Genomic DNA, 69,652 nt, shown 5'->3' on the forward strand with positions numbered 1-69,652 from the left:
CTTTTATTCTATGCTTGGTATAAAGAATGCCAAAACAACTGACTTCAGATTATTACCATTTATTTAAGTATAGCCAAATGTAATGTTCAGCGCTGGACCTTACAGGGAAAGATACAAAGTATTTCGCCCCGAAAGGATCCTGATTGTTGATGAATCAGAGTTTTTATTCCATGTTCTTCTGGGCTGGGCCTGCCCCGACAGATAGGCTGGACTTTGTTCGCAATTGGACAATTTGGTATTGATGTCAGCTGCCAACCAAGAGCTGACATCCTTATCCGGTATGTTTTGGAACACTAGTGAGTGTGTGTTGGTTTCTCCGGAACGTGTGGGTATGTTTACACCTTAGCAGAGCATCTTATAACCTTGGTGTACTTCTCTCAGGAAAGGCCTAATATACAGTTCATACAATTATTCCATAGTAGTAGTGCCAATTAAAGTATATCCCTAACAATTGAAAATGTAGATTTATTTATTTGTATAGTCTTCACATTACCAACAGTACGTGGTGAGAAAGTTTCTAGATGTGGTAATCTGTACAGTAGACCCCATCAGAGTGGGTCAGTTTAGAGGCTCTAATGTAGAGATTATTAGACTTTACTACATATAGACTAAAGCGTTCAACACCATTCCAGGAATAAACATTATAAAACACAAGGTTCAGGAGATAAAGGCTCATGACTTCTGCACTAGGTGGTCCAGAAAGTCATTTTTTACATTTTAAATCTGTGATAAATCATTAAAAATCCTGCTTCCTCAACTGCTCTGCTCCTCTGATTCCAAAATCCATCTTTTGTCTGAAGTCTTCAAAGGTAAAGATTAAAGACATTGAAGCTTCTCCTGATCATTAATGGGGAAAAATATCATGTTCTATTTTTGAAATATGTATACTGAGTAAAAATATAAAATCAAATCCTGAAGACTCTTGAATGGAGCTGCCGCTCAAGTTCAGATGTGATGGACTGTTATCTGAACGGTAATCAATGATGAAATGAATTTTGGTTGATTTCATGTCCCGATTAACTGTAACGGTAATAAAAGCTCAAAAGAATGACATGTGGCTGGGACGATTAGTCGATTATGAAAATCAGTCGACAACTATTTTCCTTCGTTGATTAATGGTCACAGTGTATTTTTCAGACATGGCCTGACATCAGGTCGTGGTTTTGTGTTGGTTTTGTGCTTTCTTGCATCAGAGAGAGCAATAGGAGATGCAAGAGTTTATTATGCCATATGTTCACTGACTGAAGTCAGAACAGGGCTTATACAGGACACGACCACAGACATGTCGATCCAGAACATCCCAAAGATGCTCTACGGGTGACGAGTACCACACAGTATTGACACTCAACTCCATTCATGTGACTCCAGATTTTTACATGGGGCTTTATGTTTCTGTTCAGTATACATATCTCAGAAATGGAACATGATATTTTTCCCCATGAATGATCAGGAGAAGCTTCAATATCTTTAATCTTTACCTTCGAGGACTTCAGAGAAAAGAAGACTTTTTGGAATCAGAGGAGCAGAGCAGTTGAGGAGGTGTGATTTTTAATGATTTATCACAGATTTAAAATGCAAAAAATGATTTTCTGGACCAACGAACGCAGAACTCATGACCCTGTATCTCCTGAATCTCGTGTTTTTATAATGTTTCTTCCTGGAACGGTGTTGAACCCTTTAGTTTATATGTAGTAAAGTCTAATAATCTCTACATTAGAGCCTCTGAACTGACCAGTTTTGATGGGGTCTGCTGTAGAGATGATCACATCTAGAAACTTCTACTTGCCACGTACTGTTTGTAATGTGAAGACAACTTACAGCAGTTCAATCTATTTTGGAAATAAAACTAGATTTTCAATAATAAAATGCGTTCTTGAATCTGATTTTCCATTTGCACTGTTTTTTTTTTAAATTGTAAATTTCAGCTTGTGAGATGAGTTCTTCATTTAATCATCAAACACTTGTTACATTTACATGAGCAGCAGAAATCTGACCTTTCTGATGGTTGAAGTTGTAGTTCTTTACAGAAAAGGCATAAAAGCCAAAATCTAGATCAGCTTAAAGCTCGTGTCCGGAGTTTCCATTCGTTTCCAACGTATGTATCATTTTTCAACAGAGCTTAAATGTGTCAGTCTGGTTCGATACTACAATATAATCAGGGTTGGGAGGGTTACTTTTAAATTGTAATCCGGTACAATTACAAGTTACTTGTCAAAAAATGTAATCAGTAACTTACTCTAATTACTTCAATTAAAAAGTAACATACCAGATTACTTTTAGTTACTTTTAGATTACTTCACCAGCAAACATAAAAGATAAAGACAAATACAATGTGTCGTCCTCACAGTGTATTGACAACAACTCTACACAGAAAACACTAAATGCTCTGAGTGTTCTGAACTCTGCTGAACTCTGTGTTCAGCCCCAATTAATACCAACAACATGACATCCTCTAAACCAGGGGTTTCCAAAGTGCGAAATAGCAAGCCTCCCCAAATAGAAGTCAAAAGGATGGTGGCCCCCCTTTACCCACTTACTCAAATCGTCTGAGTGGGGGGTCCTTATCAATACTGCTTATCAGTACAATTCCTTATCAATTCTCTCAGCGATTCTCATTGAGTGAGATATGAAACAATACAAATGGGGTGTTTGCATTAACTCTTCAATATCTTCATCCTGAACAGAAGAAAAAATATCCATGTCATGAAAACTTTGCAAGGTGCAGTCGCCCCGGTTTCATCTTTTGGTGTGAAACGCAGACAAACTCTGGAGCTTCTTCCTGACACCAGGCTGGAAAGCTCAAAACAAACTCCATGCCTGTGCCTGTCTGGTCCAGCTCTGCAGCTCTGCCACTCACACAGTCTCAGCGTGTCTACTGTCAGCTGATGGAGGTTGCCAGATCTGCCCCAAATATAATGTTAACTCCATCCAGCAATAGAAAGCATTCCAAACCTTAATCTCTGTAGAAAATGCATGTTAAAACCGTAAAAACCGGATTTGCATTTAAAAACAACACACATCACAAACATATAGCATTCCATCAACCCACCTCGGGTTCAAGAGAAGCTTGATTGTGCAGAAACCCGCCCAATCTGGCAACACAGTCGCTCCAGTCATGGAGCTTTGATTTGTGCAATTTCTTGTCGTTTGAATTTCCTACAATGAGTAAACCTGTACCTGTAAGAGTAAGTAACCCCTGTTCTAATGCATATAATGATTAGATCGCGTTGTTTGTCTTATATTCTGCCAGAAGAATTACATAAAACAATGTGAAGGCAAAAACACGACACAGATTTTATTTTGAAATCACTGATTTAGGAACACGTGTCTACTTTCCATCTGGCACCGACTTGTTTCTGTTCAGACTGAAGCAGCAGGGCTCCGGAGTGAGGAAATACAGGGTCCTTGCTGAGAGTTTCCGGTCCGCGGCTCTGTGGCCGTGCCCGAGCGGACCGCGGCCGCACTGTGACCATGCGCGGAGCGCACGGTGCGGCGTCTCGCACACAGCGGAACCGATAAGCAGAGTCGTTAAGGAGACAGAGAAATAACTCCTTGGAATCGAGACATGAGGAACCGGTTCTCGAAAGAACCGGTTCTCGAATCCCATCCCAAGCGGGGGGTGGGGGTGAAGAATCTCACAGGACACACTGCGCGCCAATGACGTATAGAATTACTGGACCGCTCGCTGCTCGGCGGACAGCAGCGGCGCCATGGCAAACCGGCGCTGACTTCCGGTAGTGGCAAGAAGCTGTGGGGCGCTGTGGAATCCTGGGTAAATACACTGACTTCAAGGCTTGCTGGTCATCACTGATGGGACAATATGTGTTATGTTATGGCTTTTACTGTTAGCAGACAGTAAAATCTCTGTCCTGGGCATGCTGTCATGGCATGTCATGGTTGTTTAGGTCTCTCAGACAAGAAAAAACAAAGCATGTTTTTAGTTGACAGATGCTGAGTTTCAGTCTCAATAACTCTTAAACAAAACGTCAGTAACTTACAAAGTGCGCCTGCATCCCATCGTTGTGAGGTGGACTACATGCTACAAGCTCATTTTTATTAAAATAATCTGTCTAACAAGCATCAGAAACAATATCAATTTCTACAAGCAGCCGGTCCTGCTGTGGGGTTAAGGGACCGTCTACAGTTTACAAGACGCTGCAACAGTGAAGACTAACACCAAAAAAAAAAAAAAAAAAAAAAAAAACTAACACAAAAAAAAAGAAAACGTAATACCACCAGTGGGATTCACTGCAGTGTCACTATAATCACCACAACCTTCATTTGTCTCCTATCAAATTTATTGGATATGGCGTTTGTCTTCACTGCTGCAGCGTCTTGTAAATTGTAGACGGTCCCTTAACTGCTGATTGAAATCAATGTTTCTGCCAAAACAGAAATAATGCCAAATAAGAAAGTGTTTTAAACAATTTTTCTCCAATTCAAATGATTCAGTTGGACTTTCACAGCTGCTCAGACCCACAGACCTTGGAATGGTTGCTTTTTTCCTCCCACAAAAATGGTGATAAAAAGTTTCTGGAGGAGCAATTGTTGCAGTCAGAACATGCACAGTGTTTATGTAATATATTTATGTAATAATGCTTTAATGCTCAATAAAGAACTGAACTGAACTGAATACCTTAACATACACAGAGGTTTTTCAGAGTAAAATGTCAGAGATAAAGTAGTGTAATAAAAAATGAAGTCAATTTAAGCAGTGGGGTCCACTGAATACAACGGACACTCATTTCTAGAATAATTACAACAGACTGAGTGAAACAGCCAAAGGAAGACAAGAAATGGAAAAAATGAAAGCATGAAACACAGTAATTGCAATAAAAATTAAAAGTTTATTCGCAGTAAATGAAAAAGTGCACACAATGACATATTAATTGCACATTCCGTAGTCGCAGGATACACTTGTCTTTGTGACTTCTGTTTCAGAGGAGATAAATTAAAAAAAAAAAAAAAAACTCCTGGGTCTCCTGGCTTGGTCTTCACAATGTATCTCAAGCGTTGTGACTTGATTCCAACACAGAAGTTTACTGTACCTTGGTAAATCACGAAACACAAAGTCACACACCGTGCTGGATCCCACTCTGAATCCGCTTCTTGCCCCTACCGGAAGTCAGCTGCGATTTGCCGTCTCTCGGGGGGCAGCGAGCGTCTAGTCATTCTATACGTCATTGCTGCGCGCAGTGCGCGGCTGCTGCGGAAGCCCACACCGTTTGTTTGTTTTTTTTCTTCTTCTCTGTCGCTCCGCGCCTCCCCTGAAACCCTCTGGCGCCCCCCAGGGGAGGCGCGCCTCACACTTTGAAAACCGCTGCTCTAAACCTACTGAGAATCTGACTTTCTTTCTTTCTGACTCAGGATCAGAACCATCAGTCCAGACTGTATTCCTCTAGTAGTTCTTCAGAACAGCAGCAGCAGCAGGAGCCACACTGACCGTGTTAACACACATTTATATTCTATCCTCAGTCTGCTGTGTAGCTGTACTGCTGCAGTGAGGAGCAGGGTTTTGTGTTCAGGTCGGCCAAGCTCAGTATTTTTTTCAAGAGTTCAGAGTTGATTCATTCCTCAGTGACAGAAGGAAACATGCAGTCTCCAGTAAATCCTCCATCCAGGCTGAAGATATTATTGCCTCCATTAGACTCTTCTGAGTTCAGCCTGGTGAGGCTGAGGTTCTCAGCAGCAGGTTACTGACAGGTTAGCAGGTTACTGAGAGGTTAGCAGGTTACTGACAGGTTAGCAGGTTACTGACAGGTTAGAAGGTTACTGACAGGTTAGCAGGTTACTGACAGGTTAGCAGGTTACTGACAGGTCAGCAGGTTACTGACAGGTTAGCAGGCTAACAACACTTTAGCTTCACTGTGAGTTCAGGTGTGTTTCATACCTGTAGATGTGTCTTCAGGTTTGATGAGTTCCTGGATGTTGAGAGCATTTTCACAGCTGGAGGCAAAATTTACTCTCTACAGAGAAGCTCTGGGCCTCTTCTGACTTAAACACAAAATGTCTACGTTTCCAGTCAAAGAATGAGTTTCTCTCCCTGGAGCAGCCATGACTCCAGCAGCAGGTGGTAAAGACCATGGCAACGCAGGTTGTTTCATTCACGGTTAAACATATCAGCAGAGAAGGAGGCTGCTCCAAGACAGCGGTGGATGCGGCGTCTATCATTTATATATCTACGGTAGGCCTGGGCGATTATATGATCGTGATCGATGATCACGATTAATTTCCAGTCGTCACGGTGATCAGCTGTGAGCACATTTACTCAATGAGACATGGCAGAAATGTGCGTGACCACAGCCAATCACAGTCAACTTTGTCCTGCTCAACTTCCGCCTGTAAGTTGTCTGAGAAGTAAACAGAGATGGAGCTGAACGTGGAGCAGAGGGCAGTGAAGCAGATGAGGCTGCTGTTGACAGGAAAGGTTGCTCCACACCGCACCGCTGCTAGCACACCGCTGCTAGCACACCGGTCCACAAGGAATCTGGTCTTTTGAGTCCAGGAACTACTTGTGATACAATTTAACTAACGATGGTTCAGTTCTTCTCTTTTACTGAAAATGACGGTGCATCGCATCATTGAACATATCACCACTTCTTGCCGCTAACGCTCTGTTTCTAACAACATGCAGAGAGAGCCTGCAGCGGCTGCGGCGCCGGTCTTCTTCTGTGGTGTCTGTGTAAAATAAGGTTGAACATGCAAACAGCACACCTAGTGGCATGAAGTGCAAATGCAGTCATGGCATCACCTGTGGCTGTGGTCTGAATGAGGATCTCCCTGGGGTTATTATGTTTCAGAAACCAGAATATTTATCTTAACACGAATATTGACTGCACATAAACATAGCCAGTGTCGTCTTTTCAGGCCACTGCACCATACGAGCAACATTCTGAGAAGACAAAAAAGATTACTTTTGTCTATTTTTTTTTGTATTATTGTAGTTTTGTATGTTACATTTTAAGTCTAATCTGTCCAATCTAGATTATTTAAATTTTGTACATTTGATGCAAGCATTAATGATGGCAGCAGCATATTTAGCATCATAACTTGAAAATAATGTTTACATTCTAAAGCACCTTCACTGTCCCCAGTATTTTTTTTAAGTTTTTTAATCTTTTATAGCAACAAAAATCCTCAGGGCTGTAAACTGTCACACTTTAACTAACGATCGTTCAGTTCTTCTCTTTTACTGAAAATAAATGGTGCATCGCAAGATTGTATTATCTTGGTGCTAGATTTTCCATTTACTGCACTGTTAAGTGAGATTGTTCTTATACTTTTCTATGTTTATATTATTTAATTTGCATTGCTGTTTACTTGGTTTGTTAATAAAATGCTAAACTATTCTATAGTTCTAGTTTTCAGTGCAGATGCTTTAAAACTGATTTAAAAACAACATAACATATCGTGATTATAATCGAGATTGAATGATATGAAAAAACAAATCGTGATCACTTTTTTTGCCATATTGCCCAGGCCTAATCTACGGTGTCTATTGTTTATAGATCTACGACGTGGCGGTTTGTGCCGTAAAATGCTGTAAAGTGTCACAATGTCTGTATAAGGCGCGGATGTCTGTTGTTGCAGCTATATTCAGTCTGATTTTCAAAAGTAATCCCGCTCAGTAATCCGTGTTTTTATCAGAAGTACCTGTAACGAGATTACATATTTTTGCGTGTGCTGTAACGGATTACAGTTACAATTTTTTTTGTATCCTGATTACGTAATGCCGTTACATGTAATCCGTTCCTCCCCAACCCTGAATATAATATTAGCATAAAGCAATATAAAATTTTATTTATGAGCCTCGCCTTCGTCTCATAGACCCCCATGTTACCCGAAAAAGCGCCGGTCAGCGTCAGCCAATAGATTTCGAGTTTCCGCATTCTCCTGTTGTCAATCAAAGTGTGGAGCAGCCAGACAGCACGGCCGATCGCCCAGCAGAGGAGAGTTAGCTACGCAGCAGCCGCCCCGCTTACCTCAGATATATCCACTGTCTGCTGAACATCCACCGTAAACAGCTCAACATGGAGGATGCTGTAGGACTCGGAGGCTCTCATTTTCACCCGACAGATAATAGCGTGCACAATTAAAGGGGCGTGGCTTGGTCACACATGAAAGCAGAGGGAGGGCGGAACCTCGGGATGCTGGATTAAAAAAAAAACCTCTCTCTTTCAAAACTCCGGACACGAGCTTTAACCAAGAAAACACAGTAAGAGAGAGACGGAGAGAGAAGCAGGTGGTTTATTCATAGAGCACAGCTCATACGTAAGGTAATCCAAAGTACTTCACAATGACATCAAATCCCAAGAAATGAACAGGATCAATCAATGAAACATTGAACCACAGTGATGAGGCAGACATCTCTGTGGTTAGATGGTTTTCACTGCCATCTCGTGTGCATCAACATGTGAGTGGGACTGGAAGATCACCTTTGTAATCTTAATGATTACATTTAGAAAAGTAACGGAGCACTTAAAGTATAGCACTTAAAGAAGCACACATTATATTAGGGATGTGCGATACCACTTTTTTTCAGACCAATACCAAGTATGAGTACTTCATCTTCAGTACTCACCGATACCGATACTTGCATACCGATACTTTATACACATAAAATGTAAAATAATGCAGTGAGATTATTTTTGAAAATGAATTTTATTTCCAATAAAAAGGCAGCCCAGCCACTATGTTTAAGTCCAAAATAATAGTCTGAAAAATAAAACAAGCAACTGAGTTTGCACTTATTTAAATGAAATTAAGTGCAAGATAAAACAATTTCTCTGAGTTTTACACTTTACATAAACTAAGGTTTTTAAATGTACTAATTTGAATGATTTTTTTATGAACTAAAGTCAAAGATAGAAAAACCCCTGAGTTTAAAGAGTTGCTCGTGTTATTTGTGCTGCTCTCGGATCTCTGCTCTTCAGTTTCTCGGTCTTCTGCAGAGTTTGCCGTCGAGTTGCTGCCGGAGTTTTCTTTTTTTCCAGCACAACAGCGTCAGACTCTCGTCCACAAGCTTCGCCCTGAGGTGTTTAAATAAATTACTAGTGGTAAATGAACAACATCGCGCACCTCCTTTAGCAATTTTAGCATTGCAGAGTTTGCATTCTGCAAAGCTCGGCTCGTTTTCACTTATATAAAAGAATTTCCACACCGGCGGAGTTCTGGTGAGACGAGCAGCCGTTCTGGATTCATCCTGTTGTCTCTGCTCTGGATGAGACTCATGGAGAATCAACCCGCTGCAGTGTAGCCCTGCGCCTGTCAGCTCCAGAGAGGAGCTTCTTCCTCCTTCATGTTTGTTGGCAGCTTGCATCCCATTTGGTTGCACTACCGCCACCTGCTGGTGAGGAGGGCTTACTACGCGTGGGGTTTTCTTGCCGTGAGTATCGGCGGCTGGCATCGGTAGCCTTCACGAGTACCCGATACCTTGAAATAAGGCCAGTATCGGCCCGATACCGATACCTGGTATCGGTACTCGCACATCCCTACATTATATAATTGTACATCCAAAATGTAGTGAGATAGACAAAATTAAGATGATTGTTTAAGAATAATGATGATAAATGACCAATGTTAATCAGAAATGAATAAAGCAGCAGAAGCATGATGCAACACCAGCGTTATGTTGTCATTGTGATGTCCAGATTCATTCATTCATTAGAGGTAGTGATGTGCAGACGAAGCTTCATGAACCACTGTCTTTATTTTCTGAAGCCACTAGATGGTGCTATCTGTTCAAGAAATATTTCAGAGCTCACTTTGATGTCAGTCTTTCAGCCTCTATCCTAGAACCAAGAGTGCCACCTAGTGGCTTCAGAAAATAAAGACAGTGGTTCATGAAGCTTCATCTGCACATCACGAATTAGAGCCACAGCCAGTGATGGAGCTCATCCTGCAGCTTCTTCAGTCCTGATTCATTTTACTGGCTGACCAAGCTTCAGGGGTGGAGAACATTAGAATGACATCATAATATAAAACGCTGTGTTTCCACCAGAAGTGATGAACGAGGAGCTGCCGCAACCCGAAAGTGAAGCGAGAGAAAAGGATTCTGGGAAATGGAGTTATAGCTTATAGACACCTCTGGTAACATCTTAAAACTTGACTTTTAACACAAAATACCAGGGATGAGCGAGTACACGAATATCTGTATCTGTATCTCTTTACCCATCCAATTCATCTGTATCCGTATTTGTACTCGGAGGGGCGTGGCCTAAACAGGAAGTGGGCATGGCTTAATCGGAAATGGGGTGGGGCAGAAATTGGTGCATTATTTTAAGTGCGAAATTGATATGGATTACTCAGAAGTTGCTATATTTATTGTTTATTTGAAAACTATTTACAGAACATTCTCAATGAAACAATGTACAAGTTTTTTTTTATTTTAGTCAGAACATGAACATTTTTAAAGTTATATAAATGATTATTTATTCACACAACAACCTCAGATTTGAATATTTTTGGTCACATTAGTAAAGGAACTATTTACAGAACAAGTATTTTTTATTGAGTCAGAACATGAATATTGTTAAGAGTATGAATTAATTTATATAACAGCTTCTCAAATTACACTTATTGTTTTTGATCACAATTGTAAAGGAACTATATACAGAACAATTTTTTAAATCACATCTGAAGATTAATATTTTAATTATATATATATATATATATGTATATATATATATATATATATATATATATATATATATATATATATATATATAGTGTTGCCCTGAAGGCAGTTGTTTTCTATAATAAGTTCATTTGATTAAAAAATGGTTAAATGTTTAAAAATGTTTCAAAAATTGAGAGAGAGCTGAGAGAGCTGAGCAACATGTCTGATGATCTGATGCCATCCACTTTGAATCTTGAACAAGGCAATGCCGTAAGTGTGTGAATTTATTGTCATATGGCTTCACTATTATATTTTTGTGTCATTTCATGATGATGAGAAGATTTGTGCAGAGCTGATGCTCTTTGTTTTGTGATGCATTTGTTGAAGGAAATGTTCTTGTATTTTTTAGTTTTCACCGACTGGAGAGAAAATTAAAGCAACAAAACGTCCCCTGTGGTCCTGGTACTTCTCTGGTGGTTTAACTCGGTGTCATATCGATGATGCTACATATATATTTGATATATATACAGTATATGTATATTTCTTTTTTTTTTTTTTTTTTTTTTGCATCTTTTTCCCAACATAAAATTAAACAATGTTGATTAAGGTGTGTGTGCATGTGTGTATGACTGAGTCACAATAGAGTTGTTGTTCGCACTCCGGCATGGCCTTCCTAGGTTGAAACTGTCTCCCCCAAAGATCCCCCCAAAAACAAACGAAACTTAAAAACCCGAGAAAAAAATCCCTGAGGATGCACAGTCGTGCAATGTTTCGACTTTTATCAGTCTTCCTCAGGCACAATGCATGCCAAAATGAAATAAAATGCTACATTTTCAATTTACCAGCACCGATTGGCTTCTCTCACCAATATCCTGTTTTCTCTGTCAAGCACGAAGCAGAATAAATACACCGGGCACTTCCGCGATCGCAGATTTCCCACGTTTTTGATGAGGATGATGACTTTGATGAGGATTTCCCATCAGAACGAGTGCGAATAATGATGGACAGTGCTCGGGCTGTACTCGAATTCGGCAAAAATGCAGTATCTGTAATGAGTACTCGTTTAAAATGAGTATTCGGCTCACCCTACAAAATACACATTTATTGATTAATTTAACTCTACTGGTCAAAAACGAATCATATTTCGTATCGGATTCATTTAAGTATATATCACAAAATCTCATATTAATTTGCATTTTAAGCCAATTAGCATAAAGTCAGTTTAGTCACATAACTTTTATTTGCAGATTAATTCCTTTGTTTTACAGCACTAAAGTTACTTCTTGGGGCGACAGTAGCTCAGTTGGTAGAGCAGGTCGTCTTATAACCGGAAGGTTGGCGGTTCGATCCCCGCTCCCGCAGGCGTAAAACTGTCGTTGCGTCCTTGGGCGAGACACTTCACCCACCTTGCCTAGTATGAAAGTTGTGAGAGTGAATGGTTGGTGGTGGTCGGAGGGGCCGATGGTGCAGATTGGCAGTCTTGCTTCCGTCAGCCTGCCCCAGGGCAGCTGTGGCTACAGCAGTAGCTTACCACCACCCAGTATGGAGAGAATGAATAATGCAATGTGAAGCATCTTTGAGTGTCCTGAAAAGCGCTATATAAAACCAATGCATTATTATTACTTCTACATTCTTTTTTTTAAAATATATATCAAAATAATTAATAAATTGCATATCAATAAGCGCTAAAATGCAACATTGGTTGGTTAACTAGTTAACTTAGTGAAGTTAATAATGTGTCATTTCAGAAAAAAGCTAATATTAGAAATCTTTATTTGTAAAATATCGCATTGATTATATTTAATTTATTCTTTGAGTTTGTTTTGACATTAATAAACGTTATTTTTCAGTTTTTTTACGAGTGATAACAGTGATTTAATACAGTGGTCAAATTAATGGTTAAAATATTAATAATATATAAAAAATTGTTCAATAGGCCTGTATTGGCTCTATTTGGTCATTTTTATATGCAATTTTCATTTATTTGCTCTAATTTTATTTGATTAATGTTAACCTTAAATTCAATAAACATATTTAGAAAGAGTCAAAATATTATTTTGAAGTCATGTGATGTCCCCAGTCTCTGCCATTTTAAATTGTTTTCAAGAACGAAGATATTTTATTATTACTATTTTTCTCTCCTGCTCAGGTTTGGAGGAAGATCCTGAACTTTCAGTCCAGATTGAAAGTCTGCTGAACGACGATCAGGTTGATTCTGGATCAAAGGCTGCGACCGATACTGATACCGGTACCGATACTGATACCGATACCAAACAACTTTCTGAGATGGTTTAGTTTAGTAAAAACATAAAAAAGTCCTTCATTCCTTTATTTCCCTAAATCTGAGAACCATGACTGACCTAGAACCAGTTTTAGAACTTTTAACAACTCAAAGCAACAAGAACCAACAGACATCAACGGAACTAGATGGATAAATATCGGCTGCTGGTATCAGGCCAGTTTGACTGAGCAGATTGTTACTGATGTTGGACCAATACTGATGTTCGTTTATAATTGAATGATCAATGTGACTCCAAGATGACATCACAGGCACGGCTTCTTTCAAACGGGCGCTTTATTGTGGCTTAACAACGCCGTGAAAACCACAAAGCATAAAAACAGTAGTTTCAGGCACCTTAAACAATCACCATTGATTTACAAATGTTGAAAAGAATGCTACCTCGTGGCCGCCTGCCATCTTGGAGGTCTCAAACGGTTAAATCTGCGGCTTTGTGCAGTCTAAACAATCATAATATCACATCAGAACAACATATTTGTTGAGTGACTTGAGTTTTGCCTGAATGACTTGGCTGCGTGCGTGTTTGGGTTTACTTGCTTCCAAACCATTGAGTGCATGCACTGATGCCATAGGATCGCAAGCTAAATCAGCTTCAGTGGACACAAATTCCACGAATGTGTGAAATGATGGATACTCTCCATTATTTGTTTGTCGAATCTTCATAGCAGTGCAGTTCCATCTCGTGGTTAATCAATCTGGAAGTTTCAACGAAAGTTTCTGAATTTCCATACAGTCATTAAGAACTTCTAAGGATCTTATGTGTGGTATTGCAGCGTCCCAATTCCCAAGGAAGTCAGCGAATTCTCTCAACTCATTTCCATCTTTAGAGCTTATTTTAGGTCAACTGTGAAGCTTGTCTCTGAAGCATTTTCCTATTGTGAATAGATCTCCAAACCGCTTCTCCAATAATTTCCAAGCTGAATCATATGCTTCATCTGTGCTAATGAGGAGAAATCCTTCAACTGCTCTTTTTGCAGATCCTCCGAGGTACTTCCTGAGATAATAAAGTCTTTCATTTTTGGGAATGTTTTTTTCTTTCAATCAAGGTTTCAAAGGATAACTGCCAGTCTTTGAACTTTAAAGGATCTCCAATGAACACTGCAGGTTCTGGAGTAGGAAGACGATTAGCACTGATTGCTTCTGCCAGAAAACCAACAAGATCAGAATTTGGCTGTGGATGAGCCACGGGAACTTGTACAGCTTGTGGAACGAATGGTGGACTTGAAGCTTTGAGCGTTTGGTTTATGGTGGTCTTCGATTGTATGCCAGGATTTTGAGCTTGGTGCGTGGATGCAGGAGTTTGTGAAACGAATGCTGGACTTGTAGCATTAAGGACTTCAGTTGAATTTGGAATTTGAAAGGTAGTAAGTGGTGTGATTGGGATTGTTTGGAAGTCACTCGCTGGTTTAATGCTGTGCAATTAACTTTGTCTTTCAGAAATATTTTCAGCCTCATCATAAACCTTAACTCGAGCTTTGGCAGCATTCAACTTTTTGACTTCCTCCAAGCGTTCAATTTTCCTGCGCTGCTCTTCTATTGCTTGCTGCCTTGTTAAGTTCTCTACCTGTAGTTTTTGTAGTTCAACTGTTTCTTTTTCTTGCTCCTCCATTACTGTGAGAATTTCTTGAGATGCAGCTGCTTCAGCTTCTGCTTCCACTCTTTTGATTGTTTGCAAGCATGACTGGTGTGAACTACTGCTACCAGACCTACGTGATTTAGACCTTGACTTGGAGCCTTCAGATCCTAAACATGACCCAACATCTGGCCATGGTTCTTCATAAACTTTGTCGCCCTTCAGCTATTTTGCAGCTCTTTTGACAATAAATGCAGATAATGATGCACACGCGTCTGCTTTGCGCCTTATGTCTGCTTCAGGACTTTGTATTTGACGAATCTGATCATAAACTGTTTGCACATCATTGCAGGTGTCATTTACATTGTTGATCAGTTCGTTTAGTTCACTTTCTGAAGCTTCTTGTCTTAACATTACTTTGCTCAATCTTGCTTCATATCTCCATTTTTCAAAAACGACAGCGTATCTGTGCTGGAGTCCTTTGAGTTTCTCTTCTTGAAGTTTTTACCCTTTTCAGTCAACGTTCTTACTCTTTCACTTTTACGGACAGTTTGTGCTTCTACAGCTTGCTCAGGACCAACTTCTTCAACTTCAGTAAATGGCTCAACATAGAGCTTTTCATTGTCTTTGTCAGTCATCTTATGAGTTTAGATCAGGGGTCGGCAACCTTTTTGTCATGGAGTGCCAGTTTAAAAATTTCTCATCAGTGTGTGTGCCATTATCAAATAAAACGCAAGTTAACACAAAATACAAAAAGATTTGCAACATACCTGGAAATTTATTCAATTCAAACACATGCAATAAAGATATTTTTTCTGTTAATAACTCCAAAAAGTGCTTTCATAAACTTTGTGCAATAAGAGGAGACCGAACTGAGACCAGAGTAGTAGGCCTGCTATAATAGTGCATATCATAACAAAGCAGGCATAACAGTACTAAAATATATATCTGTGCTGTGTCAAAACAACAAGAACTTCTGCATCTGTTCTAAAGGAAAAAGAATCAGCAATAAGAGCACTATATCGGTTATTAAAACAATAACAGTACTTTTATAACAGATAAAACAGCAGTAACATCACAAAATAGCTGCAGCAACATTTTAAAGACATCGACAGACAGTAGCATATTTGAACTAAGGGTTGGCATCCTTAAATCATCATCATCATCATCATCATCATCATCATCATCATCATCAGATGCCTAGTGTGATCCCTGGCTCTGTTTTGTTTGACTGAGCTCTGTGATCTGGGGCTCATAGTTAGTTACTTTGAGTAACAAACACGCCTCAGAGTGCGCCGTTGTTAACCGACTGCGGGTGGGGCTGAGCACATGTTTCATGTGTGAAAATACCTGCTCACAGAGATATGTTGACCCAAAAACTGACAGCAGTGCCAGGGCAATGTCCCGGAGACAGCTGAATTTCTCAGGAACAGATGTCCAGCAGGCGAGGATGTGGGTCCCATGATCTTGCACTGGTGTGGCTTCCAGCTGTTTTCTGAGCTCTGCAAACTTCGTCACCCACAATGTTGAGCTCTTCAGCTCGATCAGCTGCATGTTCATGTCTTCTGTATCCATCCAGTCAATCAGAGCAGCATCCAAGTCGTGTCCATCAAAGCTGTCGGGTTTGATCAGGAATGAAAACATTGGTCCGTACCTTCTGAAATCCACAAATCGCGTTGCAAACTCAGCCTCCAGCTCACGCATGTACGTGGTTATTTCAGTGGTGCTGATGTTGCGGTGGGAGGATAACTCTCTGAGATGTCGGAAGTAGCGGTAAGTGGAGGAGGAAATATCCTCTGAGAATACTGCCAGCTTACCCACAAAAGCTGCCCATGTCTCAAACATGTCCAAAACGGTTTGTCCTGCACCTTGCAGCCTGACATTCAGCTCGTTCAAGTGTCCCGTCATGTCCGCGAGAAACCTGAGTTTCACAATCCACTTCTCGTCCTCCAGTTCTGGATACGTCTGGCCCTTTTCGGTCACAAAGGCCTTGATGGCGTCAAAGCAGCTGACAAACCGATCCAGGACTTTCCCGCAACTCAACCATCTTACTGCTGTGTGGAGAGGGAGATCTGCGTAGTCACTGTTCAGCTCCTCCAGCAGGGACTGAAACTGCCGGTGCGTCAGTGCGGATCGCTTCACTATGAAGTTAATAATCTTTGCCACTGTGGCCATAACTTCACTGAAATCCGAATTTGCTATTTTAGCACACAGATTTTCTTGATGTATTATGGAGTGGAGTTTCATAATGGGGTGGCCGACTTTTTCTTCAATCAGTTTGACAGCTCCCTTTTGTCTCCCGACCATGGCGGGAGCGCCGTCTGTGGTCACTGCAAACACTTTACTGATGTTAATCCCTCGTCCTCAAAATGTTCAATTAAGGCTGCAGCGATGTCTTCCCCTTTTGTTGTGCCAGGCATTGGTTTCAAACAGCAAAGTTCTTCTCTGATAGTTGAATCACAGTACCTTGCCATAACTGCCAAACGCGGGATGTCCTTCAGGTCCACGCTTTCATCAAGTGCGATGCTAAATACTGCAGCCTCTTTTAGTCCAGCTGTTTGCTGAACTCTTACATTATCAGCCATGTCATCGATACGTCTCTGAACACTTCTAGCCGACGTAGGAATGTCCTTTATTCGTGACTTGATCGTTTCTTTATTGGGCTTATTTTCAAACAGAACATCGGAGCAGCTGAGAAAAGCCTCCTTAATATATTCGCCATCCGTAAACGGCTTTCCATGCTTTGCAATGGAATGGGCAATGCGATAGCTTGCTTCTGTCCCGTGATTTTTAGCAGTGGTAAAATCTTTGAGGGAGCTAGCTTGCTTATCATACCTGGACACAGCACGTTTAATTGACTCTGCTTTGTCTTCTTGGTCTTTGAAAGCCTTCTCGTGCTTCGTCTCAAAATGCCGCTTAACACTTGAAGTTCGGCACACAACGTTTTCACAACAAAAAGTGCACACAGCACGGTCTTTCAAAAATACAAAACCAAACTCTTGTGTCCATGAAGACTGGAATGCCCTTGTTTTTGCCTTTTTAGCAGCTGGTGCTGCCATTGTTGACGACTAACACGGCGGGTCCCAGATTCCCAGAGCGCGGGTCTCTGGAAATGTGGGCGGGGCTGCTGCAATGGCGAGATTGGCTGCTTGACAGCGTATTGGGAAAAACGGGGATTATTTGATCTGTGCATGTGTTCCCTCATACGTAGTAGTGCAGTAAACGGGAAGCAAGACAGTCAAAACAAACAGATTAACACGAGGGTGGTTGAAAAACACTTTTTTAAATAAAAACCCCGAGAGAAAAAACACTGGAGAGGTGAGATGGGAGCAAATCACACAACGCGAGCCTGTGGAGCACCTCGCGGGGCTCTTCACGTCCGCCACCGAGCGCACTGGCCTCGCGCTGCCGCCGCAGCCTCCGGGGCTGGATCAGCGCGACTTTGCACTTGGGCTGGCAACCCAGTCACGTACTCGGGCCCGGACTGCAGTGCTATGTCCCTCCGTGCCAACATTCCAAGCTCACATACAGCGAGACTGAGGTATGCCTCTCACTGCCAAGGGCACGGTGAAAGGCTACCGCAAATATTCCTGCGTGGACGGCTGGCCGCCGGTCTCCGGAGTGCCGGCCATTGAGGACTCCGTTAGACTGTGCCTTCTCCCCAGATCCCCCACCTGGCCTGGCGGTAAGCCCATGCTGCCGTCTGACAGAGACAGGCACATGGCGAGCTTCCTGGATCGAGGTTACGCTGGTGGGAATCAAACGTTCGTCCTAGACAACAACATGTTCTTCCTGCTGGGCTCTGTGGACAAGATGTGCCACGAGAAGTCCCAGCTCTCTCCTGAAGACATCGAGGAGATTCAAAATACGGGTGAGGTCCTGATGCGGATGTGCAGAGCCATCGCCATCAACAGGGGCCGCGTCATGGCCAATGCACAGATCGCCATGAGGAATCTGTGGCTTGGTCTCTCCTCACTCTCCGAGCGGGACAAGCGGGGAGTACTGGGGCTCCCCCTGTCCACCTTTTCTCTATTTGGACCTGACATACAGGCCATCATCGAACGCCTGGAGGCGGCAGCGCAAGGCTCCCAACAGCTCGCACCGCACCTGCAGCCCCACCGTGAGCCACCCCCGCAGTGACGGTGTGCTGCGGAGCAGCGGCGTCCAGCCCCCTGGAGCTCCCTGGCGCCTGACCAGATCGACTGTCTTCCCGCCCATCCTCGTCCCGGGGCACCGACCAACCAAGACGGTCGCACGCTCCCGAGCTGCGGACCACCCCGCCTGCTCATCCACCTCCATCCATCCATCCATTTTCTACCGCTTATCCGGGGCTGGGTCGCGGGGGCAGCAGTCTCAGCAGGGATGCCCAAACTTCCCTGTCCCCAGACACTTCCTCCAGCTCCTCTGGGAGGATCCCAAGGCATTCCCAGGCCAGCCGAGAGACATAGTCTCTCCAGTGTGTCCTGGGTCTTCCCCGGGGTCTCCTCCCAGTGGGACATGCCTGGAACACCTCCCTAGGGAGGCGTCCAGGAGACATCCTAACCAGATGCCCGAGCCACCTCAGCTGGCCCCTCTCGATGCGGAGGAGTAGCGGCTCTACTCTGAGTTCCTCCCTGGTGACTGAGCTCCTCACCCTATCTCTAAGGGAGCACCCAGCCACCCTACGGAGGAAGCTCATTTCAGCCGCTTGTGTCAGGGATCTTGTCCTTTCGGTCATGACCTAAAGCTCATGACCATAGGTGAGGTGGGAACGTAGATTGACTGGTAAATCGAAAGCTTCGCCTCTCAACTCAGCTCCTTCTTCACCACAACGGACCGATACAATGACCGCATCACTGCAGCCGCTGCACCGATTCGCCGGTCAATCTCGCGCTCCATCCGTCCCTCACTCGTGAACAAGACCCCAAGATACTTAAACTCCTCCACTTGGGCCAGAGTCTCTCCACCGACCTGGAGGGAGAAAGCCACCTTCTTCCGGTCGAGGTGAGTGGGTGGCTCACCACCAACCGAGGGAACCGTAGGGGCCGGGTGCAATGTGGATTGGGTGGCAGCAGACAGCAGGGTGCCCGGCGACCCGATCCTCAGACACAGAGACTAGCTCGTCCACCTGCTGTCAAAAATATAAATAAAGGCCATCAGGCCCATTGCATCTCTGAAAGAGCAGCGATCCTCCTCCCCCGTGTTTACGTGATTAAAGCATGTCATACTCGGCCAGACCCTTCTCCCTCCCTTCTCCCGCTCCGTGATAAAGCGGCTGAGAATGGTGAGTGGAACGCGCACGGAGCCACCTGGACGCACCAGCACCACACCGGCAGTGTCATGCTGGCTCGGGTTCCTGCCGCAGGGCGCCCCGGCCCCGGCGTCATTCATTACACTCCCAGCTGCGTTTCTCTGCTGGCTTCCACCTGTACTAACACAGCGAAGCGTCAGAGCAGCAGCGCTCTGCCGCCCTGGGCTTCCGCTATTTAGCGTCCTGGTCCCGGCATTATTCCCGAGGTCAGCGGCCCGGAAAATTCCGGGATCATGCCGCCTCTGCCGGGGTTGTCTCCAAATAAGCGCCGGTCCGCGGCCCTGAAGCGGCCGCCCGCGCTCATTCATGGGATGGCCCCTCCACAGCCCTTTCGCCGAGGGCTCCCCATCTCCCGAGGACAGGTGGGCCATCCCCACCGGCTGTGGTACAGCCACTGACGCTCCAGTTCCAGACGTGACGTGCTATGTTGGAACCGCTTTCTCCCTGCTTGTCCAGGACGCTGAGAAGCGGCTATGCCCTGCAGTTAGCCTGTTGTCCCCCTCTCTTCAAAGGGATCCTTTGTATGCAGCTCGCATGCCCTGCAGGGGCGGCCGTTCTCAAAGCAGAAGTGTCCTCGCTCCTCCGCCGGGGTGCAGTAATGGAGCTGAACGCGGAGGAGGCGCACTCGGGTTTTTACTCCCCCTACTTCTTGGTTCCCAAGAAAAGCGGAGGTATGAGACCTATTTGGGACCTGTGGGTCCTCAACAATCACATGGCCACCAGGAGGTTCCGTATGTTGACGGTCAGACACCTCCTGGAGAGCGTCCACCCTGGAGACTGGATGACGTTGGTCGACCTTACGGACACCTACTTCCACATCCCCATTCTGAGGAGGCACAGAGCCTTTCTCCGGATCGCCGTGGGAGACCAGTATTTTCAATATACCCGGCTCCCCTTCCACTACTCTCCCGCCCCTCGCACTTTCACCAAGTGCATCAAAGCGGCACCGGAGCCCCTCCGTCATCATGGTCAGAGGATCCTCACTTACATCGACTGGCTCATACTGGCGTCCTCGTATCACGAGGCTGTGGAGCACACGACCCAGGTCTTGCACCACATCGAACTCCTGGGGTTCATTGTGAACCGGGACAACAGTGCGCTCACCCCAGCTCAGCACATGGCTTATCTGCGATTGGAGCTGGACTCACACTCCATGACGGCCCGCCTCTCCAAGGAGAGACGAACCTCCCTTCTCTCGGCCTTTCTGGACAGGGTCCTTTTGATCAGAACCGTCCTGGGTTTGATGGTTGTGGCCCACCCGGTGGTATGGTTGGGCCTTCTACACATGCGCAGGCTGCAACAGTGGTTTGCATGCCTCCACTGCGTGGGAAAGCGGGACGGACACAGAAAGGTCCTGATCCCGCCCCAGGCAGGCCAGGATCTCCTCTCCTGGATGGATCCGGCTCTCCTCATGCAAGGAGTGCGCCTGGGCTGCGTATCACATCGAGGTGTTCACAGATGCGTCTCTCGCAGGATGGGGAGGCACCCTAGACCACCATGCAGTGGGCGGTGCCTGGGATGTCACTCCCATTCACATCAATGTGCCGGAAATGACGGCGGTGCAGAAGGTCTTGCTCCATTTCCAAGCTAGGCTGAAGGACAGCCATGTGCTCGTCAGGACGGACAACACTACGGTGGTCGTGTACCTGAACAGGCAGGGGGGTACTCGGTCTCCCCCTCTTCATCGCAAAGCGGCAGAGATCGTCCTTTGGGCGGACCAGCATGTCGTGTCGATCAGAGTGCGACACGTGCCCAGAGTTCTAAACGTCGGCGCGGACAGGATGTCCCGGGGAGGCCCACTCCGTGACGAGTGGGGCCTGTCCCCGTGGGTGGCACCCCGACTCTGGCGCAGGTTCGGACCCCCAGTGGCAGACCTTTTCACCAGTGCAGAGGACGCACAGTGCCCACTCTTGTTCTCGCTCAGGTCGTCAGACGCACCTCCTCTAGGGGTAGACGCCTTCGCACACAGGAGCTGGCCTCCGGGCCTCCTGTACGTATTCCCTCCGGCCCACCTCTTGACCCCGCTGCTGCGCAGGGTGAGGATGCTCAATCTCCACGTCACTGTGGTGGCTCGGGACACCCCAAGCACTCGGTGGTTCCCGGACATGATTCAGTTGGAGATCGGGGACCCGTGGCCGATTCCCGATGGGCCCGACGCACTGCTGCTGGCAGGAGGCGCCCTTCGATCCCGCCCCTTTCTGGGTGGGAGACTCCTGGGTTGGAGGCTGAGCGGATGAGACGAGTGGAACTAGATCTCCCTCCAGCGGTGGTTTCCACCATCCAGAATGCCAGGGCCCCCTCCACTGTCAAGGCCTACAGGTCTCGGTGGCAGCTCTTCATGACGTGGTGCTCAGAGAGGGGTCTGGGCCTGGTCTCCTGTGCTTTTGGTGGAGTTTTGGAGTTCCTCTAGGCCCTGCTGGACAGCGGCCGCACTGCAGCCACATTGGCGGTGTTTGCATCGGCCATTACTGTGGCTCACATCGGCTTCGGCCGCTTCTCTGCACGCAGTCACCCGCTGGTGAAGCGGTTTCTGCGTGGGGCATGTTGGCTGCGGCCACGCCCCAAGGCATGTGGTCTCCCCGTGGGACCTCCACACTGTGTTGGAAGGTCTTAAGGGACCCCCCTTCGAGCCTTTGAGGCAGGCGGAGGACCGCTTTCTCTCCTTCAAGGCCGCGATGTTGTTAGCGCTAGTATCCGCCAAAAGAGTTGGGTATCTCTGCACCTTGTTGGTCCACCTATCCTGCATGGTGTTCAGCCAGGATGGAGGTCTCGTGGACCTTTGGCCTAAACTGACCTTTCATCCCAAGGTGATCACTTCGGACTTCCGGTCGTGAGTGATCCAGATCAGAACGCTGAGCTGCCTGCCTGGCTCATCTGGGGATGACCCAGGGCTGCGGTTGTTGTGCCCGGTCAGGGCTCTGCGTTACTATGTCCAGTGCATAGCTGGCTTTCGCACTACGGACCAGCTGTTTGTGAGGTTTGGAGCCAGAAGGCGTGGAGCCCCGCTGGCCTCTCAGTGTCTCGCCCAGTGGGTGGGGGGCACTATTGCAGCTGCCCATACAGCACAGAATCTTTTGCCACTGGCAGTGATTCGTGCTCATTCCACGCGGTGTGTGGCTGCTTCTGTGGCCCTGTGCAGAGGGATCACGGTGAGTGACATCTGCCAAGCTGCCTCCTGGGCCTCCACGTCCACCTTTGTGCGTTCATATCTTATTGATATGTGCACAGACACTGTGGCTATGTCGGTTTTCAGCGAGAGCACGAGCTCTGTCGCTTAACCGTGTTGGTCCCTGTGGCCCAGCTGCCACATCCCGAGTGGGGCTGCAGACCAGGGCTATCTCGCCTGCTGCTTGGCTCTGCCACGGCCTGCGGATGTTGTGACCGTGGCGGTGCTTTGCGGGAACAGGAGTTCTTCCGCTTGCCGTATTGGGTCCTCTGGCCCGGCTGCCCCGACCTGGGCTTTTTTCATGCGGCTGCCGCTGTGGTTTGCCCTGGCCGGCGTGTGTGCATTGCAGCAGCGATGCTTGTGCACGTCGCGGGCGGTGCTTCAGCTCATGGATGCTCGCCTCATTCTACGGGAGCTCTGCAGCCGTTCTGGACATACGGTTTGTTTACTTCCGCCTGACGCAACAATCCTGTCAGCATGCCAGCTGGGAGTACATTCATCGCCTATGGCCTCCGCCTTGGTGAGTACCAATGGTGAAGCCCGTAGGTGGGCTAAGCACTTACGAAATAGAATTAGTAGTTACTGGACGTGACTCCAGTTCTATGAGTAACTGCATGCCCACCTACCTGTTGGCCCAGACAGATTCGGAAGAAGGGAGAATGACCGCCGCTGTCAAGATATATACCCTCGGTGCGGGGCGTGGTGCTGCGCCACGGCGTGTAGGGGATTGGTGCGTCGAATTTTCTCTTGTCTCAGTGGATTGGCTGGTGCCAAGAAGAGTGCCAATAGCGAAGCCCATAGGTGGGCTAAGCACTGACGAAATAGAATAAAAAGTTATTGACGATCAAGTTATTGAGAAGTTAATATAAAATTGATGAAGAAACAATTAAGCAAACCAGTGCTTGAGCCAAGAACAGCAATAAGAGATGGACTTTATAAAAGTGATTTGGTGCCTCTAGGTCACATGACCAAAAAGCTATTGATGATCAAATTATTAAAAAATTAATATAAAATTGATGAAGAAACAAATAGACAAACCAGTGCTTGAGCCAAATACAACAATAAGAGATTTACTTTATAAAAGTGATTTGGTGCCTCTAGGTCACATGACCAAAAAGCTATTGATGATCAAATTATTAAAAAATTAATATAAAATTGATGAAGAAACACATAGACAAACCAGTGCTTGAGCCAAGAACAGCAATGTCTTCTTGCGAATTTAACGGAGTTTTGGAATTTCAACCTCACAAAAATAAAAATCTATTGACAACGTAATGGTTATTTTTCTGCTGCTTTTACGCAGCATGTTCTTTTGAGACGGTCCCTAAACCGGGCTGCAATACGGCCACAATGGGACATGACGACAATCAGCGGCAGTTCTTGGGAAACCGTCCGCTGTACGAGTGAAACATGTCGGGCAGGAATTGCCAAACTGTCGCTGTGAATGTCTGTCGAATATCCAACGTGAAACCAACTTCACCTCGGTATGATGCTTACCATCAAATTAATCAGCAGAACCTGGGCTAACCGAATATATCAGCCATTATTACACACTCCAAACACAGCTCAAACACGAACTAAATGAATTATGAACCATATTCGTGACCGTGTCAACCCACTCGCCGAAATATTGATTGTAGCGCTGTGAAAAATGATGCAATTCACACAAACAGCCTCTCAGACGAGAGCTGAGACTCCGCTGATTACAACCATACCACTCAAAGCCGTCTAAAACCACAGAATCCGCCAGAAAATGCCACTAAAACAGCCAACAGCAAGATCGCGTTTTCAAACTGTGGTAAAAAAATCGCCTCTTACCTGGACTTTTGGCCATATAGAGTCCGAATTCTGCGTTTATTGTCCATCGGGATCGTGTAGCTTAGCCAGCTAGCCACATCTGACGTCAATCCGGGCGTAAAACTGACCCCTAGTTAGCCTCAAGGAGCTCTGTGATTGGTCAGTGCCATACAGTTTGTGTGCGCCATGACGGTGTTTTGCTTGTTTTGATTGGCTAACAGAGCTGTCAATCACATGTCGGTGACCCCTGCTGCATTCTATTGGCTCAGACGAGTCTAGCGACGTACGGGGTGTCTGTATTCATGAAGCTGCTGCGGAGCTGAGCGCCTGTATACAGAGGAGGCTTTACGCACGGAGCGTCCAGCTGAGCGTAAACAGACGCTCTCTGTGGATTTCCACTGCAGTCACGCCAAAGACTGCTCTGTTTGGATGTATTGAACCTCAGCAGTGATATAAAAGTGAAAAATATAATTTGGAACATTAGAAAATTCAGATTTCACAAATGGCACCATAGTGTGCCAAAGTGTGCCATCGCCTGACCTGTCTGTACTAAAACCTATCAAATGTTGTTCTGCTTCACTTTCACAGAGTCAACCTTTGCAGAGAGAGTGTTCATATATTTGTCTATGATCTGATGGAGGTTTAGAGCTGCAGCTGGATTTTTCCAAAGAGATGATCACATTGAAAGTGCTTTTTTTTTTTTAGGCGAGACTGAACATTTTTCATTTGTGCTGTGTTCCATCTTCAGTCACACTTAACCAGTAACATATATACTGATATTTACACATCTGGACAAATCTTACAAGTGTTCACTTTATGAGGAGACAGTAACCACTCAAATAGACCTAGTTATTGTAGTGCTATACTCTTTTTAGTTTAGTATGTCATTTTCGAGAAGAGGCTCTGAAAAATAGCCGAGGGCGATGCGTTGCTTTGATGCTTGTGAGCGATGTCCTGTGGTACTGGCGCCCTCTTGTGTCGCACCACCGTACCGTCACTCACTGCCATTGCTTAACGAGCTTCTCACCGGCGCTGGGCTGGGCGAGTTTTCACTGTGGCTCCAAGACGACATCACAGGCACGGCTTCTTTCAAACGGGCGCTTTATTGTGGCTTAACAACGCCATGAAAACTACAAAGCATAAAAACAGTAGTTTCAGGCACCTTAAACAATCACCATTGATTTACAAATGTTGAAAAGAATGCTACCTTGTGGCCGCCTGCCATCTTGGAGGTCTCAAACGGTTAAATCTGCGGCTTCGTGCAGTCTAAACAATCATAATATCATATCAGAACAACACATTTACAACATTAATCGTGTCTTACATCACAATCATAACAAATACCTTATGTTGCTGGCTACTTGGCCCAGCTGCTCAAACGTGGCTCAGTCAGATCTCTGCACATCTCTGAACACATGCAGCTCTCGCAGCCTCTCACTCTGAGCCAAACCTTGCGATAACGAGCAGTATTATAATGAAACATTTACAAAAGAGACAAAAAAAAAACCCACCACAATAACATTTAAACTCATCATTACATTAACAATAATGAACTTTAAACAAAAGACATTTTTGCATTTGTAGAAAAATATGAATTTCATTTAACTTGCAACATTTAACCTCTTCATGTTTATTAAATCATTTAGATGACACTTACAATCAATATCAGCCAATACTGATTATCTTTTATTATTGATATGATCAATATCAGCTGATACTGATGTTCTTTTTTAAAATTTTATGATCAATATTGATCGATACTGATATTATTGTTTTACTGATGTCCTTTATATTAATGTGAGATATCTTCTGCTCCCAATACCAACGCCGATACTGCTCCTGACTCTTATGGAACCAAAGCAGTCAGTTTCTTTTTTCCCAGAATGCTTTGCTCCTGGAGCAGCTGAGCATCACCAGCAGGGATCTCGTCCTGGAGGAGGCGGAACTGGATATTCTGCGGTGCCGTGGCTCCGCCCTCCGGCTCCGCCTCCTCTCCGTCGCCGGGGGCAACGCCCGCCTCCAGGCCGCCGCCGCTGCCACCTCCCGGCCAGAGCCCAACACTGTCACCCCCACCTACCGGGCCAAGATGGCCGCCCACCGGGGGGTGGCAGCCTGGGAGCTGGAGGAGAAGAAAGCCGCGGTCCGCAGCCTGAGGAACGACCTGGAGAGGGCTCTGACGGCCCACAGGGAGGTCCAGGTTCTGAAGGAGGAGGCGGAACGGAGGAGGGGGGACATCGCCGAGAAGAACCGGCTGCCAGGGGTCCAGCGTCCAGCGTCGCATCAGGAGGGACATCCAGGTAGAACATCCAGAGGGTTCTAAAGCCAGAGGCATAGTTCTAAAACCAGTTCTAAAGCTATAGACACTGCTCTGAAGCCCTACAGATGGTTCTAAAGATGACTCTAAAACTGTGGAGTTTTTTTCAAAAGTTAGATTTATAGACATGGAGATGGTTCTAAAGAGATTCAAAGGTTTCTATAGATGTACAGATGTTTCTAAATACAGAGATGGTTCTAAAGAACTTGATGACCCTCCTCCCCTGTGGTTCCAGATCCAGAACCGGCGGTTCCAGGCTGTGGTGAAGCGGCTTCACCTCCAGCTGCGCAGAACTCAGGAGGATCACAGGTGACGGAACCCAAAACTCTTTAGAACCTTCCTCACTGTTCCTTCATTCAGGAGGAACCAGCTCTCTCTAGAACGTTCCCTCACTGTTCCTGAACAGTTCTGGGAGAGAGATGAGCTTTACCAATGAACTCTGGTGTTGAGCTGAACTATAGAACTGTTTTGCCAAATGATTTTAGAGTTTTGAAAATGTTATTTCTGTCTCTAGAAATGAACCAAACCAATAGAAAAAAACTGTAAGACAACAAAGGTCTCTTACTGAGGTAAAGTTCTGGTCTTGGAGAGTCTGGGGAGGGCCTGAGCGCCTGTCCCACTAACTTCATCACTGAAGACTTTCCTCCCCTCTGATTCGTCCAGCTGGACATAAAGCTTCTCCCAGAACTCTGGACCCCCTTGGTGGTCCTGGTGAGGGGTTCTACTCCAGGTTCCCTACCCTGTCCATGTGGTGTGTGTGTGGGATCAGTAGTGTGCCGTGGTGTGGGTTCTGCTGAAGTCTCACCTCTCAGGAGCCGGAACGTCTCTCACTTCTGAAGAAACCTTGTATTGTCCCGTATACCTATCTGGATCTCACTCAGAGAAATAACACCACTCCACCAGAGAACTTTTAACCTTTATGGGTTTTATTCACTGAAAGGATTACAAGTTATGATTAAAAAAAAATATGGTAAAAAGGTAAAACACCAGAATAAATGAATAATTGTCAAAGAGAACTGATTTTGTGTTGGTTCTTACTCGTCTTAAATTTCAGACTTGTATTAATTTGGATTTGGATAATTCAGGAGAGCAGTGTTCAGATTTCGCCGCTCCAGATAATCTGATTTTAATCTAAATTTGTGTGTCTGATTCTCATCAACCTCAAAGGCTGACTCTTTCCAGCTTCAGAAATCTTCAAAGATCTTTTTCTTTGTCAGATTGGAAGTTCAGAGAGCTCCAGCAGGCGGCCGCCTCTGGACGAGAGCGAGCCACTGGAAGACAGGGCTTTAATATTCTCCCGTCCACTTTCTGCTCTGACACATGTGGTCCTGTCTTGTTACCAAGGGAACCAACTGCAGCCTCAGTTCTCCACAAAAAACAAAAAACAAAAAAAAAAAACAAAAGCACACATTGGGAAAAAAAAAACAAAAAACTCATGCACTCAACCCACGTGGGATCTGCAGGTGAGTTCTTCACACCAGCCAATCAGGACAAGATGTCGACTCGTGGGGTTATATTCAGTTCAACAGCTGCATCCTGTTCTACTTTATTCAGATTCAGAATATTTATTGTCATTATCATAAAACAACAAAATGAGCAGAGAAGCAAAAGATAATAATGTCGGATTTCAAACACAACAATACTTTACTGAGCTGAACAACAGCCAGCATGCATGGGATTATATATGAGCGGGATTATAAAATAATATATGATCAAATGAGCTTACATGATACTTTTAAAAAAATCAAAGTGTAAAGGATAAAAAGAAAAAAAAATAGAATCAGTCAAACTTTCTACTGTGAACTCGTGTCACTGAAAAGCAACATTCATTTTTTCAACCTCTTTTGACAATAATCCCAAACATTAATTCATCCTATCCAGTCCTCACCACATTTGGTAGCTTCAGGGCTAATCCTCCAGCTTCAGGATGGACTGACCCCTGAGTCTTTCTCCCTGCCTCCTTTGCTTTCTCATGTATATAATTTATAATTCTTCTATGTATCTATTCTTTCTCCTCTTCATATCTACAGAACATCAGTGGACACTTAAAACAGCTTCTCTCTGACAGGACGCTCAGCTCTTAGTTTTACTTCATGTACCAGTTTTAAACTACCTTGAGTGTATTGCGCACATAAGCTGCTCCTGACTTGGTTTGTTGGTCCGCTTTATCTTTCATCTCCTTCAGCTTCTGGACCTTCTCCTGGTCTCCTCTCTCTGACATTTTCTCAATCAGGAAGTCATAGAGGACGTAGGTGGACACTGAGTCGACGTTGAGGGCGATCTTCTGCAGACTGATCACATGTTGGTAGGCTTCATCCAGCAGTGGCCTCTCCTCCTCCATCATCTTCGTCTCCTGGTCTTTTAACGTCTCCAGTAGGTTTTCTTCTTCATCTCCGGCCAACTTGTTCTTCTCAAACTCCTCTTTCATCTCTTTGTTAGTATATGGAACTCTCTTTGACTCAGTGACATATCTCCATTTGTTTTTGACATGAGACCATGCAGGACACTTCCCACTGCAAACAGTACAGCGGCCTTTTTTCATCACCTCACACATTCCTGCAGTCCAGGACACAGAGCATGGATAGTGACAGTTCTCCTCACAGGAAGTGCAGCAGACAGCTCCTGAATACTTGAAGAGGCCCCAGCCTCCAGTAGGTAAGTCTTTTTTTATTTTGTATGGCACCTCTACATGACCGCTGTATTTCTTATTCTCTCTCATCATTTCTTTACATTCTCTCACAGCTTCCTGTTTCTGCTGGATCTCTCTTCTCTTCAGCTCTTTCACATAGATCCTCTCCTGCAGGTTTTTGATGCAGGCTGTCAGACGAACACGTTCATTCAGGACTCTGACAGTTTCATCCAGTGTCTGAGGAGTTATTTCATCTAAGAAGGCAGTGAACTGCTTCATCCCTCTCTTGGAGATTTTCCATACATGCTCCACAATGAATTCTTCTTCCTCTGTTCTCTCTGTTTTCTGCAGGTTGTCAAACAGGAAGTGAGTGGGCTGGTTCTTCTTGTTAACTGCACATTTGATTTTGGCTCCTTCAAGAGCATCAAGAGCGTTTTTAGGTGTGAGTCCATTTGACTGAGTCACCAGAGCCACAATGTTTTTCTCCATGTCTTTTCCAAACAGAGACATCACTGAGTTGAAGGCGTACAACAGTCGATCACTCAGACGATTGTCACTTGACTTCAACACCAGACCCACAGCATGAATGCTGTGCACGCCGTCGTCTGCTCGAAACAGGCCCAGCAGTCTTTCACTGACCTTGGTGTCACGTTCAGTCCCTCTGGTGTCTCCAAATCCAGGAGTATCAATGATGGTCAGAGAGAAGGGTGGAGCGTTACCTTCATCACCAAAGATCTGGTACATAATAACGTCTGAAGTCTGACTCACTTTCTGATCAGACGTCTTCTCCTCTTTCACTATCTCAAACCAGACTTTATCCTCCCAGGTCACTCCCATCATGTGGTTGAACAGAGCGTTGATCAGTGTAGACTTTCCACTTCCTGTTTCACCAACCAGCAGGACGGTTTTATTGGGCCTGTTCAGGCTTCTCTCTCCAACAGTCATTCTGGTCACAGTGCCAATATTGTCCTTCTTGGGTTTTAACTGGTAGATTTTGGGACATCCTCCTGAGATCAGGATGCTTGTTTTGACCAGGTCTTTATATTTGGATGAGACGTTACTGAGGCTGCAGGAAAAAAAAAAAAAAAAAAAAAAACATGGAAAACCGTCCTGTCATTCAGACTTCATTTACCAAATCTGCACATGAAGTGACCCACAAGACCAACAAGGCCTTCAAGACCCACTCATCCTGCTCTGGGTGGCTCCTCCACGTGAAGGACAACAGGAGGTGCATGCCTACTGCTCTACTACTCTTCTGTTCCACTGGTCTGAGGGCAGGTGTGTGCCATGGCGGCACAAATGACCACACATTCACGATACTGGACACAGAAAATACGTGGAAATGAGCTGAATGTGCAACTGTGCTCTCCAGGGGTCCTAAACAAACAACTATTAACCACTAGTTTTCATCACTCTAAACTAAAGGAAGAACACTGAGCAAGCTCTGCCCAAAATGTCTGTGCCATAACACAGATAAAATGAGTGATCAGAGTGCTGTCTGTTCATGATGTCCCATGAATTAATATCGTTATTAATAACATTGATTTCACCTTCTGCATTAACAGAGTTGGCAATTTCCAGCCAGCTTTCCTTCTGGGCTTTTGCTGCAGCGACAGTGTTGCTTTTTCCCTGAATTATGTTCGATTTTCTTCTCTTCAATAGTGACGTAAATTGATCTGTCGGGTTTGCAATTGGTCAGAAGCTGCAGACTCCTCCCCTTTTCTGTGAATGCACACTGATTACCACTGGAAAACCCTGAGTTGAACTGCTGAGTTGATAATCTGCTTCGTAGTCATGCTTATCAACGATTGAAAATTTCAGGGTAAGTCAACCCAGAGAACAAAGATATCCAGAGGAAATTAATCCTCCTTTAAAGTTTGGACATCATGTTTGTTGTTCATCTTTGTTTTGGTGTTGGTCAGGATACTCACGATGTCATGGTGTTGAGGTGATGTACTGATGCAGCAGTTCGGTCAGATTGCTTTAACCTGCAAAAGGAAGAACAAGAAAGATGGGATCAGACGCATAAGACTCAACCGATCACAGCTGCACACCTGTATAGAGGTCTGTACTACAATCTTGATTTTCTCAATTTCCACATATCAGGATTGTGAAAGTCTGTTTTAAGATCAGTTTGCACAGGATTAGGATTACCTACTGACCTGATGACCCCTGGTAATTTGTTATTCACAACCTGACGTCTGTGTTTCTATCAGTGCATTGACATGGTATCAGCAAGCTGTGTTTTACTCAAATTTACTGCAGCCAGATGTCTGTCTATCTGTATCTATATCTATATCAGGGATGGGCAACTTAAATGGTGGAGAGGGCCACATTTGTCTTGAATTTGTCTTGATGCCCCGGTGGCGGGCCATGCTCCCATGAAATTGTCGATGAGGGGGGTGGGCATCGTGGTGGGCTGCCGAGAATTGACGGGGGGAGGGGCAGAAGCGTGCCTCTCTCTGCCTCTCAGAGGTGTGGGTACCGGTGTGTGAGGCCGTGCTGCCAGCCCAACATGGCCGCAGCGTTGCACAGGGGACCTCGCCTGCACCCCCTGGTCGTGAAGGCGAACAGGATCGTCACCGACCTGCTGGAGGACATCCGCCGGCTGTCGGAGGAGCTCAGGGAAAAAGACGATCTGCTGGAGCAGGCCCGGACGCTGGCCGAGGGACAATCCATGCTCATCTCCTCCTTCATGAACAACACCACCGCTCCAGCTCCCTGGGCTCCCTCCTGCTCTACTCCGGACCAGGTGGTAGTGCAGGGCCGCAAGCCTAAGCCCACCGCGGCTTCGCCTCCACTGCCCCTCTCTAACCGCTACAGTGCCCTGGTGTAGTATGACGACAGCCTGGCGGGTGGTGAGGGTCCGCGGCCTGCTGCGGCCTCTGCTGCTCCCGCGTCCTCTGGTGGGTCCGCTGCTCGCCGCCACGATACCCCGGAAGCCACGCCGCTAGACACCACCAGGCAACGCCATCAGTCCGCCACGGCTCCGGATCATTTCACCCCGGCCCCAGAGATGGATTTCTCCTCCGCGGTCCTGGTCCACTCCACCTCGGCCCCGAAGAAGGAGCTCCCCACCACGACCCCGGAGAAGGAGCTCATCGCCCCGGCTTCGGATCACTCCGCCACGGCCCGGGCCTACTCCACCTCGGCCCCGGAGAAGAAGCTCTCCGACGCGGCCCCAGGACACTCCGCCGCGGCCCCGCCGGTCCCAGAGCCGCGGTGATCACCCCGGACCACGGCCTCCGTTGCCCGCCTGAGGCTAATCAGGGAGGCCGTGAAGAGGCATTCCGGGAGCCACCACCACCACCACGGGGAGAACCTGAACCAGGACCAGGGCCAGGAGCACCGCTCCAGCAGCGAGGTTGCTGCCGGCGGTGCCGCTGGACTGGCGGAGCGCTCCCCAGCCCCGGACACTGACACCGTCACCCCGCAGCCGCCCCCGCCCCGTCCCCTTTTTTCCCCCACATCTCTCCTGGTTGGGGACAGTAGCATCAGGAATATTCGCTTTTTTAATGCCGTCACGCGGTGTATTCCTGGTGCTACTGTCCCCATGATCCTCCACGGACTCCCGGAGCTCCTGCAGTCCCTCCCCTCCACTGTCCGCCGGGTCATCGTTCACGTCGGCACTAACGACACAGCCCGGCGGCAGTTGGAAGTCACCGAGCAGGATTTTAAAGACCTTTTTAACCTGTTGGAGAGCTGTGGGAGGTCGGTTTTTATCTCTGGACCTTTGCCGACCTTCTCCAGGGGCGCTGAACGCTTCTCCAGACTGCTCGGCCTCAACACCTGGCTTCAGCGCTCCTGCACAGCCTCCAACTTTTATTTCATTGACAGTTTTAACCTTTTCTGGAACCGCCCAGCTTTTTATCATCAGGACGGACTTCACCCGAGCACGCTGGGCAGCTGCATTTTAGCAGGTAACATTCAGCACACAGTCCACACATCCCCCGCTGACTGACTACCTGGAAGCCCCCCCCATCCACCACACGCCACACACACCCCTCACACACCTTCACTGCTCCCAAACACACCACACACTGCACACAATATCTCAGTTATCACCTCGTGCAGACATCACATCCCCCGGACTCTTCTTAAACAACAAAGGACTCTTTTATCAGTGAAACTTCAGCAAGAGCGCACATCCAGCCCGCCCACCACCATTAATATGGCCCTGCTGAATGTGCGCTCTCTTTTAAACAAATCTTTCATTATTAATGATCTTATTTTAGATAATAACTTGGACAGTCTGCTTTTCACTGAGACATGGCGGCACTGATGCACCTGTTATCCTCACTGAGGCTTCCCCACCGAGTTTTAACTTTATATTCAACCAGACAGGGTAAGAGGGGTGGAGGGACTGCCTCCATTTAAAAAAAAAACTCATTTAGCATGTGTGCAGTAGCTTTTAATACTTTTACTTCTTTTGAGCACCACGCCTTTGTTTTTAGCAGTCCCCCGATCCTGTGTTTAACTGTCTACAGACCCCCTCAGTACTCCAGTCTTTTTATCAGTGAATTTTCAGAACTTTTAACAATAATTTATTCTAAATATAGTAGAATTTTAATAACTGGTGATTTTAACCTACATGTTGACGACATCTCGGACTCAATGTCCAGAGAATTTTTAAACCTTTTAAACTGTTTAGATTTTAAACAGCATGTCGCACAGCCAACTCACAACAGAGGACACCCCCTGGACCTGGTTATAACCCACGGTCTGTCCATCAGTGTGTCCTCTGTTGTTGACCTGGCTGTGTCTGACCACTACTGTGTGTTTTTTAACATCACCAGTTTTAACCAGCAGGGGGCCCCAGTGAGAACAGTGAGGAGACGCTACCGTACTTCTGAAGTGGCTGCAGATTTTATAGAGACTTTACAGAGCACTCCTGTTGTGATTTTACCTGCACCCTGTGATTTTATTGTTGACAATTTTAACAGTAAACTGAAGTCCAGCCTGGACTCAGTCGCTCCACTTTTAACTAAAACAATCAAGGGCCATTCCAAACCCCCGTGGAGGAAGAATGATATAATCAATAAACTGAAAAGAAACTGCAGGAGTGCTGAAAGAAGGTGGAGGAAATCCAAGTTGACTGTACATCACCAGATTTTACGCCAACAATTCAAAATTTACAATAATGCAGTTAAACAGGCTGAACTTCCCACTTCTCTCAACGTATTTCAGACAACAAAGACAACCCCCGGTTCCTCTTCTCCACCTTCAACATTTTAACTGGCACTAATTTTAATAAAGCTTTTAGGGAGCCAACAGACGCTCTCTGTGAAGACTTTGCAGACCACTTCAGAACTAAAATCATGGACATCAGGTCCAGTCTTTTACCCCAACAGGTTCTATCAGTGAACACAGCTGAACCGTTGTCCATGCCTGAGGAAACACTGGACAGTTTTGACCTGGTTGATGAAGGACTCTTGATCCAGTTTTCTCCCAAGTAAAATCAACAACCTGCCTTTTAGATCCCATCCCCACACCACTGTTTAAATCACTTTATGGATTCCTTGAGGAACAGATTTTAAATATCATGAACAGCTCTCTTCAGACGGGTGTCTTCCCCACTGCCTGTAAAACGGCGGTGGTGAAGCCCCTTCTGAAGAAGAGCAATTTAGACCCCGATGTTTTTAATAACTACAGACCAGTATCCAACTTACCATTTTTAAGTAAAGTTTTAGAAAGACTGGTTTTTAACCAAGTCAATGACTTTTTAATGATCAATAACATTTTAGAAAGACATCAGTCTGGTTTTAGAGTGAACCACAGAACCGAGACGCCCTTTTAAAGATTTTAAATGATATCAGGTGGAATTTAGATAATAAAAAGCTCACAGTGTTGGTTCTACTGGGCCTGAGTGCCGCCTTCGACACAGTAGACCACCACATTTCAACCCTGTCTCCACAAAATTAGGTTGTGAGAAAACTAAACTGCATTCTCAAATACGTTTCAGAGGAACATATTCTGTCCCTTATTATGTTCGTCTTCAACATATCTTTTTTTTATTTTTTCATTATGCTTGGTCTGAAACAGATTTTTTTCCTGCTTTTTCTTCATCGTGTTGGTGGTTAAAAATGAGCCTGGGATGCATTTTACTCTTCTGAAAAGACATTATGTTCATTTACTCTTTTTTAGTGATGTTTGAAGGTTCCATGCAGTCTTTTTCAACTTATTCTTGCCGTTAATTATATGCAGGCACACCTAGCTCTCACATTGTGTAGTGACTAGTTCTGTTTTGGAGCTAATATTTCAATCAATCAATCAATCAATCAATTTATTTTTGTATAGCCCAGTATCACAACAACGGTTGCCTCAGAGGGCTTGATTTTTTTTTTTTTTTTTTTTTTAATGCAGAAAGTCAATAACTATTTTATTTGCATTTATTCAAACATGTCAATTTCTTTTGGCTATTTCTTTATGCTGCATGGAGCTGCTTGCCAGTTGAAACTTTAAGTCAGTATTATCTTTATGAAAAAATGATTGTACATGTTAACCTAAACTCAAATCTTACAAAAATAAACATATAAATGTCACAAACTACCTTAAAACGTAATCTGGACCAAAACAACAGAAGGTAATTTAACTTATATAAAAAATTAAAATATACAAATGGTTAAGTGGCCATGATAATCAAAAATGCATATAAAAACTACTCAAAAACAGTCTAAACAAATTATGTCTAACATTATGACAGTTAACACACCAGTACAATAAATAAAAGTGGCCACACGAACTAGTTTCTGAAGAAGAAAAACTATAATCACCATCTGGTGTCAGAACACTTTAGATATTTACCTCCTAAGATACCTGTTTTGGGTTTTTTTTTAGGAGCAGCTCCAACAAGATCTGCCACCAGAGAAGACAGCTGGAGCTTCTCCGACGCTGCATTGTGCGTCCTGATCACCATGGAAACCAAGACGCCGTTCTGCGATCATCTGAAAGTGATTACAACATTATCGTTCTGAACTGTCGCTTATTTCTGATAAAATAAACGTGTATTTCCCCTTACAGCGGTCTGCCTGCTCCTCGTTACTTCCACCTTACGACAAGTCCCAATATGAAACGACCACATAGCTCGTTTATGATCCAAATGTTAACTCATGATCCAAGTTATGACCAAGATCTATATTTTAAAGGAGTCATATTATGCAAAATGCACTTTAAAAAGGTGTCTTTACAGTCATATTGCCTCCCAGAGCCTCTGTATGATCCCCCAGAAGTGAAAAATTCAGTCACCTCCCTCAATTGTGCACTCCACTTTTAAGAAAATATACACTCAAACAGGCGGTTCTGAAATCTTCCTCTTTCTGACGTCAGGAAGAGGAACGCCACTCCCCCCCGGAAGAGGATCCAGCCTTTGGCCGGCCCCCGGACAGGTCGCTCATCTCGGCTGTATTTTCTCATCCATCGCCAGTGTTTTCATAAAGTCAGCTCCTCCACCGTCTCCAGGTGGGTCAGCTGACGAGCTGACAGTTTTCGCTAACTTAGCCACAATTAGCTTGGATGGGAGCGTAGCGGAGCTCCTCTCCCCAGCAGAGAGGCACTTTGAGTCGGCCGCGGCTGTGACGGCGCCCGGGCGTCTGACTTCCAGGAGCCGAGTTGGGGCCGATTGGGTAAACGGCCCGGAGCTGCTCCACGGAAGCTGGTCCCGAAGCCGGCGGAGACGCACGGCTCGCGGGCGGCTGCTGGGCTGCTCCTCTCCTCGCCGGAAGGCTGCTAAGCTCCGGAGCCCAGCGGAGGCGACCTGCGCCGGGCGCAAAGTCAACACACACCGGCAGCGCCGTCCGGATGAAGAGAGCTGCTCCTCTGAGAGGCTCTCTGCTCTCGATATCACACGAACAACACGATATAAACAGAAAATAAAATAAAAAAAAATACACCTCATTTCGCTTCTGTAAGGTCGCTCTGCTCGTCCAGCCACATTGATCTGTAATTTATAGACTTCCAGCAAGGGTGAGTTCATGGTTTATGTTTTGATCTCAAATAAGAGCTTTTCTTTATCCAATAGTTACTTTTGTTTGGTTCATTCTATATAAAAATGGTAATTTCTGCGTTTGCTACTGTCTGGGACCCTGTTCAGCTGATTCTCGTGCCTCCCGAGAAGGCGTAATAACAACACATAGGAAAAAGTTTACGTCCGTGAGGTTGTGCATTGTGTTTTATTTTGAAACTTCCGGTGTAACTTCCTGTAAGGTGCTTTCTTAACGACAGTACATTTATGAGCTGTTCTGAAGAAGGCTCCTCAGAGCCACTTTTTAGAATGCTCAAACTCCGAACGTAGGACGAATTTGGGGCAAACAAACTTATATACTATGTTTTTGGTCGTCCGTGACCTATATGACGTGACTGAAAAATAGTATAATATGACTCCTTTAAAATCAAGTGTCTCTTATTGGTCATAAATATTATGGAGAATCACGGACTGAAGGAGTTGTTTTTTGTGTTTGTTTGTTTTTTTTTAACAGCGGGCATTTCTCTGAGAAGTTTGAGCACAAATACAATTCTCTGCATTAAATAATGACTTCAGGTAGACTTTCAAAACATAACAAAATCACTAAAACACAAAATCACACCCTTTTCTTTGTTGTCGTTATGTCAAAACTACATAATCTACTGGAATACTATTAAAACCGTTAAAAACGTATGATCTTAATGTTATTACACATGAATGCAGATGGAGTGATTGATTTATTGATTGCTTGATGTATGAAGATGCATTCACACATCTGATTCAAAAACCAATATTACTCTTAAAATTAAACAGAACTTGTTATATAATGCACAGAAGCATATTTGTAGACAAATATAATTAGTTTAAGAGCAAAAACTCACTCCGTTTAAAAAAAATAAGTCCGTGACGTACTTCCGGGTCAGAGTTCAGAGTCCTTAGCAACAGCCTAACAACCAGCCGGGCGGCATTTTAGAAGACAAAACAGACAGATTGCGCATTTAAACAAAAAAAACTACAGATCACATCCATAAACTGAGTGGAAAATATGAAGATAAAATGTACATTTATTGCTAGAGAAGCATTGTGTAAATTATAATTTAGAAACTTCTCCGTTTGATAGTCTTTTTTTTTTTAAGTTTCATATTGTGGCATCTGATCTGTTTCAAAAAATATTTTAGTGATTACGTTTTGAAAGTCTACCTGAAGTCATTATTTAATGCAGAGAATTGTATTTGTGCTCAAACTTCTCCAAGAAACGCCCGCTGTTAAAAAAAAAAAAAAGCACTCCTTCAGTCCGTGATTCGCCATGATATTATTTACATGACCAACAAGAGACACTTGATTTTAAAATATAGATCTTGGTCATAACTTGGATCATGAATTAATATTTGGATCATAAATTAATGAGCTATGTGGTCGTTTCATATTGGGACTTGTCGTAAGGTGGAAGCAACGAGGAGCATGCAGACCGCTGTAAGGGGAAATACACATTTATTTTATCAGAAATAAGTGACATTTCAGAACGATAATGTTGTAATCACTTCCAGATGATCGCAGAACGAAGTCTTGGTTTCCATGGTGATAGAGACGCACAGTGCAGCGTCGGAGAAGCTCCAGCTGTCTTCGGCAGATCGTGTTGGAGCTGCTCTTTAAAAAAACCTAAAAGCAGGTATGTTAGGAGGTAAATATTAGCTCCAAAACAGAACTAGTCACTACGTGCATGCGTGCATATAATTAACGGCAAGAATAAGTTGAAAAAGACTGCATGGAACCTTCAAACATCACTAAAAACGAGTAAATGAACATAATGTCTTTTCAGAAGAGTAAAATGCATCCCAGATGAATATACAGGCTCATTTTTACCCACCAACACGATGAAGAAAAAGCAGGAAAAAAAATTCCGTTTCAGACCAAGCATAATGAAAAAATAAAAAAAAGATATGTTGAAGACGAAAATAATACGGGACAGAATATGTTTCTCTGAAACGTTTTTGAGAATGCAGTTTAGTTTTCTCAGAACGTAATTTTGAGGAGACAGGGTTGCACATTTTAATAAACACATTGTGAGTCACCTGGTGGGCCTCTCTGGTTCTGTTCTTAACTGGTTCAGTTCTTTTCTCACAGATCGATGTTTTTATGTAAGTCTGGATACTTGTTCCTCAGGAACTCATGAAATTAGGTGTGGGGTTCCCCAAGGTTCAATTTTAGGTCCCATACTTTTTAATCTCTACATGCTTCCTCTTGGGGATGTCATCAGGAGACACGGCATCAGTTTCCATAGTTACGCTGACGACACTCAGCTGTACATCGCCGTGTCTCCTGATGACTCAGGGCCAATAGAAACCCTTTTTAACTGCATTTCAGACATCAAGTCATGGATGGCAGTGAATTTCCTACAGCTCAACCAGGACAAGACTGAGGTTTTAGTTATCGGTCCTGAAGGTCAGAGAGAGAAAATTTTACCTAAATTATTAGATTTTAAACCAGAACAATCAGTGAAGAACCTGGGCGTGATTTTTGACTCTGAGCTAAGTTTTATTCCACACATTAAAAACATAACTAAGATTGGATTTTATCATCTTAAGAATAAAGCCAGAGTCGCCCGTTTCTCTCTCAGGCCAGTACAGAGGTGCTAATGCAGCTTTTATCTCCTGTAGATTAGACTACTGTAATGCCTTGCTCTCTGGTCTTCCCAAAAAGAACACTTCAAACCTACAACTGTTACAAAATTCAGCCACCGTGCTGACGGGGACCAGGGGGCGGGCCCACATTACACCGGTTTTACAGTCGCTGCATTGGCTCCCTGTCCGCTTCAGGATCGATTTTAAGGTTCTCTTATTAGTTTTTAAATGTCTTAACAGCCTTGCGCCTTCTTATTTAGCTGATCTGTTTTTACCCTATCGACCCTCGCGGCCCTGAGGTCCTCTGGCAGCGGCCTATTGTGTGTTCCTAAAGCCAGAACCAAGACTCATGGCGAGGCGGCTTTCAGCCATTACAGCCCCCGCCTGTGGAACAGCCTGCCGGAGAACCTCAGGACCGCAGAGATTGTTGATATTTTTAAAGGGAGGTTAAAAACACACCTTTTTAATCTGGCTTTTAATTAACCTTTTATAGTCCTCTTATTCCATCTTTATTTATGTATTTTTATTCTATTTTATTATGTACTTTCAACTTGTTTTACTTTTTTACTTTGTAATCCTATCGTATTATTTTATTTTAATTTTGTATCATATTTTATCATGTTTTAGCTGTTTAATTCCAGTGTTTCCTCAGGGGGGTCCTTCACACCGGGAGTTGGTCCTGGTCCAACGCTGGGGTTACTGTGCCCCGGTCCTCTGGTCCCAGCTGGCCTGGGGGGCTCCACACCTCGGTGTGTGGGTTCCCTTGGTCTGTCGGGGTCGGGGGTCGAGCGCTGGGGCCCCAATATTAATGACCTTCGTCTTCTCCTGGTGTGGGTGGCCCCACCGGTAGTGTTTTCCCAAGATGTTCAGTGCCATGCCATGTCTCCTCTGCTGTGCAAATTAATGGGAGAGAGAGAGAGAGAGAGTGTGTGTGTGTGTGTGTGTGTGTGTGTGTGTGTGTGTGTGTGTGTGTGTGTGTGAGCATTCTCGTATTTCTATCCTTGTTGGGGCCAAATGTCCCCACAAGGATAGCAAAACGTGGAACGACGTGCCTTGTGGGGACCTTTTTCCGGTCCTAAGTAGGAGAAACAGTGTTTTCTTGACCATGTTGTTGTTACTGAAAAAAGTAAAAGTGCAAGAACATTTCTTTAGGGTTAGGCTTTGTTGTGGTGTGGGTTAGGGTTAGGGTAAGGGTCAGGGTTAGGGGCTAGACATGAATGGGAGTCAATGGACGGTCCCCACGAGGATAGAAATACAAGACTGTGCGTGTGTGTGTGTGTGTGTGTGTGTGTGTGTGTGTGTGTGTGTGTGTGTGTGTGTGTGTGTGTGTGTGTGTGCGTGTGTGTGTGCGTGCGTGCGTGTGTGGTGCATACTGTTTGAAGGCGCGGTTTTTATCACCTCCGCCAGGAGGTTATGTAATCATGTCGGTTTGTTGGTTGGTTGGTTTGTTTGGCAAGATCCCGGAAAAAGTAATGGACAGATTGCAATGAAACTTTGTGGAAAGGTGGGTCTTGGGCTAACTTAGAATCCATTAAATTTTGGTGAAGATCTGGATCACTGTCTGGATCCAGGAATTTTGTAAAGGATTCTTTATCATTGAGAGATAGGGAGTCTTTCACATAGTTGGGCAGGCCCGCCGACAGGGGGAGACAAACGCCTGGTTCACACAGGATGTGCCGCTTCCGACGCGGAAGTGGAGATCGGCGCCCCTGTTAACCTATCTGATGGTTCATACAAGAGGTGTGGGGGACCGCCGCGTCCGTAGCAGCTCGTGCCGTGGACCACGGCCACTCCGCTCCTCTCTGTTTTCTCCGCGAGCCGCGCGCCGTGCACTGCCAGTTCTGAAGCTGGACAGAGCAGATCGCATCACACAGGAAGTCAGGAACGGAAAATATGAGAGAATCCGGTCCATTTTCAAATTAAAATCAAGTAAAATAACATAAATTATGTTGCTTTTCGGTTTTCCTTTTCAGATAAACACCCACACACACACACACACACACACACACACACACACACACACACACACACAGGGAGAGAGGGTGACAGGGCGACAGACAGAGGCACCACATGCCGCAGCGCTCCGCTCCAATCACACCCCCAATCACAATGTTGTGCAATTATATATGGTGTTCTTGTTGGTGACTGATTTGAGCTGTGGCGGAGGTATGCGCTCTCTGAGTGCCAAATTCTAGTTCTTTTTGTTCTTATGACTGTTTTTACTGTTCAGTACTTTGCGTTGTTTTTATTAATATGAAAAGTGCTGTATAAATAAAATCTGATTTGATTTGATCTTCTGCATTGGTGGACGCTGGAGGTGTGGAGGGCGTGCCATCTGGTGGCCAAACTGTCATTGCAACTCAATGTGTGCAGCGAAACACTAGTGCTGTCAGTTTTAGCGTTTTAATCGCAATTAATCGTGATTAATTCATGGAGAGCTGTCAACAATTAACTGTTTTTAAGTTGAAATTAATTGCAATGAAGAATCTAATCCTCATAAATCAGTCAGGAAATGTCAGGAAAAAGACATCCTCTAGTTCTTTTCTTTGACCCAATTGGCAGACCTCGCGATTAATCGCAATTAATCCATTGACAGCACTACAAAACACACATTTTTTTTCTTTTTCAAAAGTTAATTGGGGGCCGTACGGAGGGAGGGTGCGGGCCAGTTGCCCATCCCTGATCTATATATATCCTGACGTGCTGGGCCTTGGTACCCATTCTTGTTGCACCTCATCAATCTCCAACTGTGACAGTAAGTTCCTCTTGCGGATATTCGAGCACTGACTTAGTAGCTGTTTCTTAGTCAGATTAGATGTTGGGTTTCGAAGTAACTATTGTTCCCACATTCTCTGCATATTTCCCCTTTCGCTGGGATTAGGATGACCACCTGCTAATGAGCCCAATGGGGTACAAGGGGTATGATTCTGAGGGACAATGTGGAGCACCGCCCAGTGTGGTGGGCCTCCCACCTGGCGGGCAGACTCACTCACTGATACCAGTATACCAAGTTCCAGCAGATACCACTTTACATGGTATATTAATGTTAATTCTTGTTGCCCTTTTCCCCTAACAGATCTAATTGCTGCTGTATAATAATCTACCCTTGTAAATGAGCCCTTAGCTTTCAGTGTGTTTTGTTTTTCCCAGGTTATTCGACCTATTGACTCTAAATCACTTGTGGATCGCATTTCTATAGTGTCTGATTCAAACACGCCTTTTTGTTTTAGCTTTTGATATTTTCAATCATTTGCATTGATACTTTTATGAAAAATACAGTATTTTAACTCAATAACTCCCAGGTTAATTGATCTACTGAATCCAAATCACTTGCAAATCACATTACTACACAATCTGGTTCAGACACACCTCTTTGTTTGCTCTGGCAATGTTCCTATTAATTTTTATTAATATTTTTATGAAAAAAAAAGAGTTTCTATTCTCAATAGCTCGCAGGTTATTTACCTATTTACTCCAAATCACCGGTGAATCCCTTGACTGTAGTGTCTCTTTCAAACACAGCTCTTTGTTTTAGCTTTAAATACTGCAGAAATTTTATCTTGATATTTGTAAGAGAAATAAAGTATTTTAGCTCAATATCTCATTTGACCTGTTGATTGAAAATCAGCATTAGCGCAGGCTTTCCTTCATTTACTTTGTTGTTCAGTTTTGATTTTTATCAATAGTATTCATGTGTATTCTATTAATTATGAAAAAGGTGAATGTGATCCGTGGCACTTAATGTTTGTTTTGCAATCCTCTTGGTTTTGATTTTACCGCAATGCGTAGAATATGTGCGCACCGCTGAACAACGTGTCTGCTCACTTGACTGTCAGAGCGCCGCGGTTCACTTTTACCATAGTGTGTAAAATATGTGTGCATCGCTAAACAACATGTCGGCTCACTCTGCTGTGTTTGTCAGAGCGCCAGTTGGCTTGACCGCAGTTCTTCACTTAGGGGTGTGTGGCAAGTGAGGTGAGCAAGCTTTGATTATACGGGACACAGTCTCAATTTGTGACATGCGTGAAATGGGCTTCAAACATTTTCCACACACGTGCTACGGGTGGTCACCCTAGCTGGGATTACTGCTGTAGTAGTATTCCATTAAGCTCTGTTCTCCGACCTGCTCCTGACATATATGTGTTGTAACATATGTGTGTGTGTAGCACTTTTTCATATTAATAAAAACAACGCAAAGTGCTGAACAGTAAAACAATAATAAAAACAAGAGTAAAAACCGCACCATCAATAGGTATACACCACACACACACACACACACACACACACACACACACACACACACACACACACACATACATATATACGTATACTATAAAACTGTGTTCTTGCCACCCCGGCGGTATTGTGTCTGTCTCCTTCAAGCTCGGGTCATGTATGTATATACGAGGGGGGACCCAAAAGTTTCCGGACTGATTCTATTAATAAAAAAATACAATGAATTTCCGACTTTGGCCACTAGATGTCGCTACAGGATAGCCTCATGCATAACTGTGCCAGGTTTGGTCTTCCCCCGTGATGCGGTCAGCTGACAGTCACTGTTTGTGTTGACAGAGTGACACCCCGCTCTTCGATTTTTCAAGATGGCGGATATCCACGGATATGCGCTCCGTCAAAACATTTTGTTTTTTTATTGGGAAAAACAGCAGCAGAAACACTCACCATGTTGCAGACATTCTTTAAGAAGGATTCTTAGGGTGTCTGAGTGGTTTGGGCCCTTTAAGAGCGATCAGATTACATCACGAAGACCAGGCACGCAGAGGACAAAAATCCACTTCCAGAACAGAGGAAAACGTCACAAAAACTGAAGAAGACGCCCTGGCAGATCCACGCAGGACTTTTGATGACATTGCAGAACTGATGGGAGTATTGTAGAGATCCAGACAGATAATCCTCAGGCGGTTATTAGAAGCAGTGAGACGAAGGTACCCGGAAATGGCCGCATCATAACAGACAGCAGACCACAGGACGCCCCGTTACGCACAGAAATAGCACCAAATGTTGTGCGTAAAGCATATTTATGGACTAAAACCGTGACCAGCCAGCCTCCCCACCGCCATGTTCACCTGATCTGGCCCCAGGCGACTGCTTTTTGTTGTCAAAGATGAAACTGGAGCGGCAGCGGAAAGGTAAGACAGGCATACAAGCGGGGGAAGGAAAATCGAAGTTCTATCTTTCCGGCACAATTACGCACCGTCATGGCGACTCTTCTGAACAGTGAAAATCTCGGGTGCAGCATTGTATTCAAGCCAAAGGAGAGTGTTTTGAAGGTGACAGTTTCAAATAATTGCGAAGATTAAAAAATAAAAAGTTATAACTACAGTCCGGGAACTTTTGGGTCCACCCTCGTACATATACTATAAAACTGTGTTCTTGCCACCCCGGCAGTATTGTGTCTGTCTCCTTCAAGCTCGGGTCCTCTACACTGCAAAAACTGCAAAAATTCAAAATCTTACCACGTTCAAAAGTCTTGTTTTCAGTCAAAATATCTCATCTCACTTGATTTAAGATATATTTAAGATACAGAGACTTATTTCTTGGTTTAATATTCTTATATCAAGATCTCGTTTTAAGTAAAATTCACTTGCTGCATGGACAGATAATTTCACTAGTTTGAAGAGTATTTTTCTTTAATTTAGTGTTGATATCTTGTATTTAGATTGTCCTTTTTTGCAGTGTACCAGAGGCCTGGGAGCTTGAGGGTTCTGCGCAGGATCTTAGCTGTTCCTAGGATTGTGCTCTATTGAACAGAGATCTCAGATTTTGTTCCTGGTCTCTGCTGGAGCCATCCTCCCAGCTTGGGGGTTACTGTTCCCAGTGTCCCGATCACTACTGGTATCACTGTTGCCTTCATGCCCCACACTCTCTCTAGCTCTTCCCTCAACCCTTGGTATTTCTCCAGCTTCTCGTGCTCCTTTTTCCTGATGTTCCATCATTTGGGATTGCTACATCTATCACCACAGCTGTCTTCTGCTGTTTATCCACCACCACTATGTCAGGTTGATTGGCCATCACCTGCTTGTCAGTCTGGATCTGGAAGTCCCACAGGATCTTGGTTCGATTGTTCTCGACCACCTTTGGAGGTGTCTCCCATCTGGACCCTGGGACCTCCAGTCCATACTCGGTACATATGTTCCTGTACACTATGCCTGCTACCTGGTTGTGCCGTTCCATGTATGCCTTGCCTGCCAGTATCTCGCACCCTGCTGTGATGGTCTGTACTGTCTCTGGGGCTTCTTTGCAAAGTCTGCACCTGGGGTCTTGTTTGGTGTGGTAGATCCCGGCCTCTATTGATCTTGTGTTAAGGGCCTGTTCTTGTGCAGCCATGATTAGTGCCTCTGTGCTGTCCTTCAGTCCAGCCTTTTCCAGCCACTGGTATGTTTTTCCAATGTCAGCCACTTCTTCAATTTGTCGGTGGCACATGCCATGCAGGGCTTTGTCTGTCCATGATAGCTCCTCTGGTTCCTCCTTACTGGGCTTTTGATGTCTGAGGCATTCACTTAGCAGATCATCACAAGGTGCCATCTTCTTGGTATACTCGTGGAAGCTCTTGGTTTCCTCCTGGATAGTGGCTCTGACACTCATTAGTCCTCGGCGTCCCTCCTTTCTCTTGGTGTATAGCCTCAGTATGCTGGACTTAGGGTGGAACCCTCCATGCATTGGAAGGAGCTTTCTTGTCTTGATATCAGTGGCCTGCATTTCTTCCAGTGGCCAGGATATTATGCCAGCAGTGTATCTGATTACTGGTAGGGCGTAGGTGTTTATGGCCTGGATCTTATTTTTGCCATTCAGCTGGCTCTTCAGGACCTGTCTTACTCTCTGTAGGTATTTGGCTGTGGCTGACTTTCCAGCTGCCTCCTCATGGTCCCTCTTCTAGGTACCATTTGTCCACACTTATCCAGTCCGAATGACATCCCGATGTCATTGCTGTATATCCCGGTGAGGTGAATCAGGGAGTCGATGCCATGCTCATTCTTGGCATACAGTTTGATGTCATCCATGTAGAGGAGGTGGCTGACAGTTGTTCCGCTCTTGAACCGGTATCCAAAGCCACTCTTGGTAATGATCTGGCTGAGGGGGTTCAGGCCTATGCAAGAACAGCAGCGGGGACATTGGTATATGCCGCATTTGATGCTCACCTCTGCCACTGGCTTTGAGTTGGCCTTTAGACTTGTCTTCCACAGCCCCATTGAGTTCTGAATGAAGCTCATTAGAGTCCTGTTGATGTTGTACAGTTTCAAGCACTCCAGTATCCACGTGTGTGGCACTGAGTCATAGGCTTTCTTGTAATCAATCCAGGCAGAGCACAGGTTGGGGTTGCAGGCCTTGCAGTCTTGGGCGATTGCCCTGTCAACCGGTAGCTGGTGTTTGGCCCCCCTGATGTTATTGCCAATCCCTTTTTGTGGTTCACTCATGTACTGATCCATGTGCCTACTTATCTTGGCCGCTATGATGCCTGATAGGAGCTTCCATGTGGTGCTGAGGCAGGTTATAGGCCGGTAGTTTGATGGTATTGTTCCCTTCTGGGTGTCCTTCATGATGAGGACTGTCCGACCTTGGGTTGGCCACTCTGGGTGGGTCCCTGATATTAGCAGCTGGTTCATTTGTGCTGCAAGGCATTCATGGAGTGCAGTTAGCTTCTTAAGCCAGTAGGTGTGAATCTTGTCGGGCCCTGGAGCTGTCCAGCTCTTTATTTTGGCCACGCTTGCCTGTACATCTGCTGTTGTAATTACTACTGGCTCTTGTTCTGGGAGGTTGCTGTGCTCTGCCTGCAAGCCTGCCAGCCATTGGGCATTGGTGTTGTGTGACACATCTTTCTCCCAGATACTCTTCCAGTATTGCTCAGTCTCAGCCCTGGGTGGGTCTGCTGTGGTCTTACTACCCTGCCACTAAGAGTAGACCTTAGCTGGATTGTTGGAGAACACCCTGTTTATTCTCCTGGTCTCCACTTCTCTCGTGTATCTCTTTAGGCGGGTAGCTCGGGCTGTGAGTCTTTGCTTAGCAGTCTCCAGTGCCTCAGTTATTGACAGCTTTCTGTATTTCTTGGGCAGTACTTTCTTGACATTCACCCCTCTGCTTAGTTCTGTGAGGAAGCTGACTTCTCTCCGTGTTGCCATGATTTTTGCTTCTAACCTTTTTTTGCATGGAGGTTCTTGGTCACTTTGGCTACTCATGCTGTTCATCTTGTAGGATGACTGTTGCTGTTGCATATATCAGCTGATTGGTCTCAGTGATGGTGCTGGTAGGGATAGTTAGCAGTGCTGTGTTAATATCTTCCAGTAGAGATTCCGATGGTACTTTGTCATTACTTAGCCTTGGCAGCCAGGAGGGTGTTGAGTTCCCCCAGGACGTCATGATCTTGTCTCTCAGGTCAGCTACTCTCATGTTCAGTTCTGTTATTGGGGCTTGGTACCCACTCTCGTGTGAACTGTCTTCCTGGCTCCCCCTTGATGTCGCATCTTCTACCGTGGGTGAGGTGCTGGGGCTTGGTTCACCTCCGTATTGAATACAAAATCCTCTTGCACACCCACCACTGTCTCCACGGTGATGCCCCCACTTATCTCACAGACCTGCTCACACCCTACACCTCCACCAGGACCCGGTCAGGCCATCTGCACCGTCTGCCCCCGCCCAGGACTCAGCTCAAGACCATGGGGGACCGGGCCTTTGAGGCCGCTGCTCCCCGTCTGTGGAACGCTCTTCCAGACCACCTCAGGGCCCCACAGACGGTGGAAGCCTTTAAGAAAGACCTTAAAATGCATCTTTTTAGAAAAGTGTACTGCTAAGCCAGGGTTTCCCTCAGTGCTTTATAGGCTTGGCGGGCCGCCAGGCTTTACTTGCCCCCCCCCCCCGCCAGGCTAAGCGTTGGTGTTTTTTTTTTTATTTTCGTAATTTTTTTTTTTTTTTAATGCACCAAAACAGCGATACCAAAGACGGTCTCTAGAGCTTTTAATGGCATCTGGTGATACGGTTGCAATGGCGACACCTTATGGTTGATACATGAACACACAGGGGGTCAGAGGTGAGGCGTGTTTTCATCAGAGAGCAACGGCTCATTGATGAGGCAGAGCCGGTGCGAGTTAGCATGGATGTTAGCACGTCGTCAGAGCAGCCTTCTGCGAGCCACGATGGTAAACATCAAACTAGCAGATTTAATCCAAAATGGTTCGTGTTCTATCCTCAGAATGATTCACTGTCCAAACGGTGGAACTGCGGTGCTTCTGTTTAATGAACCGCCACGAACAACACGCTTCATCAGTCTGGGGGATTCCATTCATACACATTCTTCTTCTACATGCTTCACACTGCACTATACATCTAACAGTAACAATGTGCCCTCTGCTGGACTGAAGGAGGTACTGCTGGACTGCTGCACTGCTGTGAACTCCATAGAAACAACAAATACTTAAAGAACATAAGAATATTATTAACTGTAAGCAATCTAATCATTTTTCTTTTGTTTTTCATTCAAAAAGTAGACGAAGGTCAGACAGTCAAGCTCTCTTCAGCCTCTGAGTGCCCTGTTTTTACACCTTGATCATGTTTGCACTTTTTTATTTTTGTTAATTTATTTTACCTTTAAATGTGAACATCAATGCCTTGTTTTAAGATTCGTTAGGATTTAACTTAATTGAAAACAATTGATATTTATTTTAATTGTATTTTTGTATTTGTATTTGTTAAAACTTTATTTAAGATTAAGCCTTTTTGTAAGACTCTGCATTTAAGTAATAGCAATAAATGCTTGCAATAACACAAAACTTTTTTTTTTTTTTTTTTTTTTTTTTTTTTTTTTTAACATAAACATGGTGGGCTTCTCCAGCAGTCCAACCACCGGGCTTAGCAAGTTTTCTGGGGGAAACCCTGTAAGCAGTGATTTTTTTTTTTCTCTTTTGACTGATGTATTGTATCTTATCTCGTTATTTTGTCTGTAGCACTTTGAGACCTGGAATCAAGTGTGAAATGCGTTATAAATAAAATCTATTATTATTATTATCATTATTATTATTATTATTATTATTATTATTATTATTATTATTATTATAAGTGATGCCGGACCAGGTACTGACACCCGTCATGAATTCCTGTCAGCTGGGGTCTGCACGGATCGATCAATCTGCGGACGTCCATGCACAGCCTAAATTTCGTGACCACATTGCGTGTACGTGCTGGTCGCGCTGGTATACGCATGCACCAGAGTACCATCAGGCTGCAGCTCGGTCTACAAAAACTCCCAAAGAGTGAGACACTGGTGGATGGAGAGAGCAGACTCTGTCAGGAGGGATGAAAAGGTCTGCCGACAGAAGTGAAAGTATCTAATCACTCGGGTGCCGCCCCGTGATTTAGGAACAGAAAAAAAGGCAAAATAAATTAATTGTAAATGATTATATAGTGACAATATATGTTCTTCATTTTTTATAAATAATCTAGAATAAAAGAGCAAATAAACAGTCTGGAGCAACGGAACAGCTCCCCGAGGATGTGTGGATCAATGCGCACGTGCACTGCTGAGCCCAAAATTTTGAGTACTTGATTACTCAAAAAAATAATCAACAGAATACTCAATTTCAAAAATACTCGATAGTTGCAGCCCAAAATAAATTGGTTGTGTGGACCTGTTTTGGCTTCCCATGTAAACGGCAAGAGGACGGTGAGAAGATTGTGGCTAAAGCAAGAACTGTGTACCCTTTTGATTTTTCAAAAAGCATTTGGTTTTGAACTGAAGACAGGCAACAAGAATTTCCTTAAGCTGTAGTTATCCTGTTTGTTACAGCAACAAAGCGCTTCTTTATTGAGATTGTTTTGCTTGTATTTGCACAGATTTTGTATTTTTTTGAGAGTTAAAATTCTATTTTGTATTGATGCAACATTATTTTTTTTGTGACTGCATAAAGAATAAAATTAAGAAAATGAGATTTTTGCTTAACTTCCTACTGTTGGGGATTGTCTTTAATCTTTATTTTATATCGTGATTCCTGTTTCGTATGTCGTCCGTTTTGTGAGTTGACCATTTTGTTACACCCTTTAAGGTATAATGGACGATGTTTTAGCCAATGAATGGCGTGATGCGAGCGTCAACTATTGGTCCACCGACATGTCAATCACGCTGAAGAAATGTTTGGAGCAGCAGAGCAGGTAGGATGGTCTGGTGCATGCGCGTTTGAAAAAAAAAGCGAGTAACAGACGTTTGGATTCGACTTTTTCGAGAAAATTGTCCATTATACCTTTAACACACACATTTTTCATTTTTATACATATATATATACATATATATATATATATATATATAAATATGTGTATATATATATATATATATAATGTATATATATATATATATATATGTATATATATATATATATATGTACAGGGATTCTCTCAAAAAACTTTCTAAGCCTGGTGGTTGGACTGCTAGAGAAGCCAAATGTGTTTTTGTAAAAAAAAAAAAAAAAAAGTTAAGGTGCATTAAGGAGTTTTACAAACTTAAAAATACGTATTTTCCACCATAAATATGTTACACATTCTTAATGATGTGTACAATGTGCCCTGACATATTCATTAAAAGTACCTCTAACAGCGCTAAATTGTCAGTTGAAAGTTTCAGTGCCGGTCCGGCACCAGAATTTGTTTGGGGAGAATTTGAAAGGAATGACGTAATACGCGCTCCGGCTGGCCTGATCTAGTTAGGTTTCATTTTGTCCGCAATTACTCCTCCAGATGCTTAGTGAGCAACAACTGAGCAGGATCTTCCAGAAAGTAAGAACAGACTGGCTTCGAGCACTGCCACAGCTCCAGCACAGACTCCACCAGGTAAAAGAAACTTAAATCTTACTTGAGCACCACTGAACGAGTGAGGAAGGAGTTCCCCTCTTCTGTGCACGCGAGCCACAGGGACAAGTTTTTCACTAAGCTGCATTACCCCCAAGGCCTGCAGGGGGTGCTGTTTGGCATAAAACGTGCAAACTCCTTAATGCACCTTTAAAAATTGGCAGAAATTTTGAAATTGGGACTATTTTGTGTTATTGTAAGCAATTAATAACATTACTTTAATGCAGAGTGTTACAAAAAGGCACAATCTTAAAATAAAGTTTTAACAAACACAAAAACTACAATTAAAATAAATAACATCAAATGTTTTCACTTAAGTTCATTACTAGTGAATCGTAAAATAGCCATTGCTGTTCACATTTAAAGGTAAAATAAATTAACAAAAATAAAACAATGCAAACACGATCAAGGTGTAAAAACAGGGCACTCAGAGGCTGAAGAGGTATATGCTGGACTGTGTGACCTCATCTACTTTTTGAATAAAAAAGTGAAGAAAAATTATTGAAAATGTTTTAGATTGTTTGCAGTTAATATAGTTAATATTTTAATATTGTACAAAACATGCTTACCATTCTCAGTCTTGTAGAGCCATCCGCTAAATTTAGGGTCAGCTAACTGTATTATTGCAGTAAATCATTGACTGTTTGACAGATTTACATATTGCCAATTGATGAGGTTAACACTTCAGTCCAGCAGAGGGCGCATTGTTACTGTTAGATGTATAGTGCAATGTGAAGCAGTAGAAGAAGAATGTGTATGAATGGAATCTCCCAGACTGATGAAGCATGTTGTTTGTGGCGGTTCATTAAACAGAAGCACCGCAGTTCCACCGTTTGAACAGTGAATCATTCTGAGGACAGAACACGAACCATTTTGGATTAAATCTGCTAGTTTGATGTTTACCATTGTGGCTCGCAGAAGGCTGCTCTGACGACGTGCTAACATCCATGCTAACTCGTACCGGCTCTGCCTCATCATCGAGCCATGACTTGGTCGGCTCACCATGGCGCCACCCCCTGGGCTGGGGGTGAACGGCGGGCCTCATCATCTCCTCCTGTGCTCCTCTGCTTTTGGAAAAAGAAAGTGTCCAACGTTTTTTAACCCTTTCTGCGTGACGTCGCGTAAAAGTTGTTAGCGTGCATACAGGTAACGACAGGCAGTGGTTGTAGGGGTCAGGTGACGAAAATACACCTCACCTCTGACCCCCTATGTGTTCATGTATCGACCATCAGATGTCGCCATCGCACTTTCAACTGTATCACCAGACGGGATTAAAAGCTCTATAGACCATCTTTGGTATCACTGTTTTGGTGCATAAAAAAAACATTTTTACAATAAATAAACCAGCAACGCTTATCCTGAGGGCGGGGGGCAAGAAAAGCCTGGTGGCCCGCCAGGCCTATAAAGCACTGAGGGAAACCCTGTATACATGTATGCGCCCAGGCCGGCTTGGAGACCTCTGGGTCCTCCCGGCGAGGGGAGAGACCCAGCAGCCGCGCTGCGGCTGCACGCGTGGGCCGCGGCCAGGCCGGCTTGGAGACCTCCGGAGACCCTCGGTAAGGAGAGACATCCAGGCGGAACGCGGCGGATCCCCACACGCGGTGCGGCCAGGCCGGCCTGGAGACCTCCGGAGACTCCGTGGAGCATGCTCTGGGCCGTTTACCCACCTCTGCCGCGACTCAGACCAACCCGGCCCTGGAAGTCAGACGCCTGCGCGACGTGACAGCCGAGGCCCAGCCAAAGTGCCTCTCTGATGGGGGGAGGTGCTCCACGACATTCCTATCCGAGTTAATTGTGGCTAATTTAGTGAAAACTGTCAGCTTGTCAGCTCAGCTGACCCACCAGAAGATGGTAGATGAGCTGACTTTATGATAACACTGGCGATGGATGAAAAAATATAGCTGAAATCAGCGACATTGCAGAGATTATGTCCCGCGCTGAAGCTCCCTTGCCATGGCCCCCACTAAATGCGGCTAAATCGGTTGGATCTAAATAACTTCTGAAGGACTCCGAGCTGCACAATGTTTGTCTGAGTGAGTATATGAGCATGACACACCTATAAATATGGTCCACATGTCAAAAAAACTGAAGTTGCCCTTAACACTATTTACAGTGAAGGTGGGGAGCTGCTGGCCTCAACTGGGGATATTGTTGGACGGTGGAAGGAATACTTTGAGGACCTCCTCAATCCTGTCACCACGTCTTCCGCGGAGGAAGCAGAGGCTGAGGTCCCAGAGGTGGACTCGTCCATCACCCAAGCCAAAGTCACCGAGGTGGTTGGTAAGCTCCTCAGTGGCAAGGCACCGGGAGTGGACGAGATTCGCCCTGAGTACCTCCAGTCTTCTTCTTAAACCCAAAACTAATGTCAAATTCAACTCTTTTGACAATTATATTTATCTATGAAACCTGATCAAACTAATCAAATAGACAGACTCAGTGACTGTATCAGAGAAATTAAATCCTGGATGACTATGAACTATCTCTGTCTTAATCCTGGCAAAACAGAGGTCATTATACTAGGCCCCCATAAACTGAGAGAGTGTCTATCTGAACAGATTATCACCTTACATAATGTCAGTGTATCCTCCTCCTCTACTGTCAGGAACCTCGGGATCTTATTCGATCAGGATATCTCCTTTAAAGCACATATCAACTTGGCTTTTAAAACAGCATATTTCCACTTGCGCAACATAGCTAAAATAAGAAACATTCTATCTAGAAGCGATGCAGAAAAACTCATCCATGCATTTGTTTCTACTAGACTGGACTACTGCAACTCCCTTCTTGCAGCCTGCCCAAAAAGTGCATTAAAAAACTTTCAGTTGGTTCAAAATGCGGCCGCCAGATTATTAACTGGAACTAGAAGACGTGAACACATTACTCCCGTTCTAAAATCTCTTCACTGGCTTCCTGTCGAGTTTAGAGTTAGATTTAAAATCCTTCTCCTCACTTACAAAATCCTAAATGGGATGGCTCTGACCTATCTCCAAGATGCTTTAACACCTTATCAACCAATCAGAGCACTTCGCTCTCACAATGCAGGGTTACTGGTGACTCCTAGAGTCTCTAAATGGACATTAGGCGGAAGAGCCTTTAGCTATCAGGCACCGTTTTTATGGAACCAGCTTCCAAGTGGTGTCAAAGAGGCAGACACAGTCTCCACATTTAAGGTTAGGCTCAAGACGTTTCTCTTCAATGCAGCCTATGATCAGGTCAACTAGGGACTCTAAACCATCATTATTAAAAGCTGCCCTAGGAGCTAGAATGCTGTGGGAAGTACGGTGCACTAAGCCCTATCCTCTAATGTCTGAATGTTCTTCCCTTTAGTCCGTTCATTGCTTTTCACCTGTTGTCCCCCCCCTTCGAGGGGGAGTCTTCTTGAGTTTCAGTTGCTGACTCCATTATTACAAGGGCCTATGAACAAGCTCCGGCCAGACCGGAGGACACTCCTGTCAGTGCTGTACCCACAGACTGGCACTTCTGGGATCCGTGGTTCTTGTGCTGGACCGTCCAATGGACTGTACTCAACATAGTCCTGCTTTACTTCTTATTGTCTCATGCTTGTTGTTGCCAAAGCTGTCCGTCCCTGGGAGAGGGATCCCTCCATACTGTGGTTCTCCCCAAGATTTCTTCTTTTCCCACTGGGTTTTTGGAGTTTTTTCTTGCCGGATGTGAGGGTCTAAGGCGGTGATTGCTTCGTTTTGTCTCGTTACTGTGAATCTGACATATTAACATTATGCTTATTCACTGTTTTTATTGTTTTAACATTATAACATTACTTAGTTCAGTCATTGACAAGCTATTGTGGACTGTTCGTGCCACTATGTTTATCGGTCTGATGTCAACGTTCTCACTCTGTTCTGTCTGTGGACTGTATATACACTACACTGTGATTTATTGTTATTATCAAAGTCATTATCAATCTTTGAAATTTTTACCAATCAATGTAACATCTTGAAGCCCTCTGGGGCAACTGTTCTTGTGATAGTGGGGTATACAAAAATAAATTGATTGACTGATTGAGTCTCTGGATGTGTAGGGACTGTCTTGGTTGACACATCTCTGCAACATTGTGTGGCGGTTGGGGGCAGTGCCTCTGGATTGGCAGACTGGGGTGGTGGTCCCCCTGTTTAAAAAGGGGGACCGGAGGGTGTGCTCCAACTATAGGGGGATTACACTCCTCAGCCTCCCTGGGAAAGTCTATTCCAGGGTACTGGAGAGGAGGATTCGACCGATAGTCGAACCTCGGATCCAGGAGGAACAATGCGGTTTTCATCCTGGTCGAGGAACAGTGGACCAGCTCTATACCCTCCATAGGGTGCTCGAGGTTTCGTGGGAATTCGCTCAACCAGTCCACATGTGTTTTGTGGATTTGGAGAAGGCGTTCGACCGCGTCCCTCATGGTTCCTTGTAGGGAGTGCTTTGGGAATACGAAGTCCGGGGCCCCTTGTTAAGGGCCGTCCAGTCTCTGTATGACTGGAGTAGGAGTCTGGTCCGCATTGCCGGCAGTAGGTCGGACCTGTTCCCGGTGCATGTTGGACTCCGGCAGGGCTGCCCTTTGTCTCCGGTTCTGTTTATAATCTTCATGGACAGAATTTCTAGGTGCAGCCAGGGGCCGGAGGGGGTCCGGTTCGGGAACCACAGGATTTCATCTCTGCTTTTTGCAGATGATGTTGTCCTGTTGGCTTCATCGAACCTGGACCATCATGCACTGGGGCGGTTCGCAGCCGAGTGTGAAGTGACAGGGATGAGGATCAGCACCTCCAAATCCGAGGTCCTTGACTGGAGGAAGGTGGTCTGCCCCCTCCAGGTCGGTGGAGAGACTCTGGCTTATGTGGAGGAGTTTAAGTATCTTGGGGTCTTGTATGGCGTCATTTTAGTGCCAAAATTCCGCGTGCAAAAAAATCATAATCGCGCACAGTTAAACCACTCTCTGTGCGCTCGCGATGCCTCTCCGCGCGCGCGGTCACTTTCCACGCGCGCGACATCACTTTTTGTGCGCATGCGATCTCTTTCTGCACGCGCGGTGACATGTCTGTGCTGTCTGCTCGCGCGGTGGTGTTGCCTTTTGGCACTCAGGGGGCAGGCTTCGAGTTGACGCCACTCAACCCCTCTCTCCTTTGTGATTGGTTGCTCTAAACATCTACTGTCTTCCGGTCAGAGCCAATCAGAGGTTAAGTAGGGCGGGTAGTCATCGTTTGACGGCAGAATTGGAAAATTGAGGAGTAAAATTCACATAACATAACCTCCATACAGTGATTTGATTACTGTGGAGGAGACCTGGCTGTTTCCTGGGAGGAGAAAGAACGAATAAAAACGTCTTCATGGAGCCATCAAGGCTATCTGTCTCAAATGTATATGTAAATTATATTTGATTTATATCTGTTAGTGTATATCTGTTATTCATCTAATTATAAATGTCTCTTAGATTTTTTTTAAAAATTACATTTAATTTGTATCTGCTAGTGTATATCTGTTATTTATTTAAGTATATTTGTCTTAGATTTATATGTAAATTATATCTAATTCATATCTGTTTGTCTATATTTGTTATTTGATTATATCTGTCTTAAAATATTTAAACTCTATTTAATTATGTTGTTTAGTTTATATCTGTTATTCAATTATACCTATCCTAAATTTATAGTAAATTTTTTCTCCTTTTTTCTGTCTTTTTCCCTGTCTCTCAGATTTCATTTTATTTTATGCCAGGATCAGTGAAGTACTTTTGCTTTTTTTTTTCTTTGTTTTGAGCAGGTGATATGTTGATAAGTTTCATAAGTCACAAAAGTAATAGACCCATTTGAAGACAGTAGATGTTTGGAGCAACCAATCACAAAGGAGAGGGGGTTGAGTGGCGTCAACTCAAAGCCCGCCCCCTGAGTGCCAAAACTCAACATCACCGCGCGAGCAGACAGCTCAGACATGTCACCGCGCGCGTAAAAAGTGACCGCGCGTGCGCGGAGAGGCATCGCGAGCGCACAGAGAGTGGTTTAACTGTGCGCGATTATGATTTTTTTGCGCGCGGAATTTTGGCACTAAAATGACGCCATAGTCTTGTTCACAGTGAGGGATGGATGGAGCGTGAGATTGACAGGCAGATCGGTGCAGCGGCTGCAGTGATGCAGTCGTTGTATCAAGCGCTCCTCCTCCTGGCTCCACCTCAGAATCACCTTCATGATTAGAAGCAGAACTTCACCACAACATGTGGGCTGCTCCGAGAATCTTTGCTTCTCTTCCTGTTACAGTGGTTGCTGCTGAAACAAGCTTGATGTTCGGTTTTCTGTATCATTTGTTCTTCACGTTCTAACTATTCATATTGTGTTTCTGAGATCCATTTCTCTATTCTGTCTTTTTGGAATATTTATCTAGAATTTTTCTTTGTAACTGCTGATTCGGAATTTGCTTTCTTTAAATAACAAAAATCGTCAAAGACAAAGCTTTCTTGTGGGTGTACACTGGCGATGCAAGAGGGGAGCCACCTAAAATCTTGCCCAGGAGCCCGGATAGGTCAAGACCAGGCCTGCATTAATTTATAGATATTACACTTTTTATTACCTTTATCTTAATCAAGTATGGAATGAAATCCCTATCAAAATTCAAGAGCATTTTAAATATAGTATTTATCGATTTCATTCTTCGATTTTGTGATATCGTCTCTCAGAACCCTACTCTTGCGCTAAAATTTGCTCTGCGCATGCTCAAACTGTGTCTTCGCGCTCGGTTACGATGCTGCTCGCGCAGATTTCCTGCGCTCACACTCAAACTCCTCCTCTTGCTCTCACGGAACTTGTGCTCACGGATCTCTGCTCTGCTCTCGGATTTTTCGTGTATACAAACGCTGTCAATCAATAGAAAGCCGGCTCGCTTTGACCAATGAGATTATCCCTGTTTGTGTACGGGTGCGTTTGCTGTTTTCTGAGGAGCGTCTCATACGGGCGGACACCCTTTCAACAGGTTTTATCCACTTCCTCCCTCCGGGGCTGGAATAAATGTGATTTCTTTTATTTTTTTACCACCGTTGGAATAGAATATCATTCAATACATACAACAGCGTCCAAGCTTCTCATTACAATGGCTGTATTGTATAATAATAGCCGCATTGAACACTGCTGTTTGAGGTGTGCTGGTGGAGAAAACAATGTCTCCATCCTGAAGGGATGAGGTACCTTTTGTCAGTTTGATTTTCTGTTAAATTGACATAATCAGATTCCAACAAACGGGCCATTTTCTGGCTTTTTCGTTTTTGGTCAAAAACCAAAAAGAGAGAATTCAACTCATTTTCCCGTCCTGACTGACACAGATTTTCCACTCATTATTTCCTGTTTGACAGGGGGGTGGGGCTCTTAACACAGCAGCAAATGTCTGACTGCTGCTCCAGCCTCCTGTCAGGACTGTAAATAACTCATAAAAGTTGTATTAGTGTTACATGAAGAAGCTCACTCTATGCTTTGCTGATCTTTGGTTGTAATTGCCAGATGCTAAACTGCATTTTTCAACTCTCAAGTCCATGAAAGTACTTTTAAAAAAATGACCAGCAGGGGTCGCCCTGTGTTGCTCTCCTCATCACTCCTAATTTACACATTTAATGCCTGAAATAATCAACAGATTTGTTGATATGCTGAAAAATAAAAACATCTCATACAGTTATTTCTGATTAATCCAGCCTCACTGGACTGTTGCCTCATGATCTGTGATCAGTGGAGAAACACAGTGGAGTTATCCAGATTATTGTTATATTATTTTCATGTTTTTACCTTGTAACTACCATAAAACCAGGACACATGCAGACTCCAGTACACATTTGAAATGGTACTGCTGACAGAGACGCATTATAATTCCTTTCCACATGTGACATGAACTCTGAAACTGGATCCATTACAGTCAGAATTGTCTTATCATTGTTGTTGTACAGTGTAATGAGATTGGAGAGTTTTTACTTTCCAGAGCAGGCAAAACAATTATAACAATATAACAAATATACAATATAAATATCATAAAGGATACTTTTTTTTAAAAATGTGAAAGAATTTGAAAGAACAATGTAAAAATGTGGATTACACACTTTAGTGTGATTGTATTCCAAGGGTTTAGAGGATATGACTTCTTGAACAGCAGCAGAGACACAGAGTTGAATTCTCTTAGAAAGAGAGTGGAAAGAGACTGACCTGCTGCCGCTGTGATGAGACTGAGCTCCTGTCTGGACGTTCACAAGATTTATATACACACAAACATACACAAAACAGAGGTCATGTGATTTCACAGAAACTTGATTCATTACAGAAACACACATATGTGCACACACACACACAAACACACACAAACACACACACACACACACACACACACAAACACACACACACACACACACACACACACACACACACACACACACACACGCACAGTCTCGTATTTCTATCCTTGTGGGGACCTTCCATTGACTCCCATTCATGTCTAGCCCCTAACCCTGACCCTTACCCTAACCCTAACCCACACCACAACAAAGCCTAACCCTAAAGAAATGTTTTTGCACTTTTACTTTTTTCAGTAACAACAACATGGTCAAGAAAACACTGTTTCTCCTACTTAGGACCGGAAAAAGGTCCCCACAAGGCACGTCGTTTCACGTTTTGCTATCCTTGTGGGGACATTTGGCCCCAACAAGGATAGAAATACGAGAACGCACACACGCACACACTCACAGACAACGATCAAGCAGTCACTCTGACTCAACATATTCCTGTCTGTAGAAACGTCACGCAAGTGAAAAAAATGTAGTCTTGCAGATCCGTTTTAAGTGGGCAGATAAATCCTGGTCCAACAGGTTCCTCTCAGTGGTTCTGCAGGTTAAAGTAACATCCCATCCAAAGTTACTGAATGTTCTGAGGTCCACTTCATGAAGCCATCCATCCATCCATCCATTTTCTACCGCTTATCCGGGGCCGGGTCGCGGGGGCAGCAGTCTTAGCAGGGATGCCCAAACTTCCCTGTCCCCAGGCACTTCCTCCAGCTCCTCTGGGAGGATCCCAAGGTGTTCCCAGGCCAGCCGAGAGACATAGGCTGTGTTCGAAAACGCATACTTACCTACTACTCATACTAACTTATTGAGTATGCAGTGTGTTTACACTGGCAGTATGCGATTTGTGAGTATGCGAGAAGTTCCCGGATGCATACTGCATTCGCCAGAAATGTTGAGTATACATCGTGAGTTCACTACTCATACTGAAATGAGCAAAGATGCAACGCGACGGACAGCAGGAGAACGGGAGCCAATGAGCACGGAGAAGCAGCAGCAACAACAGCAGCAGCATCATGATGGATTACTTATTTTAATAAACTTTATTCGTTTCACAACGACCGTTTCTTAATGATTTACATTTACCAAGCTGAGTATGGTTATAGATATAATTTTCCTTCCAATTGTTGTGCTAGTAGGTATGTTATGTTAAAGATTTCTGATTGGATTTACATTGATTAAAAATAGTTTAAAAAACAAAAGCAAAAAGACACTTACACTTGACAACAAGTCCATGTTGAAAGTGACCATGATGTACCGAAGACGGCAAGCCGATCTTCGTTGAAGAGCCGAAAAAAAATTTTTTTCTTTTATTATTATTATTTTTTTTCTTCCCCATTCTTCCGTGATGGTTAATAACAGAGATTAATTAAAACATTGGGATTATTGCAGGACTGGCGGAGATGCAGATATTAGATCGGAGTTTGGGTCTGAATGGAGGAAACAGGTCATCCAGGAGCGACAGGATTAACCATCACTTTCTGCACAGCTGAGATTAGGAGCTCTGGCTCTTCTGTTTCACTGTCATATATAGTGAATATATTTCAGATATATATTCATCCAGCTCTGACAGCTGTGAGTGGATTTTTTTAATCAGCGCCACCTTGGTGAGATGGAGCTGTTCGTCCAATCAGGGAGCTTTATTTCGAGGGTGTGGAAAGGTCTACTCGGAGCTGATTGGCTCCTCTCGGAGCACCACACACTACAGGATTTGCGATTGGAAATATTAAACGTGTTCATTATCTACGATCTTCCCTTCCGACACCTCCCGAGAGGCTCCCACCGGAAAAAATCTCTCGGAACACACCGCACACTACACAAAGATCGGACCCGAACTCATTTGCATTCTCCCGACAATCGGACCCTGTCGGCTTCGATCGGGAGGAGAAGATCAGGGCAAAATTCGGCCCGATTATCCTGTAGTGTGTGGAGGCCTTAAGGCATCTTGGTCCAATTCCGTTAATGGGACACCAAACGGCAATGTTAAGCGAGATATATTGCTGGAAGGTTGGCTTTTCATTTTCAAAGTAAAAGCACAGATTTATCACTAAGGTTTTTTGCATGAGAAAGTGAAATGGGTGGTTTATGTTTGTGGAAATAACTGGAAGTGCCTTGCTCACTGCAACTGGCTTAAATTTCGCAGAATTCGTCCAAACAAAATCATGAACGGTTGGTATTCAGACAAATAAACTACACACTCGGGCTCTAAACGACCACTTTGTTGCCTAATTTAAAAAGAAATCTCAATAAAGTTATACATTTGAAGAGTTTAGAACTAAAGTGAAATCAGCTTTAGCCGGTCGATTTCGGCTGGGGGATTTTGGCTGGGGGAGGAGTGCAATGCACTGTGGGTTATATAGTATGCTGTAGTGTAAACTGTTTGCATACTGTCTGATCGACTGGGTATGTAGTATGCAGTATGGACAGTATGGGTATGGAAGTATGTAGTAGGCAGTATGCGGTTTCGAACACAGCCATAGTCTCTCCAACGTGTCCTGGGCCCTTCCCCAGGGTCTCCTCCCAGTGGGACATGCCCGGAACACCTCCTCAGGGAGGCATCAAGGAGGCATCCTAACCAGAGTCCTGAGCCACCTTAGCTGGCTCTTCTCGATGTGGAGGAGTAGCGGCTCTACTCTGAGCTCCTCCCTGGTGACTGAGCTCCTCACGCTATCTCTAAGGGAGCGCCCAGCCACCCTACGGAGGAAGCTCATTTCAGCCGCATGTATCCGGGATCTTGTCCTTTCAGTCATGACCCAAAGCTCATGACCATAGGTGAGGGTGAGAAAGTAGATTGACCAGTAAATCGAGAGCTGCGACTTTCGGCTCAGCTCCCTCTTCATCACAACAGACCGATACAACAACCGCATCACAGCAGCCTCTGCACCGATCCGCCTGTCAATCTCACCTCCTTCCGTCCCCCACTCGTGAACAAGACCCCAAGATACTTAAACTCCTCCACTTGGGCCAGAGTCTCTCCACCGACCTGGAGAGGGCAACCCACCTTCTTCCGGTCGAGGACCATGGCCTCGGATTTGGAGGTGCTGATCCTCATCCCTGTCGCTTCACACTCGACTGCAAACCGCCCCAGTGCATGCTGTAGGTCCAGGTTCAATGGACCCAACAGGACAACATCATCTGCAAAAAGCAGAGATGAAATCCTGTGGTTCCCGAACCGGACCCCCTCTGGCCCCTGGCTGCACCTAGAAATTCTGTCCATAAACATTATGAACAGAACCGGTGACAAAGGGCAGCCCTGCCGGAGTCCAACATGCACCGGGAACAGGTCCAACTTACTGCCGGCAATGCGGACCAGACTCCTGCTCCGGTCATAGAAAGACCGGATGGCCCTTAACAAGGGGCCCCAGACTCTGTATTCCCAGACCACCCCCCACAAGACACCATGAGGGACGCGGTCAAACGCCTTCTCCAAGTCCACAAAACACATGTGGACTGGTTGGGCGAATTCCCACGAACCCTCAAGCACCCTATGGAGGGTAGAGAGCTGGTCCACTGTTCCACGACCAGGATGAAAACCGCATTGTTCCTCCTGAATCTGAGGTTCGGCTATCGGTCGATTCCTCCTCTCCAGTACCCTGGAATAGACTTTCCCAGGGAGGCTGAGGAGTGTGATCCTCCTATAGTCGGAGCACACCCTCCGGTCCCTCTTTTTAAACAGGGGGACCACCACCCCGGTTTGCCAATCCAGAGGCACTGTCCCTGACTGCCACGTGATGTTGCAGAGACGTGTCAACCAAGACAGTCCCTGCACATCCAGAGACTTAAGATACTCAGGGCGAATCTCGTCCACCCCTGGTGCCTTGCCACCGAGGAGCTTACCAACCACCTCTGTGACTCTGGCTTGGGTGATGGACGAGTCCACCTCTGAGACCTCAGCCTCTGCTTCCTCCACGGAAGACATGGCGACGGGATTGAGGAGGTCCTCGAAGTATTCCTTCCACCGTCCAACAATATCCCCAGTTGAGGTCAGCAGCTCCCCACCTCCACTGTAAATAGTGTTGGTGGAGACCTGCTTTCCCCTCCTGAGGCGCCGGACAGTTTGCCAGAATTTCTTCGAGGCCGACCGATAGTCCTCCTCCATGGCCTCCCTGAACTCCTCCCAGACCTGAGTTTTTGCCTCCACAACCACTCGGGCAGCAGTTCGCTTGGCCTGCCGGTACCTGTCAGCTGCTTCTGGAGTCCAATGAGCCAACAAGGCTCGATAGGACTCCTTCTTCAGCTTGACGGAAGCCCTTACTACCGCTGTCTACCACCGGGTTTGTGGGTGGCCGCCACGATAGGCACCGGAACCTTACGACCACAGCTCCGAGCAGCTGCTTCGACAATGGGGCTGGAGAATATTGTCCACTCAGACTCAATGTCCCCAGCCTCCGTCTGGATGTGAGAGAAGCTCTCCCAGAGGTGGGAGTTGAAAATCATGCTGACAGAGGGTTCCACCAGATGCTCCCAGCAGACCCTCACAACACGTTTGGGTCTGCCAAGTCTGTCTGGTTTCCTCCTCCGCCAGCGAATCCAACTCACCACCAGGTGGTGATCGGTCGACAGCTCTGCTCCTCTCGTCCAAAACACGTGGCCGGAGGTCAGATGACACGACAACAAAGTCGATCATCGACCTCCGACCTAGGGTATCCTGGTGCCAAGTGCACTTATGGACACCCCTGTGCTCGAACATGGTGTTTGTTATGGACAAACTGTGGCTAGCACAGAAGTCCAATAACAAAACACCACTCGGGTTCAGATCGGGGAGGCCACCCAATGCGATCCAATCACCCCCTTCCAGGTCTCACTGTCGCTGCCCACGTGGGCGTTGAAGTCCCCCAGTAGAACACTTCATGAAGCAGGCTCAACAAATGCTGAGTCTCACCCTGAACTGTGAGCTGACTGACTCTGAGACACGCTGAGACACTCTGAGACACTCTGAGACAGGAATCTCTGAATAGTTTCACCTGGAGTTCAGCATGCGAACCACAACTTTGATACAACAGCATTAATGCAGTGCCGTTTGGATAAGTCACTGTCAGGTTTGAGCCCAGCTGCAACCCTGAAAAAGATTTGTCATGTAGTACTAGATGTTGTCATCCCTTAGCAGATACCTATGGCACCACTGAGACACTGTGGCAGGCAAATGAATGACGGCATCCTTTGGGTTGTCAAGTGGGCGCCCTCCTTCTTAGGTGTTTGGCTGACAAGCCAACGACACCTCCAGAGGGTTCAGCAGTGAATCCCAGCGTCCCAGGTTCACCCCCATCAGCCATCAGACATTTGGAGGCCAGGTCAAGTCCTTCCTCTTGCTCCACAGCCACTGACTCCCTTTCTCAGCAGCCCTGGAGAGGTCCCTGACAGCCTGCCTTTGAGCCTTACCCCGCACTCCCATCTCCCTAAGTAGCCTAGATGTTGAGGTGGCTACAAAGCCTCTGCAGCCTACTTCCACTGGGTGTACTTTCACACTCCAGCCTTGTTCTTTGGCGTCTGCTGCAAGATCGGAATACCTCAGCATCTTGCATCAATGCACCCTCCCAGGGTATAGTATAGGGGCGACAGTAGCTCAGATGGTAGAGCGGGTCGTCTCATAACCGTTGGCGGTTCGATCCCCGCTCCAAGTGGCGTAAAACTGTTGTTGTGTCCTTGGGCAAGACACTTCACCCACCTTGCCTAGTATGAAAGTTGCGAGAGTGAATGGTTGGTGGTGGTCGGAGGGGGCCGATGGCGCAGACTGGCAGCCTCGCTTCCGTCAGTCTACCCTAGAGTAGCTGTGGCTTCAATAGTAGCTTACCACCACCCAGTATGGTGTGAATGAATAATGCAATGTAAAACGTCTTTGAGTGTCCAGAAAAGCGCTATATAAAACCAATGCATTATTATTATTATAGTAAGCTCTATGATATAAACGAGCTTATACGAGGATGACCACAGAACAAGGTCTGAACGCAGATTGGTGGACACAATCTCTGGTGGAAAGCAAAGTTTTTTTGTCCAGGTTTGCCGGCAACATTCAGTCCTGACTATCCCGTGCCTTACCCAGCTGCCCAATGTCAGCTGAATTGATAATGTTGCAGCTTGCTTGACCCTCCCAGACAAAGAATGTTGGCTGCCAATGTGAAGATGAAGGGCTTTCATTATTGTGCGTTGGTTTTCCAGCACTGCTGCAAGACACCTTAGTACCTGATTGTGTCACCAGGTGTACCGGCCTTGGCTTAGGCTGGTCTTGCATCCCACTAAGATGTGTTTCAGGGTTGCCGGACATTGGCATGGAGAGCATGTGGGGTCTTCACCATACCACTGGCTCAGGTTTGTGGGGGAAGGTAAAACATCGTAAGCAGCCCTGATTATAAAGTTTGCCCTGAATGCCCCCATCTCCCATAGATCTTTCCAGGAGAGTTTTTTTTTTCTCTCCACTCCTTCCCAAGTCATCCACTGCCCTTGCTTTGCCTGTGCCATGGCTTTTCAAGTGCCTTCCAGCTTCTTCTTCCCAGCGTACCTCCTGAACCACTCGCTTGCGCCTCTCGACTGGATTGGCCTTTGCCTCCTCAGCTGCTGCCAGCGGGGTTCACTTCCTCCCAGTTTCCAGGATGGGAGCTGCTTGGGCCATGAGTGAATCACAGGTACACTGCAGGGTCATCTCCAACCTGACCTTGGTGCACTTATACTCCTCTACCAGGCTGGAGATGGGAAGTTCTAGCATCCCCCTCTTCCATAAAGCCCAATGCTGCTATGGCACCTGGTGAGGCCAAGCCACTTTCTGACATAGGCGTTGATCATCCTCTCCAGCTTTTCCACCTTTGACAGCGGAATTTTATAGGGGGTCAGTGGCCAAAGGAGACATGGAAGAAGTCCATACTGCATGCACCAGAGCTTCAGGTTACCAGGAAGCAGGGTCCTATCAATGTTATCCAGGCCACTGGCTGTGTCCTTCCTCAGCTGCTCTATTTGCTCTTTATCTTTGAGGGAGACATCATACTAGCATCCTAGGCTCTTCACAGGCTTCTCAGAGACTGTTGGAATGGGTTCCTCTCCAATGTGGAAGCGGTGGTCTGACACCTTCCCCTTGGTGATGGAGATGCTTCTGGACTTGCTCGGCTTGATCTTCATGCAAGCCAGCTCGATGTTCTGGAATTTTCCTAGCAGCCATGCTGCGCATGCCTTGGTCATGGTTAATAAGGTGAGGTCATCCATATTGGCCCTGATCGGCGGCAGCCTCAGCCCAGAATTTATTCGCTGTCTGCAAACTATCCATCGAGAAGCCCATATGATGACCTCCATGGCCAACGTGAATGCCAGTGGGGAGAAAGTGCAGCCAGCCATGATTCCCACCTCCAGATGTTGCCATGCTGTGGTATACTCTGCTGTAGTCACCCAGAGCTGGATGTCCTGGAAGTAGGCCTTGTCCATGGTTATAAGAGCTGATGGAACTTTGAAGTAGTCAAAGGCTGTCCACAGGAAATTGTGAGGGACTGAGCCAAAGGCATTTGCCAGAACAAAGAACACCACGTGGAGATCTGTTCCATCCTTCTTGGCGAGCTGAATCTGATGCCAAATTACACTAGCATGTTCCACACATCCCGCAAAGCCCGAGATGCCTGCTTCTTGGATTGATGTGTCAATCAAGTTGTTCCATTGCAGGTAACTTGCTAGCCTATGAGTGACCACGCTGAACAAGATTTTCCCCTCAGCATTCAGAAGGCTAATCTGGTGAACCTGGACAATTTCTGATGAGTCCTTCTCCTTGGGGATGAGGATCCCTCCAGCTCTCCTCCAGGATGTTGGAATCTCTTTCTTTTTCCACACGACCTTCATCAGTTTCCAGAGGAATTCCAGGACACCAGGGGCATTTTTGTAGAGCCTGTATGGAACTCCATTAAGGCCTGGAGCTGATGCCACACTTGCTCTCCACACAATTTTGTATGCTTCACTCCACCTGGATGGACTGATGTCTAGCTCATATTCTACTGTGCTAATTGGTGGAATATCAGGTGGGAGTGTAATCTCTTCCTGTCACCGGTCATCTGTAAAAGCTCTTTTCAGATGTTCCTCGAGGTCGGCCTTTGACGCAGAGAGTCTTCCACTCTTCTCCTTTGTGAATATGTTTTTCATAAATTTGAAGGGATCTTGTAAAAGCGCGATCTTGCTTGCTCCTTCCTTCCTCAAAAGGTTTTCTGCTCTTCTCAGAGATGCCAGCCTGCCCTTCATTTCTACCTGCAGTTGTTTAATTCCCTCCTTCTCCTCCTCTGTGGCCTTCCTCTACTGCTTCTTCAGCTGCCTCCTCTCCTTCACTAACTGTTCTATTTCTAATTCCCTTCTCGACTTGGTGAGGGGTATGAAAATAGACAGACAAGAGAACACACCAGCAGAAGGAACCAGGCAGAGACAGAAATCGGTTTTACTGGTGAGGGGAGAGACAGCTTGCTCCATGAGGGCAGCTTCTTCTTCTCCGAAGAGCTGCTCGTCTCCAGGCTTCTTTATTACAATATTGGTGGGCAGTGACAACTGATAATACACATTCTTTTCTGGTTATACAGACTTGCAGTATTTTCCACTATACGCGCAATAGGGCATTGGCATTCTATGCCTTTATTCTTGGGCCCTTAAGGGTTAAATATTCCAGACAGGAGAAATCAGGAAGTGTAAGCATGAAGCAATGATAATAACTGTATTTAAATGTTGGAAAAATGCATGTACTGTGTGTGTACTGAGTTCATACTCTGATGGAGCAAGCTTTCCTCCCCTCACAAGTAAAATTCATATCGGTCTCTGCCTGGTTCCTTCTGCTGGTGTATTCTCTTATCTATGTGGTTCAGGGTTCAGCTGACCTCAAACCTGACAGTAACTCGTCCAAACGAGGCTTCATAATGCTGTCGTATCAAAGTTGTGGTTCATGTGCTGAGCTCCAGGCGAAACTATTCAGAGTTGATCTAACTCAAATCTGCTTTTCTGAACAGGAAAACTCAGGAATTCCTGTCTCAGAGTGTCTCAGAGTCGGTCAACTCACAGTTCAGGGTGAGACTCAGAATTTTTTCAGCCTGCTTCATGAAGTGGACCTCAGAACATGTAGTAACTCTGGATGGGATGTTACTTTGACCTCCAGAACCACTGAGAGGAACCTGTTGGACCAGGATTTATCTGTCCACATTAAAAGGATCTGCAGAACCACATTCTTTCACCTGCGTGACGTTTCTACAGACAGGAATATGCTGAGTCAGAGAGAATGTTTGATCGTTGTCTGTGTGTGT

The 69,652-nt window shown here is 45.2% G+C and overlaps 1 protein-coding gene across 2 annotated transcripts; it reads right to left on the reverse strand.

Moving 5' to 3' along the window:
- Positions 1-27,962: 27,962 nt before the first annotated feature.
- Positions 27,963-41,203, reverse strand: LOC115383793 (uncharacterized). Of its 2 annotated transcripts, none has more exons than XM_030085987.1 (3): positions 41,013-41,203; positions 31,618-31,674; positions 27,963-30,752 (listed from the first exon to the last, which is right to left on the reverse strand). In XM_030085987.1, exons 1-3 carry the CDS (start codon positions 41,141-41,143, stop codon positions 29,162-29,164), a joined length of 1,779 nt encoding a protein of 592 aa, XP_029941847.1. In that variant the 5' UTR covers positions 41,144-41,203; the 3' UTR covers positions 27,963-29,161. The 2 variants fall into 2 exon arrangements, with proteins under 2 accessions (XP_029941847.1, XP_029941848.1); XM_030085988.1 differs by lacking the exon at positions 41,013-41,203 and adding an exon at positions 31,430-31,518 and having other exon boundaries at positions 31,618-33,069.
- Positions 41,204-69,652: the final 28,449 nt, after the last annotated feature.

Source organism: Salarias fasciatus (genome assembly GCF_902148845.1).
Source record: "Salarias fasciatus chromosome 23 unlocalized genomic scaffold, fSalaFa1.1 super_scaffold_20, whole genome shotgun sequence".
Lineage (NCBI taxonomy): Eukaryota > Metazoa > Chordata > Actinopteri > Blenniiformes > Blenniidae > Salarias > Salarias fasciatus.

Bases quoted from the DNA above. Each gene is read 5' to 3' on its own strand.
- LOC115383793 (XM_030085987.1), bottom strand. From the start codon at position 41,143: ATGGCACTGAACATCTTGGGAAAACACTACCGGTGGGGCCACCCACAC. The intron at 31,675-41,012 runs GTGTGGAGCCCC...TTCCTTTTGCAG, and splicing joins AAGGGAACCCACACACCGAG to GTTAAAGCAATCTGACCGAA. The intron at 30,753-31,617 runs GTGAGTATCCTG...TTTTTCCTGCAG, and splicing joins CACCTCAACACCATGACATC to CCTCAGTAACGTCTCATCCA.